This window comes from Salvelinus namaycush, chromosome 9 (assembly GCF_016432855.1).
Source record: "Salvelinus namaycush isolate Seneca chromosome 9, SaNama_1.0, whole genome shotgun sequence".
NCBI lineage: Eukaryota > Metazoa > Chordata > Actinopteri > Salmoniformes > Salmonidae > Salvelinus > Salvelinus namaycush.
In genome coordinates, this window is record NC_052315.1 from 35,119,397 (window position 1) to 35,191,485 (window position 72,089).

The 72,089-nt window shown below is 41.8% G+C and overlaps 3 protein-coding genes across 3 annotated transcripts; 1 reads left to right on the plus strand and 2 right to left on the minus strand.

Moving 5' to 3' along the window:
* Positions 1-17,992: 17,992 nt before the first annotated feature.
* On the minus strand, positions 17,993-24,455 carry LOC120053261 (hypoxanthine-guanine phosphoribosyltransferase-like). The gene is made up of 9 exons (XM_039000402.1): positions 24,438-24,455; positions 23,038-23,192; positions 20,793-20,976; positions 20,320-20,385; positions 20,117-20,134; positions 19,759-19,841; positions 19,218-19,264; positions 18,411-18,487; positions 17,993-18,227 (listed from the first exon to the last, which is right to left on the minus strand). Exons 1-9 carry the CDS (start codon positions 24,453-24,455, stop codon positions 18,180-18,182), a joined length of 696 nt encoding a protein of 231 aa, XP_038856330.1. The 3' UTR covers positions 17,993-18,179.
* Positions 24,456-25,439: 984 nt separating this feature from the next.
* Positions 25,440-28,480, minus strand: LOC120054005 (26S proteasome non-ATPase regulatory subunit 7-like). The gene is made up of 8 exons (XM_039001359.1): positions 28,329-28,480; positions 27,795-27,886; positions 27,545-27,637; positions 27,341-27,438; positions 27,118-27,198; positions 26,887-26,978; positions 26,513-26,711; positions 25,440-26,242 (listed from the first exon to the last, which is right to left on the minus strand). Exons 1-8 carry the CDS (start codon positions 28,400-28,402, stop codon positions 25,982-25,984), a joined length of 990 nt encoding a protein of 329 aa, XP_038857287.1. The 5' UTR covers positions 28,403-28,480; the 3' UTR covers positions 25,440-25,981.
* A 10-nt stretch (positions 28,481-28,490) lies between these two features.
* LOC120054006 (dynein light chain roadblock-type 2) lies at positions 28,491-43,252 on the plus strand. Its single transcript, XM_039001360.1, has 4 exons — positions 28,491-28,619; positions 41,629-41,704; positions 41,988-42,155; positions 42,325-43,252. The coding sequence occupies exons 1-4, from the start codon at positions 28,617-28,619 to the stop codon at positions 42,366-42,368; spliced, it is 291 nt and encodes a 96-aa protein (XP_038857288.1). The 5' UTR covers positions 28,491-28,616; the 3' UTR covers positions 42,369-43,252.
* The last annotated feature ends 28,837 nt before the right edge of the window (positions 43,253-72,089 follow it).

Here is a 72,089-nt window from a genome sequence, read left to right on the forward strand (position 1 = left end):
TTCTAGTTCCCACGCCTGCTATTACAGTCCTTGGCCTTTCTGTACAATGTTTTCAAATATTTTATTTTGCATTGGACGTGGGATCAGGAGAACCATTTCTCTCTCATTTGGGACGACATCGCTCATAAATAGACTATCAAATTTCGATTGGACTATGGCATCTGACCGCAGTGCCAGTAGTAGGCGCTTGGTTTTTAATGTCGACCATGATCTTAATTCTGGAGGAATTGTAGAGGTATCGTTGTCCATAGCCTAATTACTACCATCCCTGTATGATTTATTTTTAGAGGGCGGGACAACCGTACCCTTGGCCAAATTTAGATGCTTGTGTTAGGATTCGTTGATAGCTACTTCAAATCCATCAACATGCGTCTTTGACAAGGGAAAAGTATAAATGGGATCCTTGGGACGGCCCAACTCAGACGTCACCCCATAAACTTTTACATTTAAAAAAGGTTAAAGTTTAGGGTAGGGCCGGCCCAAGGGTTGCACTAACCCACGTGTCAATCTGAGGTCCAAGTGTCTGCGAGTTTTCACTCCTCGCTTGTACTTGATTGATGAATTAAGGTCACTAATTAGTAAGGAACTCCCCTCACCTGGTTGTCTAAGTCTTAATTGAAAGGAAAAAACAAAAACCAGAAGACTACATGGCCCTCCATGGAATGAGTTTGACATCCCTGCATTACTGGAGGTGGTCAGGAAGATCTAATCACAATTGGTTCACAATGTGTCTTTTAATTGTCTACACCTGTTGACAAATGTGGGCACAATCAGGGCTGCATTCAGTATGTTTCTACGTCCTGGAACGTTCTAAACGGTGCTGTACTGAAAGACCAGTTGAAAAACGAGGAGGGGTTGGGTTGTGGGTTCGGGAACCGCTGTCTTCTTTGAGATTTAATGTCTGTTGGCATCCAATAAATGTTGCATTACCGCCACCTACTAGACTGGATTATACATCCCTTATACTTTGCTTGAAAAAAAAAATATTATAATAAAATCAACAAATACTCTACCATCCAACCCAACACTCACTTAAAACCCACCACCCTACTCCATCATTTAAATCTATCTAGTCCTACCTCAGCATTGAAGATCCCCAAGAACACAGTGGCCTCCATCATTCTTAAATGGAATCATTTTGGAATTGCCAACCACCACTTAAAAAAATGTAAAAAATAAAATACTTTCTAGAGCTGGCCGCCCAGCCAAACTAAGCAATCGGGGGAGAAGGGCCTTGGTCAGGGAGGTGGCAGAGAACCCGAAGGTCACTCTGACAGAGCTCCAGAGGTCCTCTATGGAGATGAGAGAACCGTCCAGAAGGACTATCGTCTCTGTAGCACTCCACCAATCAGGCCTTTATGGTAGAGTGACCAGACAGAAGCCATTCCTCAGTAAAAGGCACGACAGCCTGCTTGGAGTTTGCCAAAAGGCACCTATAGTCTCAGACCATGAGAAACAAGATTCTCTGGTCTGATGAAACCAAGATTGAACTCTTTGGCATGAATGCCAAGCGTCACGTCTGGAGGAAACCTGGCACCATCCCTATGGTGAAGCATGGTGATGGCAGCATCATGCTGTGGGGATGTTTTTCAGCGGCAGGGTCTGGGAGACTAGTCAGGATCGAGCGAAAGATGAACGGAGCAAAGTACAGAGAGATCGCTCTTGAGCCCGATCTAATATCTCTGGAGAGACCTGAAAATAGCTGTGCAGCAATGTTCCCCATCCAACCTGACAGAGCTTGAGAGGATCTGCAGAGAAGAATGCGAGAAACTCCCCAAATACAGGGTTGCCAAGCTTGTAGTGTCATACCCAAGAAGACTCGAAGCTGTAATCGCTGCCAAAGGTGCGTCAACAAAGTAATGATTAAAGGGTCTGAATACTTATGTAAATGTGATATTTTAACATTTCTAAAAACCTGTTTTTACTTTGTCATTATGTGTTTTTGTGTGGAGATTGATGAGGAATAAAAAAAACAATTTAAATAACAAAATGTGGAAAAAGTCAAAGGGTCTGAATACTTTCCGAATGCACTGTAAATAGTCCGGGTGGCCATTTGATTAATGGTTCAGCAGCCTTATGGCTTGAGGGTAGAAGCTGTTAAGGAGCCTTTTGGACAAAGACTTGGTGCTCCGGTACCACTTGCCGTGCGGTAGCAGAGAGGACAGTTTATGATTTGGGTGACTGGAGTCTTTGACAATTTTTTGGGCCTTCCTCTGACATCGCCTAGAATATAGCTCCTGGATGACAGGAAGCTTGGCCCAAGTGATGTACTGGGCCGTATGCACTACCCTCTGTAGCGCCTTACAGTCAGATGCCGAGCAGTTGCCGTACCAGGCCGTGATGCAACCGGTCAGGATGCTCTCGATGGTGCAGCTGTATAACTTTTTGAGGATCTGGGGACCCATGCCAAATCTTTTCAATCTCCTGAGGGGGAAAAGGTGTTGTCGTGCCCTCTTCACGACTGTCTTGGTGTGTTTGGAGCATGATAGTTTGTTGGTGATGTGGACCCCAAGGAACTTGAAACACCTGCCCCTTCGATGTGAATGGGGGCATGTTCGGCTCTCCTTTTCCTGTAGTCCATGATCAGCTCCTTTGTCTTGCTGACGTTGAGGGAGAGGTTGTTGTCCTGGCATCACACTGCCAGGTCTCTGACCTCCTCCCTATAGGCGGTCTCATCGTTGTTGTGTCGTCATGAAATTGAATGATGGAGTTGTACAGTTGATAACCATTTCTATAAAACGTTAAAAATACAATCTTACTGAATCATATATCACTTGTTTTGCCTATTCCTCTGTACAATGTGTTGGAAATTAAAAATTGTAGTTTAGTGAACTTACACACATTACCGACACACACACACACCACCAGGGGACTTTTCACAGTACGCCGGTCCAGAACAAAGACATGAGTGCATGGAACTCCCTTCCATCTTATATAGCACAAGTGAACAGCAAACCTGGTTTTAAAAAACAAATAAAGCAACAGCACAACGTCTCTCCCCCATGTGACCTACTTGTTGTGTGTATGTACTGATAATGTTTTAGTATGTGTAACTGATAGATGCACTCATACACTACATGTTAATGTTTTTAAATGTATGTATGTAAATTGTAAAGTCTTTTGTCTGTCGGACCTCAGTAAGACTAGCTGTCGCCATTGGTGTCAGCTAATGGGTATCCTAATAAATCAAATCAAGGGAAATATAGTATTCTTTCTAACAAACATATCTGCATATATTTCAGGATGTTGTGTATCCCTGGAAACAATCAGAATCCATGCAAACATTACAATTTTGAAAACAGCTTGTCCTGAAAAAGTGGTCTCTTGGCACAACTTAACTTACCCCAGATATGGGAAACTTAAGCCACCTACAAATGTAAAAAAAAAAATATTTCACCTTTATTTAACCAGGTAGGCCAGTTGAGAACAGGTTCTCATTTACAACTGCGACCTGGCCAAACAACAACACAGAGTTACATATGGAATAAACAAACATACAGTCAATAATACAATAGAAAAAGTCTACATACAGTGTGTGCAAATGAGATAGGATAAGGGAGGTAAGGCAAGAAATAGGCCATAGTGGCGAAATAATTACAATATAGCAATTACACACTGGAATGGTAGATGTGCAGAAGATGAATGTGCAAGTAGAGATACTGGGGTGCAAAGGAGCAAAAAAAATAATAATAACAGTATGGCGATGAGGTAGTTGGATGGGCTATTTACAGATTGGCTATGTACAGGTGTAGTGATCTGTGAGCTGCTCTGACAGCTGGTGCTTAAAGTTAGTGAGGGAGATATGAGTCTCCAGCTTCAGTGATTTTTGCTGTTCGTTCCAGTCATTGGCAGCAAAGAACTGGAAGGAAAGGCGGCCAAAGGAGGAATTGGCTTTGGGGGTGACCAGTGAAATATACCTGCTGGAGCGCGTGCTATGGGTGGGTGCTGCTATGGTGACCAGTGAGCTGAGATAAGGAAGGGCTTTACCTAGCAAAGACTTATAGATGACCTGGAGCCAGTGTGTTTGGCGAAGAATATGAAGCGAGAGCCAGCCAACGAGAGCATACAGGTCGCAATGGTGGGTAGTATATGGGGCTTTGGTGACAAAACAGATGGCACTGTGATAGACTGCATTCAATTTGCTGAGTAGAGTGTTGGAGGCTATTTTGTAAATAACATCGCCGAAGTCAAGGATCGGTAGGATGGTCAGTTTTACGAGGGTATGTTTGGCAGCATGAGTGAAGGAGGCTTTGTTGCGAAATAGAAAGCCGATTCTAGATTTAATTTTGGATTGGAGATGCTTAATGTGAGTCTGGAAGGAGAGTTTACAGTCTAACCAGAAACCTAGGTATTTGTAGTTGTCCACATATTCTAAGTCAGAACCGTCCAGAGTAGTGATGCTGGATGGGCGGGCAGGTGTCTCTACTGAATGAAATATTACCACTACCTTTTTAAAACCATGTCTATCTTTATTTACAATTTAACACAATCGCTTTTTTTTCTTTTAATACCTAACAAACAGTTTGTATAATTTTTTTGTATACTTTTAACATATCCCAGTGATAATACCTTGCATTACATGTGAGAAGAAAACACTTCAATTTGCTCAACTTACCCCATGATTGTTGGCTCAACTTACACCAAGGCAAACATTTTGACTATATTAGCTCACACAGCTACAAGGAAGCCACTTTCATGCTAGGTTTAGGACCTCATATTGAAACTTATAGACCCCAACTGATGTATAGAACAATCTTAAAGTATCTACTTTGGTTTAAATACAAGCATCATGAAACCTCCAACACAACACAATTATTTGGCTTGGACCTAACTTGCTTACCACTTCTCCATGTGGTGTCTTTCTTCAGACATATACATGTACCTTTTAGCAGACGCTCTTAACCAGAGCGACTTAAAGTGAGTGCATAGATTTTTGTGCTGGTCCCCCATGGGAATCAAGACCACAACCCTTACGTTGCATGCACCATGCTCTACCAACTGAGCCAGACGAGACCATTTGGTCAAAGGATACATTTTGTGTATGGTTTCCTACAGACAAGGGTGGCTCAACTTACCCCATTTGGCTCAACTTACCCAACTATTTTTTTATGTACTTATCCTTTATTTAACCAGGTAAGTCATTGAGAACGCATTCTCTTTTACAATAACGACCTAAAACATTGATAACAAAAATGTATTCACTTTTTTAACCAATGTTTACAAAACTTCATAGTTGAACTTATATTTATTTTTCTTTAAATAAAATACAAGATGGAGGGACATAAGTAGGTCCAATAGTTATACATTTGAATCAACTATCTGCACAGGTATACAAAACATTCGAGACAAAATGTGTTAAAAAGTAGATACATCAGAAATATACTGTATATTTCAACTTTTGAGGGGAATTTCAGTCTCTTTCATGTAATTTTCATTGACTTCAACAGCTTAATTTGAGGTTGATCACAGCCGAAGCTCCTGGGTCATTGAGCAGAATTCTAGAGAAGGGTTTTAGCCAAACCAGTCACTCTGCAGAGAGAGAAAGAACTGTCCTTTGACATGCTTTTTGTTAGGCTAGTTACTGATAATACATTGTATTTTTTGGTGAGTGATTGATGAAGTTTGAAAATAATTTTTCGGAACTGTAAACTTTTGCAACAAACTGAACCAACATAAGACACTTAAACATCGTACATCATAATTTTGTTAGAAGAAAATGTAATGTTGAGGGTTTTTGATTCCTTTTAATAACCAACTCTTTGGTGTTGTGGTTAGAGTGTCCACCCTGAGATTGGAAGGTTGGTAGTTCAGAGTCATACAAAGACTAAAAATGAGGCCTGGTGTTAAAGAGATTTGGGGTAATGGACTAGCGTCCTGTCAAGCTGCCTCATGCTACAGAAACAGGAGGTATCAATCAATCAATCAAGTTTATTTTATATAGCCCTTCGTACATCAGCTAATATCTCGAAGTGCTGTACAGAAACCCAGCCTAAAACCCCAAACAGCAAGCAATGCAGGTGTAGAAGCACGGTGGCTAGGAAAAACTCCCTAGAAAGGCCAAAACCTAGGAAGAAACCTAGAGAGGAACCAGGCTATGAGGGGTGGCCAGTCCTCTTCTGGCTGTGCCGGGTGGAGATTATAACAGAACTATGCCAAGATGTTCAAAATGTTCATAAGTGACAAGCATGGTCAAATAATAATCATGAATAATTTTCAGTTGGCTTTTCATAGCCGATCATTAAGAGTTGAAAACAGCAGGTCTGAGACAGGTGGCGGTTCCATAACCGCAGGCAGAACAGTTGAAACTGGAATAGCAGCAAGGCCAGGTGGACTGGGGACAGCAAGGAGTCATCATGCCCGGTAGTCCTGACGTATGGTCCTAGGGCTCAGGTCCTCCGAGAGAGAGAAAGAAAGAGAGAAGGAGAAAATTAGAGAGAGCCAAGATTTTCAAAATGTTCATAAATGACAAGCATGGTCAAATAATAATCAGGAATAAATGTCAGTTGGCTTTTCATAGCCGATCATTAAGAGTTGAAAACAGCAGGTCTGGGACAGGTAGGGGTTCCGTAACCGCAGGCAGAACAGTTGAAACTGGAATAGCAGCAAGGCCAGGCGGACTGGGGAAAGCAAGGAGTCATCATGCCCGGTAGTCCTGACGTATGGTCCTAGGGCTCAGGTCCACCGAGAGAGAGAAAGAAAGAGAGAAGGAGAGAATTAGAGAGAGCCAAGATTTTCAAAATGTTCATAAATGACAAGCATGGTCAAATAATAATCAGGAATAAAAGTCAGTTGGCTTTTCATAGCCGATCATTAAGAGTTGAAAGCAGCAGGTCTGGGACAGGTAGGGGTTCCATAACCGCAGGCAGAGCAGTTGAAACTGGAACAGCAGCAAGGCCAGGTGGACTGGGGACAGCAAGGAGTCATCATGGCCGGTTTGCCGTGACGTATGGTCCTAGGGCTCAGGTTCTCAGAGAGAGAGAAAGAAAGAGAGAACGAGAGAATTAGAGAGAGCATACTTAAATTCACACAGGACACTGGATAAGACAGGAGAAGTACTCCAGGTATAACCAACTGACCCTAGCCCCCCGACACATAAACTACTGCAGCATAAATACTGGAGGCTGAGACAGGAGCGGTCAGGAGACACTGTGGCCCCATCCGAAGATGGGTAAAAAGGTAGGCTCCTGTTCTAGCTCGCACATTTCTTACATCAATATTTTTATTCTGTACAGACTTTCTTTTCACTCTGTCATATCGGTTAGTATTGTGGAGTAACTAACTACAATGTTGTTGATCCATCCTCAGTTCTCCTATCACAGCCATTAAACTCTGTAACTGTTTTTAAGTCAGCGGTTTCCTTCCTCTCCGTCAACTGAGTTAGGAAGGACGCCTGTATCTTTGTAATGACAGTGCGTATTGGTACACCATCCAAGGAGTAATTAATAACTTCACCATGCTCAAAGGAATATTACATGTCTGATTTTATTATTTTTACCCATCTACCAATAGGTGCCCTTCTTTGCGAGGTATTGGAAAACCTCCCTACTCTTTGTGGTTGAATCTGTTTGAAATTCACTGCTCGAATGAAGGACATTACAGAGTGAAGGACCTTACAGTATGTGTGGGGTACAGAGATGAGGTAGTCATTAAAAAATAATGTTAAACACTATTATTGCACCAAGAGTGAGTCCATTCAACTTATGTGACTTGCTAAGAAGGTTTTTACTCCTGAACTTATTTAGGACTGCCATAACAAAAGGGTTGAATATTTATTGACTCAAGACATTTCAGCATTTCATTTTTTATTAATTTGTAAAAATGATGAAAAACATAATTCCACTTTGACATTATGGGGTATTATACACCAGGTGGGTCTAATCCTGAATCCTGATTGGTTAAAACCGCATCCCAGACAATGTCTACTCCACAAGTGATCACTAGCTAAATCTATGACTTTAAAATACCTATTTACTCTGTTCCATCTGACAATCTACTGTCTCATCAGCCCAGCCAGGAACTTTATAAACTTGATATCCACTATAAAAAGCATCTAGATATTCCAGACATTATCTCACATTTCTTTTTAGACTAACATTTTGTTTTCAACAGCGGAGATCTGTATAAACCTTGCCGGCTGTCATTTGCAACATTGCTTCAATATTCAAATTCGATCTCCAGCTGTCCCATACTAATGAACGTGTCGGGAGTCGGGACGAGAGAGGCAGGCAGCGTTTCTCAGCCAGTCTAAATTATGAATCAGCTGGCATCATTTTTATGGATATATACAAAGAAATGTCAATTGACATTTAAAACGAAACAAAGTGCAACTAGTTTGTAGTCTTTCCATCTTCAGTTTGAAGTGATTGTAGCTGTGCTGTTGGTTAGCTCCTCTGAACAAGTGTCCTAACGAGTGAGCACATTTTATATGCCAGGTGAAATCACACCTCATTAGATCATTGTTATGGATGTATCCAAATAAATGTCACTAGAAAACAGCTTAAACAAATGCAAATGCAGCTACTTTGATGTTATTCTGACTGTAAGTTAGCCGTGGTTGGCTAACTAGCAAGCAAGGGATAAGAACGTTGCCAGCCAGTATGGCAATGGAATATTTAGAACGAACGACTGTGTCGCGTCCATAGATACAGAACAAAAAGACTTAACGACTGGGTCGCGTCTCTGGCAACCAAACTAATAGAATGAACGACCAGCCGGCTTGGATAGCAACCTTAGATTTGTGTCGGGACAATATCTTGTGGAAGGATGAAATAATATGAATAAATTAATCAAAATAACATTTTTAATGAAAATATGTCAATCATTATTTGAATATGTTGGTACCGTTGTATAAAAGTGATAATGCCCGAGAAGCCGGTGTTTGGAGGATATATTGGCACGGTTTGTCTCGGACCTAACAACCCCCATGCCAATTTCTCCTCCAAACACCAGCTTCTCGGGCATTATCACTTACATAGAATGCACTTCAGAACGTGACCTACCGCATGCATATCAATATCAGACTTGGATGAATTTACGTTTGCGATCTCCCGCTATCTGCAAGTGTAGCCAATGAAATTACACCTTATTGGCATCTGACTTGAACCAACCAATTAAAATACCTAAACATTAAATACACATTTCTGCAATGGTGTAACGGATGTGAAATGGCTAGCTAGTTAGCGGGTACGCGCTACTAGCGTTTCAATCAGTTACGTCACTTGCTCTGAGACCTGAAGTAGGGTTGCATCTTGCTCTGCAAGGGCCGTGGCCTTTGTGGAGCGATGGGTAACGATGCTTCGTGGGCGACCGTTGTTGATGTGTGCAGAAGGTCCCTGGTTCGCGCCCGTGTCGGGGCGAGGGGACGGTTTAAAGTTATACTGTTACATTGATGCTGTTGACCCGGATCACTGGTTGCTGCGGAAAAAGGAGGAGGTTGAAAGGGGGGTGAGTGTAACGGATGTGAAATGGCTAGCTAGTTAGCGGGTACGCGCTACTAGCGTTTCAATCAGTTACGTCACTTGCTCTGAGACCTGAAGTAGGGTTGCACCTTGCTCTGCAAGGGCCGTGGCCTTTGTGGAGCGGTGGGCGACCGTTGTTGATGTGTGCAGAAGGTCCCTGGTTCGCGCCTGTGTCGAGGGGACGGTTTAAAGTTATACTGTTACAGTGGCAAGTGGAAACATAACTAACCTTATTACACATCGTTAAATCTCATAAATGTTAACCAAAATCATTGTTAACGTTGCACTTGAAAACTCTCGTAATCTAACACAGACCACGTAGATTGTTAGATGCTTTTTTGCCCTCCGCATCACTTTGTACACAGAATATCTCCACCAAACATAGAATCACATGGTTTATCCATCTCTGTGACCACTTCAGAACAATGTTGCCTACGAATACAGTGATGTATAAAAAATATGTCAAATTAAAACCAAGATGACTGCATTAAAATATAAAAACAGTAGGCTATAGGCCCATTTCAATAATATTGAATTTCATGTTCAATCAATTGAGTTGTATTTTGCTACTTGTCGGCTACTGCCTATACCGCGTCTCAATATACAGTGCATTCGGAAAGTATTCAGACTCCTTCCCTTTTACCACATTTTGTTACTTTAAAGCCTTATTCTAAAATGGACTAAATTAAAACAGAAATAACTTATTTGCAAAAATATTCAGTCGAGAGACTCGAAATTGAGCTCAGGTGCAACCTGTTTCCATTGATCATCCTTGAGATGTTTCTACAATTTGATTGGAGTACACCTGTGGTAAATTCAATTGATTGGACATAATGTGGAAAGGCACACACCTGTCTATATAAGGTCCCACAATTGACAGTGCATATCAAAGCAAAAACCAAGCCATGAGGTCGAAGGAATTGTCCATAGAGCTCCGCGACAGGGTTGTGTCGAGGCACAGATCTGGGGAAGGGTAATAAAGAAATTCTGGAGCATTGAAGGTCCTCAAGAACACAGTGGCCTCCATCATTCTTAAATGGAAGAAGTTTGGAACCACCAAGACTTTTCCTAGAGCTGGCCACCCAGACCCTTGATTACTCACCAGCTTAAAGCAGCCCCAATTAGTCCTGGCCGTAGGACCTGTCGAGACCTGGCACGTCCAGCAGAGGGAGCCACTGCCACGTGATGTCGAATCCATTTGTCACCACGCCTCGACGAGTCTCCCCCTGGTGGCTTGTCCGCGGGACGCCACACCTAATACATGTCATATTCAAACAACTTTAAATAAAAACACACCGCTCCATAATACTGAGGACAACGCCCCGGACAGAGGGTCCCCAATTGAGGACAGTGTGGCAGTCTTAAAAAAATTAAGTTAAATGCAAAAATGTAAGTATGCGTAAATAGGCAATAAAGCAACGAAGTCGAAGATTTCATAGTTCCCAGTTGTTTTGAACACGGCATTAGTGTCAGCAGGAGGGAGGGAGAGAAGAACAGAGGGCACGTTGCTCACGGTTCCTGCTCTCTCCTTCTTTTCCTCCAGTGAGACAGACCAGAGTTTTGTACCCGATTAGGAAACTCTAGTCACACCGCATCTGCCCCATGCACAAATTCATGTTGTTCCAACGTCCAGAGAAAGTGACAAGCTGCTAATAACAATAAAAAATGCAGGGCCATTGATACTTGGCTACTCTTTCATTGCATCAGCAGCGCGGGATAAGATTGCAGGGCTTCTGAATCAAGTTAACCTACCGCCATCAGTGCAACACAAAAAAGAAAGCCTTTATCACAGTATTCATCGTTTGGTGATTGACTAGGAATGCCTTGAAGATCGACCAGTCTTTTGGTGATTGACTAGAAATGCCTTGAAGATCGACCAGTCGATCGCCCAGTTGGTGACCACTGCAATAAAGTGACAAAATATTATATTGTTCAAAAGTGGTGTCCGTCATATCATTCCTACAACAAACAGTGTTAGAAATGGGTGTAATCTGCAAATCTCGTCCTCTTCTCTGCAACTGCACACTTAGTTTGAGTGAGCGACAGAGAGAAGGAGCATGAGAGAAATGGGAGGCACATGACTCACCAAGAGGAGTCTGTTGAATCAGGACAAGGGTTTTGCACCTGAAAAAAAGGGGAAGTTAAAATAGAATTTAAATTTGCTTTAAAATCTAATATTATTACAAGCAGTGCTATTTCATTTGGATCTACTTAATTACACCACTCTTAGAAAAAAGGGTTCCAAAAGGGATTGTCATGTTGTCCCCATTCGAGAACCCTTTCTTGTTCCTAGCAAAACCATTTTGGGTTCAAGGTAGAACCCTCTGTGGAAAGGGTTCTACCCAGAACCAAATTAGGTTCTTCTAAAGTTTCTCTTATGGGGGCAGCCGATTAACCCTTTTATGGTCCACCTTTTTTTCCTAATAGTGTAAGATCAGACAATCATGGGCAGCTGAATAGCATGTCTCTTGGAGAATCCAGTCTTAGTGAGACCTGATGCAGAGACAATGTTTTTATGATCATCAGCATAGCTAGTACAAACCTAGCTCTTACCAAGCTGGTTACTAGGAATCAATACACATTAAAAGATCAGAGTATCAAACAACATTTTGCACACAACTTACTGTCAATATGGATTTAAGGAGTGGTGGTTCTGGACTCTCCTTTCACTGGGATGTGGCAGAATAGGTCACTTGGTAGCTGAGTGGGTGGCCAAGCACTGCTGTAAAGGCATGCATAAGGTCATTGACATTTTTCAGGAACTGTAAAGACAGACAAATCATGATTAACCATTACCTAAGGTCTTCACTAAGTTACTCTTAGCCTGGCAAGTAGTGCATTCGGAAAGTATTCAGACCCCTTGACTTTTTCCACATTTTGTTCCGTTACAGTTTTATTCTAAAATGGATTAAATATTTTTTTTCCCCTCATCAATCTACAAAAAAATACCCCATAATCGAAAACAAAAACAGGTTTTAAGAAATATCACAAGTATTCAGACCCTTTACTCAGTACTTTGTTGAAGCAACTTCGGCAGCGATTACAGCCTCGAGTCTTCTTGGGTACGACGCTACAAGCTTGGCACACCTGTATTTGGGGAGTTTCTCCAATTCTTCTCTGCAGATCCTCTCAAGCTCTGTCAGGTTGGATGGGGAGCGTCGCTGCACAGCTATTTTCAGGTCTCTCCAGAGATGTTCGATCGGGTTAAAGTCCAGGCTCTGGCTGGGCCACTCAAGGACATACAGAGACTTGTCCCGAAGCCTTTCCTGCATTGTCTTGGCTGTGTGCTGAGGGAAGTTGTCCTGTTGGAAGGTGAACCTTCGCCCCAGTCTGAGGTCCTGAGTCCTCTGGAGCAGGTTTTCGTCAAGGATCTCTTTGTACTTTGCTCTGTTCATCTTTACCTTAATCCTGACTAGTCTCCCAGTCCCTGCCACCGAAAAATATCCCCATAGCATGATGCTGCCACCACGTCTCACTGTAGGGATGGTGCCAGATTTCCTCCAGACGTGACGCTTGGCATTCAGGCCAAAGAGTTCAATCTTGGTTTCATCAGACCAGAGAATCTTGTTTCTCATGTTCTGAGCGTCTTTAGGTGCCTTTTGGCAAACTCCAAGCGGGCTGTCATGTGCCTTTTACTGAGGAGTGGCTTTGGTCTCTACCACTCTACCATAAAGGCCTGATTGGTGGAGTGCTGCAGAGATGTTTGTCCTTCTGGAAGGCTCTCCCATTTACACAGAGGAACTCTAGAGCTCTGTCAGAGTGACCATCGGGTTCTTGGTCACCTCCCTGACCAAGGCCCTTCTCCCCCGATTGCTCAGCTTGGCCAGGTGGCCAGCTCAGTTTGACTATGTTGCCCCTCATCAATCTGGCAGTCAGGCAGATAGACAGAGAAAGCTAGACAGCAAAACATAGGCTATTTAGTCAGCAGGCTGAATAACTTCTGTACTCCTTCTCTTTGTTCCCTTCTTCATCCAAACTAGAAGATTTCTGCAAAACAAGATACTCAAGAATTTAAAATGGCAGTTGAGAGGTGTAACGTTAGAATGAGTGTTGAGCGGGAGCAGGTTAAGCAAAATGTATAGTATTGTCATATTCTTTACCTTTATTTAACTAGGCAAGTCAGTTAAGAACAAATTCTTATTTTCAATGACAGCCTAGGAACAGTGGGTTAACTGTCTGTTCAGGGGCAGAACGACAGATTTGTACCTTGTCAGCTCGGGGATTTGAACTTGCAACCTTACTAGTCCAACACTCTAACCACTAGGCTACCCTGCCGCCCCATATATACAAAATACAACGACCTCTGATGAATCAAGATCTTACACGCTGGTAGCCTAGAACAAATGTTATGTAAGTGAATGTGCACTTTTCAGTTGGGTGGACTGCAAACTACAGAAAACACTGGCATAGCCTGTAGTAAAAGTAAAAGCATTTATAGCATCAGAGATTCTCTAAATTAGGGACCATCTCTGATACCTACAGGACCGCAGAGATGTCACAAATTTGTGCTTTAAATGACCTTGTAAATTTGATGACTTGGCAGTTGAAATATCACATTTCTTTGATTTTAAAAAATTGGTATTTCATCACCTGCCAAATAAACACCTCAAATGGCCTTACTCCTGAAAAATTTTAATCTGGCCGGATAAGCTGATGTGTACTCGGCCTGAGTACCATTAACCGGAGCTCAGAGTAATATGATTCTGCTGGATTTGGGAATAGCTCGCATGAAGCCACCCGCCCCCGGGTCTCAAACAGAATAGGCCCGAGCCCAGTGTGTTGACTGGGTACAGTTTGCCAAGTGTGCTGAGCTCATGCATACCCTGCTGAAAACTAACACGTATGTTTATAATTGTAATGGATCTAGTGTCTTATGTGCAATGGGTGCATGGCCCACAAACACTATGCACGTTTATATAAATTGGTTTCTATTACTGGAGTAGCATTTAGATAACTGGGCCGGAGTTTAATCAGATTTCAACCAAAAACAAGATATCAACCAAAATGAGATGTCTTCTTCATGACGTCAAAAAGACGAGATTTTAATGGAGAAAGCTGACAAAAGAGCAACGCTCCCTTTATTTTGATCCTGTCAGTATCGACACGTTCCAACTACGCACCTTGCCACCGCTCTCTCTGCGTGGTATTTTGGGAAGCGCATGTTACATATTAGGCAGTTGTAGGAAAGATGCATCATTAAAAAAACGTGGTAAACCTAAGTTCCATCTCTAAAGGGAAGCCAGGCTCTGACATAACCCTGTAGGCCAGGTGTGTCAAACTCATTCCATGGAGGGCTTAGTGTCTGCTGGTTTTTGGTTTCTCCTTTCAATTTAGACCTAGACAACCAGGTAGGGGAGTTTCTTACTAATTAGTGACCTTAATTAATCAATCAAGTACAAGGGAGGAGCGGAAACCCACAGACATTGGGGCCTCCGTGGAATGAGTTTGTAGACAATCCATGAAGTCAGCTTTGACAAACACACACACCCCCCAGCACAAGGTTTCAAGATGAATAATATTGCTGTCAATGAGTGGTGAAAGAAAACAGGCATCACATTTCCATTGTATATTAAACAAAATTATGTTACAGTACATTCCAGCATTATTGGTTAGTAGTTTTTTTCAATGCAGTAAAAGTGTTTGATACGTGACTTTAGACTCAGAGTTCACTGTGGATATGTACAGTCTGAGAAACTGTGGATTGTAAATCAATATTCACTATCAGTGGAGATTTTAGCATGTAAATCTTGGTGGGGCAAACACATTTTTTGGTGGGGGGATGCATGCCAGCAAAGCCCCAACACAACACTTAACAATACATTCATTGCACGATAACAGTGACAAACGGTACCAACAAACTGTTAGCGACTACATAAAGCTGTCCCAATACCTTACCACTGCTACACCTTGCTATCAGCGGAGCCTTGTCTGGCAGTGAAACAGTTAATTGAGCCTCATTTACTGCCTTTTAAAAAACATAACTAATATGTCTGACTTGCTTAAACAGATGTGGTATCTACTGACAATTGAAATGTACAAACTATGGCATCAAGCGGGTAAGAAGCAATCTGTAATTTTGATTTTTTTTTACAACAACAATTACAACAAAAAGCTAGGACGTAGTCAATATAACTATTTGTTTAGCACTTTTGAAATGTACAGCGACAGAATTCTGAACATGAGCCGTTCTTACAGTGTTCTCCCTGTACACCAAATCAGAACCGTAGGATAAAAAAAACGGGCATATAACCAGACAATGAAAGCTCTTACAATATTCAATGATTACATTTCTCTAAAACAGGTTATAGGCTATATGTGCACCACCAAGTCAAAACAGGAGGCGAATTTAAGAGGGGAAATTGACCAAATAATTAGGGTGAGGCACACGGGCTACTAACGGCTTACTACACAACATACACTTAGTATTACTTTCTTAGCTACAGTATACATATCTCCTTGGCATATTACATCATTTATGCAGCAGCATACAAGACATTTTTGGACTCACCTTGTGCTGTGCTCACTTGAACATGGTGGTGCAGCCATCCTTCGTGGGCAAATTTTGTCATCAAAGTCTGACTTTCTCTGGATTAATGGGGCTTTCAAGACAACTGGGAACTCGGAAAAAAACAAGGTCGAATCATGATGATGTCAGTGATCTTCAGGTCATAGCTCTAGAAAGAGGCCCAAGTTCCCGACCTACAATTCCGAGTTCGATGACCTTTCAAAACGTGTTTCCCCAGTCTTGAACTCACTAAAGTCAGATTCCCCTGTTCTGAGTTAACAGGTGTTTTGAGCGCGGCAGAAATCATGCTGGATTGACAGCATGTCCAATGTTGAATGTTTATCCTTGGAAAAGAGACCCTTAAACTCAGACTTGGGACCACACAGCCTCTCCACTGAATAGCAGGCTAGTGATTGCTTTGCACTGCTTGAAGTTAGCCACTGATTCATTCTAAACCACTCATTGTGGAATTTGCGATTTCCAACTTGTGTAATGTTTATGTCCAATGAGCACCGATACAATTTATCTATAATTTCTCTTGATATGACAAGGATTAAAAAGGATTTGCCAGTAGATTGTCAACTTGATTCATGATGACTGCTATCTAAGATTTTGAAAGTATGATGTTGACCTGTCCAATTAAAGCTACTGTAGATATAACGTGATTTGATAACATTTTGTCTGTGGCCAATGGTCTTGAGCCTTCTTGGATGGGCACTTCTAATGTAATTATGGCAGCACCCAAGGGGCTTAAATTTTCGAGCTCTCCTTGTAGATTTTGCGGTGACGTAGTGTCCCCATATTACCAACCCCTACGCTCTGTATTTTACACTGGCTGCCCCACCACCACAGAGAGCTAGACTGAAACACCTGCATTTCAGCTGCCTTATTCAAGAAAGCAAAAGAGAGACCATGTTTGTATGTGGTTTTATTTTCTCAATGATTAGATACACCATTTAATTTTTTTTACATTGTTTGCAAACTGATGTGACACGTATCAATGACAAAATAACATGCAAAACAGGCAATCCCCCCCAAAAAATGTGGGGCTCAAAACAGGTGGGGCTCTGCCACACCTGCCCTGAATGACAGGTCGCCACTGTTCACTATTACTAACGTAATCAGACTAAGAGGCATTCAAGGCCCCAAGATAATATATCAAATAAATTCAAATTATAATAGTGTAATATCTCCCATAACCATATTTACACAAGTCCTCCTCTACTTAAAACACATTACTCATCCCACTCCTTCCAGGACAACAATCATTTTAAAAATAAGAAATAAAAATGTTTTCTCAAAGAGCATCTTGCAAAGTGAATTCACAATCCATGTGTTCACATAGAGTACCAATGTATGAGTCATAATACCCATAAAATCTAGCGGTCAAATAAATAAAATGGTTCCAATCGTTTTTCCAACATTCATTTTTCCCATATGGGATTTTAGACACAATTAAAATAAGGGCTGTGTTTCTTGTAGGCTTACCCTGTCGTGACTTTTTGATAACCATGTAAATCTCGCTAGTACAAAGTGACATCAAAATATTTGCAGTATTTACCCCCCCCCTCTGCTAATGTGGCTATCATAAAGAACTACAAATGCCATGATGATCTGGACGAGACTGCCCAATTGAGGCAAAGGTAAGAATCTCTGGATTAATTTATCTAATGTCAGGTAAATTTAGTAATTAATAAATTGACTACTTTTCTTTAAATGGACAATTCTGTGAACCGTCATGTGCAAGTTCTAAATTGACACAATAGCTGTTAGCAAAGGTGTCAGCTAGAGATGACTTGCAGGAGCTTGCAGGGATCTGTAATCTTGCATGATGTCTACTTTGATGCTAATTAGCATTTTTCAAATCTGAGAGTAAATAGAGCCAAATATATTGATAAAAGTCACCTTGTCTGAGAGGGAGTTACATGGTTATCAAAACATCACGCCAGGGTAAGCCTACACAGCCCTTATTTTAATTGTTTCTAAAATTCCCTATGGGGAAAATGAATGGTGGAAAAACAATTGGAACCATTTCTCTGATTGACCTCTAGGTTATATAGGTATTATGACACCACCACTGTGGGGCTCTATTAAATATGTAAGTAGGATCCATGAGTAAAAAAAAAAAACATTTGGTTCAGAACCCCAAAAATCAAACTTTTCCTAGTGGTTCATCCAAAGTGGTTCATCCATCTGTCCATTGCCTCCTCTTCAGCTCACACTTTGTACTTCACCTTTGCTTTCTCGTTCAGTATACAGATGTGCTGCACAGAGCAAAAACACATGGTAACAAGTGTGTGTGCGCACGCGCGTGTGAAAGAATACACCAATGACAGACTTGATTTAACAGATCTTATATTTAGGTCCTTCATGAAGACTCAACAAGCTGAATCTTGGATAGAGAATATGACCAAATATCAGGATCATGTCTAACCCAGACAACTTACACTGAGATCTCTGAAGTACTCGTTGTAGTCCAGGGCATATCCCACCAGGAACCAATCAGGCACCTCAAACCCCATGTCTGGGAAATACAGAGAGACAGAAACACAAAACAGACACAAATCACTCCACAAATACATGCAAAAAAGCTATGTGCAACATGTATTAACATATTGATATGAGTCTCTAGTTCCTGGCATGCTGAATATCAAGAAATCTGTGTCATGACTTTATGGGATGTGTTTTAGTGTACATTTCTCCTTTACAGCTATATGCATTAGTATTACATAACAACATACATATATAAAGTATGTTGCTCTTTTCTCTCTCTAGAGGCTAGATGGTTGACTCCTGTGGTCTGTGACTGGGGTTGACCCTTTAGCTGCCAGGGACATAGAGCAAGTCTAAGGCAAACAGCTTTCCCTGCAGCACCATCTTTAAAAGCTAAGCTAAGTCCGACTTAAAAGCATTGCATAATCACTAACCGTGTGTGTAGCATCCTAGTACTAGAGTACCATGTTCAATTACACATTTAAAGTAGATTTTCAGATAAGCATATTCATCTCATGTGGAAAATATAACTACATTATATGTGGTCATCCTGCCTAAGGCTGAGGCTCTTTCTAGTAGATCAGTGGGCACGCACACAACCCCCAACAACTGCATTGTGGACATCGATTAAGGCAGCCCCCTGCATCTCTCTGATTCAGAGGGCTTGGGTTAAATGCAGAAGACACATTTTGGTTGAATGCATTCACTTGTACAACTGACTAGGTATCCCCTTTCCCCAACACACACACAGCAAAACTCACAGTCTGGTCTATATCCTGAGCTCCTTGGTGTTCTCTTAACTAGAAGGCTGAAATGACAAAGCATACAACCAGAGAAATTAATAGGATCTCTAGGCAAACCATGCTGTTAATGGCATGGGATGTTCTCAATGACATGGTCTACACAGAAAAAAATACAATCCACTCAATGGCCTCTCAATAATATCGTGTACTACAATGCACTCAAGAACATTACCATCTACAACCTAAACTAGTCAAATAGTCCCTTCGATAGCAGAGGGTTATCCCGTCCTGCCACAGATCAGTTAACAGTGCATAGATGAACTCTTAAGCTGTTCCAGTCACATAACATCTCTAAATCAGCACTTAAGGGGAAGAGAGAGCATTAGGGTAGACAGAGAGTGCTGTCATTCACAGTGCTGTCTGGATTGGCAAAGTGACTGACATTCTGAGCTGCAACACTTCTGTCTAAATCTGGGCAACACAGTACTTGTAGAGAATGTTCAGTAGGCATGATATGGGAGGAAAGAGAGTACTGTGTGCTGTATACAATGGTTCTCACCTGACCACTTTGACCATCTTTGGATTGCATTCACTCAGCAGTGATAGCAGTGTCTCCATAGTCCTCCCAGTCTCCACAATGTCCTAAACCAATCAGCAGGACAGACACCGTTGGATAAGGGGTTTCAATTCAAGGCGTGCAAAGCAGTCCTACAACAATTCAAGGCAAGCAATAAAATATTTATGTGGACAGCCATAGCGATGGTACACCCAAGAGTGAATGTGATTTGTGCCCTTGTCATATTGCTACAGTTGATGTGAGAGCTAGCATGCTCCACATTTATTTACAGCAGTTTTAACATTTAGAGAGATGTAATATTCAGATGAAGTGCTAGAAAGACAATTTCCCTCTGTCTTACCTCAACTATCAAAACATTCTGCAAAGGAAATGAGGAAACAATTCAATACACAAATATACTGTTGATGAATATGTACATAATCAGAACATTTGAATAATATATATATATATTTTTTTAAATACGGAGCCTGTAAAAGGGTTACAATTTCACTCCTAAGATGTAAGATATTTGATCAGTGGTTATGGCAAGCAATCAAATCTCACCTTCCCCGTTAGAGTAGAGAGCTCATCCCCTCCAATAACTTTGACACTGTTTGTAGACTGGTCATTCTGGGGACAATACACACCAGTAAAACTACACCTCACCCAGGATGAGGGTGATGGTCTAAATCTATCATAAGGTGATCCAGTGGTGATGTAAATATACCTCATAACAGTGTTGGCAAATGGCAGTGTTATCTGCTCATGCATCAGTAGCAGAGCCGAGTCTAGTGGTAGATCCGATTGTGCTTTAGCCAACCCGTGTCGTGTTTGTTGGCATGTGAACAGATAACAAAGGAGTTGGCTAAACGCACAAACTGATCTAAGACCAGGCTAGACAACACAATTCTCCAGCAACAATACCCAGAATAAGCATGTAACCCAGCATTTACTGTACATAAAGATTGCCATCTACTGTATCTAACTGATTTGGAAGCTATTGAAGGAGGAAGATAAATGTGGAATGGTTCACTCACACAATAGCTCTTTAGTCTAATGAAATCCACAGTCAACGGGACAGACTTATCGCAGTTCTGATTTAGGGCCTTGATGTAGTCCAGCAGGTCGGCAAAGAATTTATAACCTCCTTTGAGAACACACAGTGCTACTATATGGTGTCCCCCCATGTCCCGGACTATATCACGAGCCAGGCGCTCAGTCCTAGAGAGAGACAGAGGGGACAGAGAGAAAAGGCATGGAGAGAGAGAAGGAGAGAGGAAGATACAATGGCACGTGACATGTAATTTCTGTGCAGGCTCATCAATGTTCAGTTGGTTTGTGATCTGGTCAGTCAAAACAATAATGGTTTGTGGTTAGTCTGGCCAGGTGGACACCTGATGAAAAGTTGCTGCCTGGGTCAAACCAAATGTTCTGTTTGGAGTCCTACTACAGTATTCAGAACACGGTTTAACATGGCATTCTACAACCGGGTAGTCCGATTGCCCAGGTCTCATTCATAATTGTCTGCAATGCAAATTGATGGTGGCTGTTACATCACTGCTGGTCTGAATGCCTTACAGTGATTTGTCTAACAAATATGTTGGTGAGCTGTTTCACACAATATACCTTTGCAACCATGGGTCAATTTAAAAAAACAATGGAGGCACAGAGTGGTGAGAATGTTGAGTTCTGATTTACTCCACAAGGGAGAGTGAGAGTGAGAGAGACACTATTTCTGGTAACAACTCACTGTAACCTTGATAAGACGAGTTAAACCTATAATATTCTGCACTATGAGGCACAAGGTTATTAGCTATATATAGTTTTTATTTCTATTGTTATTTTTTCAGTTTGTTAGTTTCCCAACTTGATTTACGAGTGTTTTTGTATTCTGTTTTAGTTTTAGATAAAAACATTTATTTCGTTTTTATATGATTTAGTTAAAAAGTTTGTGTTAGGAGGCTACTTTCTGTCCCCAACACTATGTGTGGGAGGCTAGGAGCCATTTATGTATTGTAGGTTGTAATTCTGTTAGCTAGTGATAACAGAGAGGAAACAGGCGAAGCGAGAGGGTCGACGCCAACCCTAAATCTGTCTGCGTGAAAATCAGCATTAACTAGTGGAAGTGAGGAATTGATGTATAGAGGTCAATGAGAGTGTCGAGTTTGGTCGACAATTTTTTATTAGTAATTTGCTACGTTAGGCTTATTTGATCGAATAGAAGTTTTGTAATGTTTAGGTTTTTACAAATGCACTGATAAGAGGACACACGTGGCATTTCCGCAACTTTGAAAATTAGACTATTGGAGTTGTGCCTGTTGTTCACACGAGTATCTGCCCCCTCATCGGCTAGAATGATCCCACCTGATCTTTCCTCCTCCCGCCTGCATTCCATCTTTGTGGACCTGTATTTCCATTGTTTAGAGCAGTCACTCGACTAGCTTGTCAATATAATAGATCATCTTTGGTGATAGCTAGTAGTCTCAAATCCCAGACCTAGAGAAACAGCACTTGGCCTGGGGAAGATGTCGGATTCCCAGGGAGGGGCCTCTTCAGACAGACAAATCTGTCAACAAATATGAGTTTCCGTAGCCTGTAGCCAGACAAAACCTGGCTTGGAGGTAGATGATGCAAACTAGCCACTTGCAAAATGCACTCATTAAAATAACCTCTGCATTCTCCATCTCGCTAGCTAGTTACTACTTTGTGTCCGGCGGGGTTGTTTATGCAACAAGCGGATAAGGTGGTGACGTCACCGGATGTGACGGGCTTCCCTGTTCCGACTCCTCCGCTCTATCCCAACAGACGCAGGTACTTGTACAGACTTGTTTGATGGAACATTGTGGAAGGCAACCCGTCTGTCTAGCGAGACCAGATGGCTAGTGATGCACAAGCTAGGCCTATTTGAAACATCGCCATCTCCTGGCAGCATTTACCTGCCAGATTCAGAAGCTTGAATACCCTATTAGAAGAAAAAATTATTGAAAACCCCATTTGATTTTTGCCCAAAGATTAGAAGAAAAAAAACTAAAACTGAACACAATTTACGATGGTTTTTATTTTAGCTCGTTTTGGAGACAAAGTTTTAGTAGTTTTACAAACAGATTGCTTAATAATTTTATTTTGGTTTACTAAATAGTTTTTTCATGATTAGCTTTTGTTTCATTTTTTGTTTACTATAACAACCTTGACGCAGCATTGTGCCCTGGGGTTTGATGATGATGCTACAGTAGCCTACCCAGGTTCCAAGAGTGCCAGTCCAGTGGTGATGGTTTGACTTACCTGTCCATGATCAGTCCATGAGGGATGATGACCCGGTCTAAATCCTCCTCATAGTGTTTGGGGACACAGAAGAGGTCCAACTCATACCCCTTCTCATCATCTGGTATCTGAAGGAGCAAAGCAATAAAACATTTAGTAAATCGTGACCTTGGGTTCTATAAGGTTCTATCTGTGCAATGCACAGTTCTGAGATTTTGAGCATCAAAGTTCTCACATCCCAGACGTCGGAACTGTTTTGAAGTGAATTCTTCTTTCATAAGGGCCTCGCCTTAAAGGTACCTAAATTGCAGAGTATCAAAATCCTGAGACATTTGTAAATCCGTTTTTTTAGGGGGGTGCAATCACAGAAAGAACCTTATAGTTCTGAAATGTCAATCAGGGTTTAGTAATAAGGTTCTGACACTTCTGGATTAGACATTCAGTAAAGAAAAATATAGCTTTTTGAATAGATAAATTACAGAATAACTATTTGACCAAGATAGTCAGAACACATCAAATACATTAAGAAATATATTATGATCATCAGACGAATTACTATCAACACTGAACAATGTGACAACATATATTTTAAGATTTCTGACATTGTTGCGGTTTGTTTGGGTGCCATTATTGCGGTCTAGACAAGTCTACAACACAGGTCAAATTCATGTTGCATGGCCCGGTCATTTTAAACCTTTCCATCCGTCCTAAAGAGAAGTCTCCACCCACCTAAGGCACCCGGCCAAGAAAAACCAACACCGCCATTCTTAGAGAGACATGGCAAAGACCTTTTCTGATTGGTCCGACTGTATTTGTTCAGGCTTGTAATTGGATTGCAGATAGAACTTTAAACAGCCAATTTGAAATGGGTTCATGCAGAACATCCTAGTTTTCAAATTTTGTTTCACTTAAAATAAAAATCATATCAAATACATATGAAGAACCATCTAAAGATAAATTATGTGACAAACACATTTTTTTTTTTTTTTTACAAAAACGTTAAATATAACGTTATAGTTCCAATGTCTTCAAATGTTAGCACAGAATGGCACAAGTCTTCATTGAGTTGACCATGTCTTCGCAAACTGAAACACATACGCACACACACGTCATCCTTGCAACATTTAAGCTTGCTTTCAACCACCTGTTTCTGGGTGAGCGAGATAGAGGGTGCGATCCGCTTTCAGGACTTCATACTAGGCCTGACAGGCTGCGTGAATTGTGAAATGATGTCAATTGACAAGGTAGCTAACACATGCCAGATATGTATTCACACCGGTCCTGTCCCGCAATCCTGATGTTATTATGAAACCACACTGACACAAATCAGAAACGTCCATTCTGCAGAATATCATTCTGTCGAGACAAGACGAGGAATCTGTCTGACTGACATTGCAAATAGAACATAGGGTACACTTTACCTGGTGATAGGTGGCCATGTTACCGCTCGTGCTGGTTCACGTCTCACTAGGGTGATATTTGAGCCATGCCTGGATACATAGTGAAGAAAGAATGTTATTTAGTGTAATGGGTGGTGCATCAGTCGTATGTGCCTTGTCAGCCGACTACCTACTTTACCGTGGGCGAGGACATGCGATGCTCTCCCTCCCCCGGGATTTTAAACCATCACGTCACAATCCATTTTACCATAGCCAGCCTTTTACCGTCCAATAATCTGATTTACCGGACGCAACCTGCGTTTAATGCACTGGCTGCTGCACATTGTAGAATACCGCCGTATTCATTGCTGGTACAATAGTAGAATTAGCTGAAATCTGAAAATAATTGTAGCCTAGTGCATTTTTGTCATAAACCACCGTCCGTTATTTCGTATGTTATAATATAAATTCACACATCCAAATCTATGCCTATAGCTGCACCATGAAGGATTATCATACATTTGGGAGGCTTGCTGTCAGTGACATGCTGCGCAATGATGATCTGTATACAGCGCCTTCCATTACTATTTAGTTCATTGTCTGAAAGCTTGTCCTCAATTAACCCAGTAAAAGGTTCTATCAATAGTTCATCTACAATTAATCCAAATGGGAAAATACACTTCAAACCACTTTTCACTTGGCATAGCCTGTGTTTTGTTAGATACAGATTCATAATAGGCAGTCCATCACCAGCCTTGAATGTATGGCCATGTAGGATTAAAACCATAATGTATATTGGTAAACTTTGACTGACTGACTGACAAATAATTTGTTATTTAGGATGCAAGGTTCTTTGTAGATCAGTCAGTCGACAGTCGCCTGCACTGTCGGCTGCAATGTAAAACAAGCCCTGTCTTCCACACAAATACCTGGCAAGACTGCAGGGGAGGCAGCTTAACATCACAATTCTCCTCCCTGTGTTTCTATGACATTACATATTATACAGTACAAAACACATCCAAGGGACAAAAAAAATACATTTGCCAATTGGAAACATAAAATTATTTAATAGGACCCAACTTTAATGAGTGATACAGAAATGTAATGTTCCTTTTCACCATACAAAAGATAAGAGCTCCCAGGCAATTGTTTGTCTCTGTATGTACGTACATACATACATACATACATACATGCAAGACACAAACCACCAGGGTCGCATTCAGGAGGGGGGAATTTACTGAACGTTACCGATAGAAATAACAGAATAGAGCTGATGTGATTGCTCACATCAGAGAGGCATGTCGGTTCTACAATATGCATTTCTATCTGAGCGTTCCTTAACGTTGTGCCCTACTGAACGCAGCCCAGAACAAACATTCTCATTGTAGAGAACATCCAATACACAACCATCCTCTCACCCTCAGCACTATAGCTATTATGCCAGTTATGACAAAGTCTCAAATGACACCATACAGAGCACTACTTTTAGCTAGACCTTATACGCAGACATGTAGTTCAGGCCAAAAGTAGTGCACTATCCAGGGGAATAGGGTGGTTTATAAGACACACACCAAAATAGTGTGCACTTATTTTTTCTTCTTCTCATCTTTCTTGGATGAGGAGTCACCCTTCTCCTTCTCTTTCTCTTTCTCGTCCTTCTTCTCCTTGTCCTCTTTCTTCTCCTTCTTGCCCTCTTCCTTCTCCTGTCCCTCCTTCCGCTCTGCGTCACGGTTGGAGATCTTGTTGTTGATGAGGTTGTGGAGAGCCACCACTGAGCGGATAAGGGAAGCCAGGTAAACCACCAGCATCTGGTCATTGGTCTTTAGGTAGAAGGCCTTAGTGAACTCCTGCAGGGAGAAGTGGCAGGATTAGGGCATTGTGAATTATGATTAACTAACCAGGGGATTTGATCAGCACAACAAGGAATCTGGTGGAAAATGCCAGGCTACCTGTTCAATGTAATGAAATAGTAGATCCTTCAAACCTGAATGTATTTTATTTGAGAATGAAAATGTATCAATGTGCACTCTTTCCCCAGAAAATAATAATAAATGGTAATCGATTACCATGCCTACCCCCCCTGCCCCTATACCCCTTGCTCCCACACCCCATCATACCAGTAGGTTGACGTCGGGAAGCAGGTTGAAGACGTCCTGTAAATGGTAAACGATTTGGTGGTTGATGGGAAGCTTGCCTGCAGCCACTCTCTCCAGGTAAGACCTGATGTCCAGCAGCTTGGAGTTGAGTCCCTTCAGGCCATGTACCTGGTTGGTGATCTGCTGAGACAGAGTACCCACTGTTGTGTCCTTGATGTCTCTGTGGACAGGAGAATATATCAAAGGAGAATAGAAAAGGATGTCGAATTCAGTGTGGCATTAAACTGGAAGTCAGAAGACTCCCTGAAATGCTTTATTGTACGTGTGAGTAAAAGAGAAAGAAAGATGGGTATGTGGAACGTGTGTGTGTGGTCCAGTTAAAAGATCATGCTTACCTGAGCAAATGCTCCACGCCCACCTCCTCTGCTTCCTCTGCTCCAATCTCACTGGTCACATGTTCAAACGTCTTGGAGGTCGGAGTGCCGTCCTGGAGAAGTAAAGTAACAAGAACTTGTGTGATCACTTGTATGCCTAGTCCAAAATCAGCCCAGAGACCGCGGGGTTGGCTGGTCCAGGGTTTGACTGATTTTGTCATTTAGGCTCATAAAAGTCTATGCTCCACTTACATCATGTATTTCCTCCACAGAAAAGTAGGCTTCTGTTGGCAGGCCCAGGTCCTTAGGCTTCACATCAATTATCACTAATACCTGAGAGGGAGAAAGTCCCATACAAAACACAGTCATTGTTAAATTCTCTGCTGCATTATCAATACAATTTCATCAGGAGATGGAACATATGTCTTACTGGTATTTATTAATGTGGAATATTTACAGGGTTGAAATCACTTACTGAATTGGTGCAGTATTGCTTGATGAGTTCATTGATGGCAATGTCATTCTTATGTAGTTTAGGACCCGTGTGATACCAGCCCACTATCCTCTCTCTGGCTGGAAAGAAGAGAAGGGAAAGGTTTGAGAATCTTATAGGATGACTGTAGAAGTCGATGAGACTGAATATATAGTTAAAATGTACCAATGTATAGTGTGTTCTCACCATTGACTTTCTTGAACATGCTGTACATATTCTCCAAGTAGTCATGATCCAGGAACCACACTGAATCATCCTTGTCATCCTCATCAAATGGCACTGGAGAAAATCCAATCAATATTGCCTCCAACTACAGGCTTATGTAGCTAAACATTTTGTCATCATAATTACACTGCCGTCACAAATGTTATAAACTAGCCACATGACATAACAGGTTATTTTAGTAACGTTACAAGATTAAAGGAGAAGAACTCACCTGCAAAGCTGTTGGACACATCAAGGACTTTCTTATGCCAAGAGCCGAGGAGAACACCCACTACTCGCTTCTGGTTGCCTACTTTCCCTATTCTGTAAAAACAACATAACATTTACACAATCAATACCAAAGGATGTCTTGGAGGAAATCAAACATTTCCTCTAAGACTCAAGTCAAAATAACTACTTTTACCCCGACACTAGCTAAGTTAGCTATCCTGATACATAAATGACGTTGTGCTCTACGAAACTGACTGATTGTTTTTCAATTATTCAGAAATCAGTTGTTACTTGCTAATACTAACAGGTAGTGAGTGGCCTATAAATACAATTGACTAGCCAAAATTAACTAGTTAGCTATGCTACTGTCATGGCTAACAAATACACAGCTTCATATGAGTTTCTGACTCAGCAGGGTTAGCTGGCCAGCTAGCCTAGCTAGGCCTGGCTGCAACATCATCTAGTACAAAAAGTGGCAAGTTAGCAAAGAGGTAACGAATTGATAGGATTTGGAAACATATTATTAATGACATACCTATTAAAATGATCCACCACGCTGAGCAACACCAGTGGATGGACAACCACATTTTCTACCGCTAAGTCCGGCATTTTGAAGTGTTTGAGGATGAAACCAAATTCTGTGATGCTAGCTGTCTAGCTAGGTAGCTACTTCCTGTCGAATGCCTAGCTACTTCCGTTTCTACGTAGCAACATAACCACTGAATAAAACGCGACGGTAGTGTAGAAGGAATATCTTTGGAAGCTGTTTGCTAGACTACAACAACATTGATTTGACAGCTAACGTTATTCAGCACCTGCAAATATGGTAAAAATTATTATTTCATTAACATGAAATGTTTTGTCTCAAGTAGTTAGCTAGTTCAATAATAGTTATGTAAAGGAGGTGTTACGTGCAGGCAGGCCAAACAACAAATAGTGATGACTGATGTCATTGCCAATCCATTCATAGCCGCAGGAAGATGTTTTGAGTAGGTGCTGAGGAAGTAAATACAAATCATATAAAATATGTCACCAGGGAGTGTGGAGGATCATTAGCTTATTTTAAAGCTGTGGCTTGTTTTAAATCACAAGCATGTAGGTCTATATGCCTAGTTGTGAAGACCTCAATTTGGGCAGAGGGCATGGCAATAGGCCTAGCGGATTATTGAGATGTGGCTGTCAGTGAAAACCAATGCATCTAAAATGTGTGTGAATCTTGGGCTCCCGAGTGGCGCAGCGGTCTAAGGCACTGCATCTCAGTGCAAGAGGCAGTCCCAGGTTCGAATCCAGGCTTTATCACATCTGGCCGTGATTGCGAGTCCCATAGCGAGGTGCACAATTGGCCGGGGTAGGCTGACATTGTAAATAAGAATTTGTTCTTAAATTTCACCTTTATTTAAAAAAAAAATGTTTAGACAAGGGGAAACATTTGGCGAATATATTAGTGTGGCGAATATTGGCATGTCTCTCTCCAGAATGCTCTCAGCTCTCCATAATGTATGGCGTTCACCCATAAAATGAATTAAAAGGTTTATACAAATGGTTTATCCATCCAATAGAGAATTCCATCAGAAAAACAATAGTCCAAACCCCATGCCTCTACCACATGGTTAAAATGTTAGATGATTTACTCTGAGAATTTAGCATGTGAATGGAATGTCATCACAGGTTTGAGTAAAAACATGGGCTTTTTCTAAATGAAATCCGTTGAATACAAAAACGGGGACTATATATATTTATTTACAAAGCTAAGAGACTGAATTTCAGTATCCATCCTCGCCGAAAACAATCTGTTCCTGTTTTCTTTGTGTATTTTGAGTCTTTCCCTTTATAATCGTCATAGAAATGTATATCCATGTAGATTGATTACCAATATAGGCAATGAAAGCCAAGGATCTGGAGGTGGAAATTACGAAGGTATCAAGTTGATTTTGTTTGGTCCACCGAGCAGAAACACCTAAACGGTACCACCTCACAATGCCAAATATAGAAGCGATACAACCAAGAGCAGTGCAGTCTAAACTAACAAATTAACATTCTTATTTCATCAACACTGTCAAGTACACTAAGGTTCTAATATTGTAGAGAACAATGTAATTTATAATGACATGGGGCAAAGAAAACTAAGTTGACATTCATTTTGTAGCACCCTCTTGAATTTGCCCTGTTTTTCTCTACATTGTACAGCAGTGAGTGAACGCCCTACAGAATGCGCTGAGCTGTCCCACCAATTCATTGTTTTGTCTCGTTTGCCCTTTATTTTTGTCAATTCCCCATTACATATGTCACCAATAGTACATTTACCGTTAATCCCCATTTGGTTACATACATTTGTTAGTGCATGGATTAATTAGGCCTATAGTCATTTACCATTCTCATTCTCTGAGTGGAAACAGTGTTTGCAGAGTGCACAACCTGTTACACTTGAGAAAATTGTTTTGGTTTATTTCATACCATCACTTTTTTCATTGTATTTTCTGTGTGGTTTCTCTGTCCTACTTCTACACCTGAGCATGCGTAGAAGTAGGCTACCTGGCCTGCTGCACACAAATGTAGGAGGGTGCCCATTTGGGGATTTCTGTTTGTCTTATCACCACTAATAAGGTGAACTTCAGTCATTTTTTCCCTCTACCTTTCTTAATCCATTGTGAATGATAGTTCCTCCCAGTATTTGAAAAATCTTTCATACAGTCGTGGCCAAAAGTTGAGAATGACACATTAATTTTCAAAGTCTGCTGCCTCAGTTTGTATGATGGCAATTTGCATATACTCCAGAATGTTATGAAGAGTGATCAGATGTATTCCAATTAATTGCAAAATCCCTCTTTGCCATGCAAATGAACGGAATCCCCCAAAAACATTTCCACTGCATTTCAGCCCTGCAACAAAAGGACCAGCTGACATGTCAGTGATTCTCTCGTTAACACAGGTGTGAGTGTTGACGAGGACAAGGCTGGAGATCACTCTGTCATGCTGATTGAGTTCGAATAACAGACTGGAAGCTTCAAAAGGAGGGTGGTGCTTGGAATCATTCTTCTTCCTCTGTCAATCATGGTTAACTGCAAGGAAACACGTGCCGTCATCATTGCTTTGCACAAAAAGGGCTTCACAGGCAAGGATATTGCTGCCAGTAAGATTGCACCTAAATCGACCATTTATCGGATCATCCAGAACTTCAAGGAGAGCGGTTCAACTGTTGTGAAGAAGGCTTCAGGGCGCCCAAGAAAGTCCAGCAAGCGCCAGGACTGTCTCCTAAAGTTGATTCAGCTGCGGGATCGGGGCACCACCAGTAGAGCTTGCTCAGGAATGGCAGCAGGCAGGTGTGAGTGCATCTGCACGCACAGTGAGGCGAAGACTTTGAAGATGGCCTGGTGTCAAGAAGGGCAGCAAAGAAGCCACTTCTCTCCAGGAAAAACATCAGGGACAGACTGATATTCTGCAAAAGCTACAGGGATTGGACTGCTGAGGACTGGGGTAAAGTCATTTTCTCCGATAAATCCCTTGTCCGATTGTTTGGGGCATCTGGAAAAAGCTTGTCCAGAGAAGACAAGGTGAGCGCTACCACCAGTCTTGTGTCATGCCAACAGTAGCATCCTGAGACCATTCATGTGTGGGGTTGCTTCTCAGCCAAGGGAGTCGGCTCACTCACAATTTTGCCTAAGAACACAGCCATGAATAAAGAATGGTACCAACACATCCTCCGAGAGCAACTTCTCCCAACCATCCAGGAACATTTTGGTAACGAACAATGCCTTTTCCAGCATGATGGAGCACCTTCCCATAAGGCAAAAGTGATAACTAAGTGGCTCGGGGAACAAAACATTGATATTTTGGGTCCATGGCCAGGAAACTCCCCAGACCTTAATCCCATTGAGAACTTGTGGTCAATCCTCAAGAGGCGGGTGGACAAACAAAACCCCACAAATTCTGACAAACTCCAAGCATTGATTATGCAAGAATGGGCTGCCATCAGTCAGGATGTGGCCCAGAAGTTAATTGACAGCATGCCAGGGCGGATTGCAGAGGTCTTGAAAAAGAAGGGTCAACACTGCAAATATGGACTCTTTGCATCAACTTCATGTAATGGTCAATAAAAGCCTTTGACACTTATGAAATGCTTGTAATTATACTTCAGTATTCCATAGTAACATCTGACAAATATCTAAAGACACTGAAGCAGCAAACTTTGTGGAAATTAATATTTGTCATTCTCAAAACATTGTCTTGACTGTACACTATCCCCCTTCATAATCACCAGGCATCGGTGTGAAAGAGCAAAATGTCATGTTCTGAGGATCCCATAGGCCTATATCGAATGGAGATGTCTTAAAATACATGAACACATTTCCCTTTGTGCAAAAACAGCTATGTTTGTCGCATGCTCACTGGTGCTGGAAACTGAGAACAGGCTAGTTGATATAACGTTGCAAGTTCTCTAGCGACAGCGTCGGGCTGGACCTTCATATATACAGTCATTGGGCTGGACCCAGATTTGATAGGCTACCATGGTCCACTTCACGAGGGATAGCTCAAGACCGATAGAAAAGGCAGACAGGCCTAGGGAGATGAATAGTAGAGATGACAAATAAAATGCAGGTTCTTTCAAATTGCATTCTATTTGTCACGTGCTGAATACAACAGGTAGACCTTACAGTGAAATGCTTACAAGCCCTTAACCAACAATGCAGTTAAGAAAAAAGGGTTAAAGTATTTACTACAATAAACTGAATGTTTAAAAAAAAAAAAAAGAATAACATAATTAAACAATAAAATAACAGTAGCAAGGCTATATACAGGGGGTACCGGTACTGAGTCAATGTGCGGGGGTACAGGTTAGTCGAGGTAATATGTACAGTTCCAGTCAAAAGTTGACACACCTACTCATTCAAGGATTTAAAAAAATATATATTTTCTACATTGTAGAATAATAGTGAAGACAAACTATGAAATAACATATGGAATCATGTAGTAACCAAAAAAGGTGTTAAATCAAAATATATTTTGAGATTCTTCAAAATAGCCACCCTTTGCCTTGACCGCTTTGCACACTTGGCACTCTCTCAACCAGCTTCACCTGGAATGCTTTTCCAACCATCTTGAAGGAGTTCCCACATATGCTGAGCACTTGCTGGCTGCTTTTCCTTCACTCTGCGGTCCAACTCATTCCAAACCATCTCAATTGGGTTGAGGCCAGGTCATCTGATGCAGCACTCCATCACTCTCCTTCTTGGTCAAATAGCCCTTACACAGCTTGGAGGTGTGTTGGGTCATTGTCCTGTTGAAAAACAAATGATAGTGCAAACCAGATGGGATGGCGTATCGCTGCAGAATGCTGTGGTAGCCATGCTGGTTAAGTGTGCCTTGAATTCTAAATAAATCACCGACATGGTCACCAGCAAAGCACCCCCACACAATCACACCTCCTCCATGATTCACAGTGGGAACCACACATGCGGAGGTCATCCATTCACCTACTCTGCGTCTCAAAGACAAGGTGGTTGGTACCAAAAAATCTCACATTTGGGCTCAGACCAATGGACAGATTTCCACCGGTCTAATATCCATTGATCGTATTTCGTGGCCCAAGCAAGTCTCTTCTTATTATTGGTGTCCTTTCGTGGTTTCTTTGCAGCAATTTGACCATGAAGGCCTCATTCACACAGTCTCCTCTGAACAGTTGATGTTGAGATGTGTCTTACGTGAACTCTGTGAAGCATTTATTTGGGCTGCAATCTGAGGTGTAGTTAACTAATGAACTTATCCTCTGCAGCAGGAAGTAACTGTCTTCCTTTCCTATGGCGGTCCGCATGAAAGCCAGTTTCATCATAGTGCTTGATGGTTTTTGCAACTGCACTTAAAGTTTCTTCAAAAGTTCTTGAAATGTTCCGTATTGACTGACCTTCGTCTTAAATGAGGGAGGGTCGTTTCTCTTTGCTTATTTGAGCTGTTCTTGCCATAATATGGACTATCTTCTGTATACCACCCCTACCTTGTCACAACAACTGATTGGCTCAAACGCATTGAGGAAAGAAATGTAACACCTGTTAATTGAAATGCATTCCAGGTGACTACCTCATGAAGCTGGTTGAGAGAATGCCAAGAGTGTACAAAGCTGTCAAGGCAAATGGTGGCTACTTTGAAGAATCTCAAATATAAAATATATTTGATTTATTTAACACTTTTTTGGTTACTTCATGATTCCATAAGTGTTTTCATATTTCATCATTTATTCTACAATGTAGAAAATAGTAAAAATAAAGAATAATCCTGGAATGTGTTTCCAAACTGTACATGTAGGTAGAGGTAAAGTGACTATGCATAGATAAACAGAGAGTAGCAGCAGTATAAAAATGAGTGGGTGGGTGGGACAATGCAAATAGTCCAGGTAGCCATTTGATTAGCTGTTCAGGAGTCTTACGGCTTGGGGGTAAAAGCTGTTAAGCTTTTTGGACCTAGACTTGGTGCTCCGATGCCGTGCGGTAGCAGAGAGAACAGTCTATGACCTGGATGACTGGAGTCTGAAACATTTTTGGACCTTCCTCTGACACCGCCTGGTATGGAGATTCTGGATGGCAGGAAGCTTTGCTCTAGTGATATACTGGGCCGTGCAGTCGGAGGCCAAGCAGTTGCCATACCAGGAGGTGATGCAACCAGTCAGGATGCTCTCGATGGTGTGGACAGCTCTCAAACTGCTTCACTACAGACCTGTCTGGGGCGTACTCGGTTCTCCTTTTCCTGTAGTCCACAAATCATTTCATTCATCAGGATATTTTGTGTTTTTATTTGTCGGCTTTCTGTATTTTTACTTAGTTGACAATTATAGGCCTACTGATACATTGACGTAGGCTCTCTTAGTTCTATGCGTTCTTTTCTTTAGCCACCAATCATTGTGTCCATATAGCAGAGGCTGGTCCACTAGCATTAGTGGAATTTTTACTTTTAGATGTATCATTTTAATTCCGATTTGTAACCACTTGACAAAAATATTTAAAATGAATGCACATGAAAATCAGAATTGCCACGCAGATCGGTAGAAAAAAATTGTAAGCTTCCCCAAACTTAACTCGCGCGCCACCTAGTAATATACCATCGTCAGAGCGCACATTTCTTTGTATTGCATAATTACAACAGGTGTGTGAGAGAAATGACGAGGGGTGTTGTTACCAAGATTGTAAAACTGAGCAAATGGACGGCAATGCGATCCATCGCGGAGAAAAGCGCTCACCTCGATCCAGCACCAGCTGGTGGAAAGCACCACTCACTGTGTTGCTTGCTAGACTAATGGGCTAGTACACCTACGTGTTTGACATAGGCAAGAGCAGGCCTGCGAACCGAGGGCGAGAGAATGCCACGTTCCTTATTTGATATTGTTCCCATTCCCTTTTTGCCAAGTTTAGAATTCTGAACTAATAGAAAATAATGTGGAGAACTTGCGAGCATTACTCTAGATCACTTGATATCCACCACAAGGGTGAGAGAAGAGGGAAAGAGGAAGAACCGACTTAACGCAAACTGTCTAATACAGCAGAGCTTGCCAAATCCCCACAACAGATAAGAGCATATCACAAACAAAAACAGAGCTGAGAGCTCTCCTTGCAGAATGGGGCCCATATAAATATAGTATAATTTATATCAATAATGCAATTGAAAAGTGGTTTAATAGTTTATTGCAACAAATTCTTGCAATTTTACCATCGCACTACCAGGGGGTGTTGCAGCACCTTCAGCACCCGTACTTCCCGTGGCTATGAACCAATTGCACTTAAAAAATAAATAAAAAAAGGCAAATCAGCAGTTGCTACATAAATTTTTGGACAAATTAATGAAATGTACCTATTGATTTTTGAAGAATAAGTGCCTCATGAGCTTAGTTCAACTGACATACCCCACCAGTGCCCAAAATATAACCTTGTTTTACGCCAATGTTTGTAAAGAGAGTAAATGTCAACAAACACTGTTTAGCCTCCTCGTATGAGATACACATGGTATACTTTGTCCAACGAAATGCTTACTTGCAGGTTCCTTCGCAAGAATGCAACAGTAAGAAATCGTTTTAAAAAAAGTAAATAAAGAACAATGGCAGTAGAATAACACTTTTTTTTTTGCATGTACAGTGCCTTGGGAAAGTATTCAGGCCCCTTGACTTTCCACATTTTGTTATGTTACAGCCTTTTTTTAGCAATCTACACACAATACCCCATAATGACAAAGCGAACAGGTTTGATTGTTTTTGCAAATTTATGAAAACAACCTTATTTACATAAATATTCAGCCCCTTTGCTATGAGACTCAAAATTGACCTCACGTGCATCCTGTTTCCATTGATCTTCCTTGGTGTTTCTCCAACTTGGAGTCCACCTATGGTAAATTGATTGGACATGATTTGGAAAGGCACACACCTGTCTATAAATGTCCCACAGTTGACAGTGCATGTCAGAGCAAAAACCAAGCCATGAGGTCGAAGGAATTGTCCATAGAGCTCCGAGACAGGATTGCGTCGAGTCACAGCTCTGGGGAAGGGTACATGCCGCATTGAAGGTCCCCAAGAACACAGTGGCCTCCAGCAATCTTAAAAATGGAATATGTTTGGAACCACCAAGACTTCCTAGAGCTGGCTGCCCAGACAAAATGAGCAATCAGGGGAGAATGCCTTGGTGAGGGAAGTGACCAATAACCTGATGGTCACTGATAGAGCTGCAGAGTTCCTCTGTGGAGATGGGAGAACCTTCCAGAAGGACAACCATCTCTGCAGCATTCCACCAATCAGGCCTTTATGGTAGAGTGGCCAGAACTCAGTAAAAGGCAAGACAGCCCGCTTGAGTTAGCCAAAAGGCACCTAAACACTCTCAGACCATGAGAAACAAGATAATCTGGTCTGATTAAACCAAGATTGAACTCTTTGGCCTGAATGCCAAGTGTCACGTCTGGAGGAAACCTGGCACCATCCCTACGGTGAAGCATGATGGTGGCATGCTGTGGGGATGTTTTTCCAATGGCAGGGACTGGGAGACTAGTCACAATCGAGGGAAAGATGAACAGAGTAAAGTACAGAGGTCCTTGATGAAAACCTGTTCCAGAGCGCTCAGACTGAGGTGACGGTTCACCTTCCAAAAGGACAACGACCCTAAGCACAACGCAGGAGTGGCTTCGGGACACGTCTCTGAATGTCCTTGAGTGGCCCAGGCAGAGCCCGGACTTGAACCCGGTCTAACATCGCTGGAGAGAACTGAAAATATCTGTGCAGCAATGCTCCCCATCCAACCTGACAGAGCTTGAGGGGATCTACAGAGAAGAATTGGAGAAACTCCCCAAATACAGGCATCCCAAGCTTTTAGCATCATACCCAAGAAGACTCGAGGCTGTAATGCTGCTGAAGGTGCTTAAACAAAGTACAGAGTAAAGGGTCTGAATACTTAAGTAAATGTAATCAGTTTTATTTTTTATAAATTAGCAATGTCTAAACCTGTTTTTGCTTTGTCATCATGGGGTGTTGTGTGTAGATTTAGGGGGGGGGGGGGGGGGGGGGAATGTGTGTGATGTCAGCAGTGAGGTGTGGGGAATCAGAGCACGTGATCAGTCCAGTTCAAGTGTTCAGCAGTCTGATGGCATGTAGATAGAAACTGTCTGAGCCTGTTGGTATCAGACCTCATGCTCCAATACCGTATGCCTGGTGGTAAGGGAGAGAACAGCTCGTGGCTGGGGTGTGGTGTCCTTGATAATGCTGTGTGCCTTCCTCAAATACTGTTTCAAGTAGAGGTCCTGGATGGGTGGTGATGTTCTGGGCCATTTTCACCAACCGCTGGAGGATCTTGCTGTCGTGGACGGAACAATACCCGTACCAGGCTGTGATGCAACCGGTCAGGACGTGCTCGATGGTGCAGCGGTACTATTAGGAGAGGACCCGGGGCGGCATGCCGGATTTCTTCAGCCGCCTTAGGAAGTAGAAATGCTGTTGTGCCCTCTTGACAAGAGTGGTGGTGTTGTTGGTCCATGACAAGTCCTCGGTAAAGTGAATGCCGAGGAACTTAACTTGTGACTCTCTCTACTACAGTCCCATTGATGGGGATCGGGGAATGTTCCCTCTGCTTCCTGAAGTCAACTCCTTTGTTTTGCTGATGTTGAGGGAGAGGTTGTTATGACAATGGCAGTTCACTTACCTCCTCCCTATAGGCTGATTCATCGTTGTTGGTTATCAGGCTTACAACCGGGGTGTCGTCAGCAAACTTGATAATGGTGTTGGTGTCGTGCAAAGCCACACAGTCATGGGTGAACTGGGAGTACAGCAGAGGACTTAAGACACCTCTGGGGGCCCCCCGTGTTAAGAGTAAGTGTGGAGGTGGCGTTGTTGCCAGTCCTAACATACTGTGGTCTGCCTGTCAGGAAGTCCAGGATCCAGTTGCAGAGGGTGGTGTCCAGAACCAGGGCTCTGAGCTTGGTGTCAAGCTTGGAGGGAACAGTAGTGTTGAATTCTGAACTGTAGTCAATGAACAGCATTCTCACATAGATGTTCCTCTTGTCCAGATGTGTTACTGCTGTGTGAATAGCGATGGAAATGGCATCTTCCTTGGATCTGTTGGAGCGGTAGACAAATAGGAGTGGGTCCAGTGTTCCTGGCATGCTGGCCTTGATGTGGGCCATGACCAGCCTCTCAAAGCACTTCATGATGACAGAGGTGAGCGTGACGGGGCGATAGTCATTTGGGCATGTCACCTTTTTCTTGGGCACTGGGACGATGGTGGTCTCCTTAAAGCAGGTGGGGACTACAGCCTGGGACGGGTTGAATATGTCAGAGAAGTTTACCGCCAGCACACACTCAGAGGACGCGGCCAAGCTCGTCTGGGAGGGATTTTCCTTTCCACATGCGACTTAAGTCGGAGTTGTCGAACAGTCTTGTCTTTTTGCGTCCCTAATGGATTTGCGGAGCTCGTACCTGCTTGCCTTTTATGCGTCACACACCACCAAGTTATCGGGGTTTGTTGCGCTGACATTGAATGCTGCGGTACTGACTCAGCATTGTACGTATATCTCCGTTCATCCAGGGTTTTTGGTATGTCTGGATTGTTATTGTGGGTACAACGCCATCAACATATTTGCTAATGAAGCCTGCGACTGACAATGTATATTCCTCAATGTTGATGGATGAGTCCTGGGTGGATGAATCTTTGAACATATTCCAATCAGTATTCTCCAAACAATCCTGCGGAATTGAGTCTACCTCTGTCCAGCGCCTCACTATTCTCTGTGTTGGTGGCTCTCTCTCGAGTTACTGCGTGTAGGAAGAGAGACGTGATCTGATTGGCCGAAGTCGGGGATGGCTTTGTACGCGTCACGGATGTTTGTGTATACATGGTCAAGCACAGCAGATTCTCTTGTAGGGAAGGATGGTGATATGAAGAAAACGGGCTTGGTTAAAGTCACCCACGACAAGATGCAGGGTTTTATTTTAGTCAGTTAAGAACAAATTGTTATTTTACAATGACTGCCTACCCCGGCCAAACCCACCCCTAACACGGACGACACTGGGACAATTGTGCGCCGCCCTATGGGACTCCTGATCATGGCCGTTTGTGATACAGCCCGGGATCGAACCAGGGTCTGTAGTGACACCTAGCACTGAGATGCAGTGCCTTAGGCCACTTGGGAACCCGGGGGAGAGGATTCTGCTGGCTAATGATCTTGTACAGTTTGAGTGCCGCCTTGGTGTGTGACTGTGGCGTTATGCAAACAACTGTGATAATAACACATGTGAATTCCCTCGGCATATAGTGGGGTATTTCAGCATCAGAAACTTCAGGTCAGGTGAACAGGAGCTTGAGAGGTTTTCAACTTCGGTATACCAGGAATTGTTTGAGGAAACATACCCCCGCCCGACTCTTACCAGAAGCCGCAGTTCGATCCAGTTGGAATATGGAGAAGTCGTCTGGTTGAATAACAGAGTTGATTGTATTGTCTGTAAGCCAAGTCTCAGTAAAAACAAAGACACAGCATTCCCTGATGTCCCTCTGCAATTGAAGCCTTGCTCGGAGTTCAAAGTTTATTTTCCAGCGATTGGACATTAGCCATCAGGATACTAGGAAGAGGAACATGATAAAAAATATAATTATGATATCATGGATGGTCAATCTTTGCATCCATAGCTCGGTCTTTAAATTTGGTTACATTTCTACAGCCCCATCCCCCCGCTTTTCTACCAAAACAGTGGTTGGGTTTCGCTTTATCGTTTCAACTGCTGATTGCCGCTTTAACGATAGCTTGCTAGATAAATGTTAGTAACTACACTACATGACCAAAAGTGTGGGCACCTGCTCGTCAAACATCTCATTCCAAAATCATGGGCATCAATATGGAGTTGGTCCCCCCTTTGCTGCTATAACAGTCTCCACTCTTCTGGGAAGGCTTTCCACTAGATGTTGGAACATTGCTGCGTTACTTGCTTCCATTCAGCCACAAGATTATTAGTGAGGTTGGGCGATTAGGCCTGGCTCGCAGTCTGCGTTCCAATTCATCCCAAAGATGTTCGATGGGGTTGAGGTCAAGGCTCTGTGCAGGCCACTGAAGTTCTTCCACACTGATCTCAACAAACCATTTCTGTATGGACCTCGCTTTGTGCACCCAGGTATTGTCATGCTGAAACAGGAGAGGGTCTTCCCCAAACTGTTACCACAAAGTTGGAAACACAGAATTGTAGATAATGTCATTGTACGCTGTAGCATTAAGATTTCCCTTCACTAGAACTAAGGGGCCTAGCCCAGACCATGAAAACAGCCTCAGACCATTATTCCTCCTCCACCAAGCTTTACAGTTGGCCCTATGTATTCAGACGGGTAGCATTCTCCTGGCTTGCGCCAAACCCAGATCTGTCAGTCGGTCTGCCAGATGGTGAAGCATGATTTATCACTCCAGAGAAAACGTTTCCACTGTTCCAGAGTCCAATGGCCTCAAGCTTTATATCACTCCAGCCGACGCTTGGAATTGTGCATGTTGATCTTAGGCTTGTGTGCGGCTACTTGGTCACGGAAACCCATTTCATGAAACTCCCGTGAAACAGTTGTTGTGCTGAGACAGTTTGGAACTCGGTAGTGAGTGTTGCAACCGAGGACAGATGATTTTTACGCACTTCAGCAGTCCCGTTCTGTGAGCTTGTGTGGCCTACCACTTTGCGGCTGAGCCGTTGTTGCTCTTAGACATTTCCACATGACAATAACAGCACTTACTTGACTGGGGCAGCTCTAGCATGGCAGAAATTTGATGAACTGACTTGTTGGAAAGGTGGCATCCTATGACGGTGCCACGTTGAATGTCACAGCTTATCAGTAATGCCGTTCTACTGCCGATGTTTGTCTATGGAGATTGCATGGCTGTGTGCTCTATTTTTTTTTTACACCTTTCAGCAAGTAGTGTGGCTGAAATAGCCAAATCCACTAATTTGAATCCACTAAGTCCACATACCTTTGTAAATATAGTGTAGCTAGCTAATGTTAGCTATGCTATTGGTTGTCAGTAGGAATAGCTAGCTAACGTGAGCTAATCAGCTGCTTGATGTCTTGAGTCTTGGTCAGACTTTTTTTTTACATTTAACATTTATTTAACTTGGCAAGTCAGTTAAGAACAAATTCTTATTTACAATGACTGCCTACCCCGGACGACGCTGGGCCAATTGTGCGCCGCCCTATGGGACTCCCAATCACGGCCGGATGTGATACAGCCTGGATACGAACCAGGAACTGTAGTGATGCCTCTTGCACTGAGATGCAGTGCCTCAGACCACTGTGCCACTCGGGAGCCCAAGTGAGGCAAAGCTGCTGTACTGACACTTTATTTTCTTCCATAAACAGGCAGAAGTCGAAGAGACACTAAAGAGAATTCAAACTCACAAAGGTGTAATTGGAACAATAGTTGTTAATGCCGAGGGTAAGCAAGACAGCACTGAAGTAACAGCATCCCTCTCTACAATCCCATGTTTACATCCTCTTATAGGAGCTGTAACCTATAGCCACAACATGATGATTACTTTTATTTGTCAGGGACCATGTACAACATGCCATTGTACCAGATTTAGCTAGATTGCTAATTTTCATCTGTAGCCCCTGGGCGTCAGACATACCATTTGAATTTATGTAGCAAGCTAATTAATTAGTAATAGTCTCATCACTTCTCTATTATAAAGTTGATGCTGTGTGTTGGTCTTTCTCAGGTATCCCAATCAGAACTACCTTAGACAACTCCACCACGGTGCAGTATGCTGGTCTGCTGCACCAGCTCACTATGAAAGCCAGGAGCACAGTCCGAGACATCGACCCTCAGAACGACCTGACCTTCCTCCGCATCCGCTCCAAGAAGCATGAGATCATGGTGGCACCTGGTGAGTGTAGCAGAGGTGGTTTAGGTTCTCAAGGGACGCCCATCCACGTGAAGATCATCTATGTATCTGACATGTTGATATTGTGCTCATCATTTGATTCATTGTTAATATTTAAAATGTAATGAAACACATTTAGGGATTTTACAGTTTCTCCTCCTCTCTTTTCCAGACAAGGAGTATCTATTGATAGTCATCCAGAACCCCAGTGAATAGCCCCAGGAGGTTCCTGTGAGAGTCAGGCAGTAGCTCCTCACACACTGATCTTTGTCTCTGTTAAGAATATATGTTTTGTTAAATTGGACCACATATTTTGCTTTGTGCATTTTCTAATTTTTCCACTCTAATATGTTTCCTTATTCTATTCATTCTCCTTCTTAGCCATTGTCATTAATAATTTTTTGGGGGAAGAAACAAGGGCGTCATAACAATTGGAGCATTGTGTATGTCCTATTTTCCTATGTCCCGTGCCCACCCCTGTATGTTGATATGAATATAGTCTATGTAAGGAGCGTAGATTAACTCAGAATAAAGTAATTCAGATTCAATGTAGAAGAACTGAGGAAGGTCAATGTGTCAGAGACAGAGCTGTAGTGTATGGTCAGAGTAACCACTGAGCAGCAGTATCAGACTACTGTTTGTTCTAAAAGAGCTTCCTGGGGCCTGATTGAGTTAGCAAACTGTCCAAAATGGTTTGAAATAAGTATTTTTGGGGGAATTATAGAATTAACGAAGTATCAATGACTTAACCCATGTGCAAATGTAGCTTTCTTAATCAGAAAATCAAAGTCATGTGTGGCTGTTTTATCAAAGTTGGCTGGCTAATTTAATAATTCTGCTTTCCAGAATACCCCACTCTGGTATAAATCTATGGTGTGGACTCAAATCAATTACCAGATCAGGCCAGCAAAGGGCATATGTGGGCTGTCACAGCACATTCTCAGTTTTGTGATTTTACATTTTAGCAGACATTCTTATCCAGAGCAACTTACAGTATTGAGTGCAAAAATGTATACTTGTTTTTTACACTTTCAAAACAGATGTTCAGAATTGAGCCTGTATGTGGGTGTGATAAGATAAAGAGAATGAGGGAAATGTTACTAGTGACCATAGCGAGTACATATCCACCACAGCCACTACTTCTGGAGGTGGGGATGTGGTCTACATGTGCCTCTCCTCGGGTTCCAGGTTTTGGCTCACTTTTATTAGGCTAGAAAAAACTTTGTTGTTTTACTTTACAATGTGTCCCTAATAGATAGCGTAATTATTTACATGGTAGTTAAATAGGATATGATGGTCATCAGTTACACAAGTACAGTGTATTACACTGTTGTTGAAAAGCACTTAAAGGGATAGTTCACTCATGACAAAATTACATTGGTTTCCTTACCCTGTAAGCAGTCTATGGACAAGGTATGACAGCAATCAATGCTTTGGTTTAGGTAAAGGGGATACCTAGTCAGTTACACAACTGAATGCATTCAACCGAAGTGTGTCTTAACCCAACCTTTCAGAGAGGTGCGGGGGGCTGCCTAAATTGACGTCATTGGCGCCCGGGGAGCAGTTGTTCGGGGTAATTGCCTTACTCAAGGGCAGAACGGCATGGGGATTCAAACCAGCGACCTTTCAGTTAGTAACCCAACACTTAGCCGCTAGGCTACCTGCCGCCCAGATGCTGTAATATTTTACAGTACTATTTTCCTTACTGTAAAACATTACAGCATTCCAACTCTGGCACCAGTATAATGTTGTACATTTACAGGGAAAAGTTTGTGCATGACAGCAATCCATGCTATGGTTTAGTTTCCCTGGCACTGTTTCCACATGCTATCGTTTTAGCATTTGTGGTAAAAATCCCATTTAAGTCATAGGACCAATATTAGCATTTTTCATGCAAACTAAGCATGGATTGCTGTCATACACTGTAAAACTTTTCCCTGTGAATGTACAGCATTATACTGGAACCAGAGTTGGGACGCTGTAATATGTTTTATGATAAGGAAAATAGCATCTCTGCTGTAAAGCAAAATTACAGTATTAAACTGGCAACTCTGGTGCCAGTGTAATGCTGTAAATTTACAGTAATTCTCCCTGAAATCTAAATGTAAGAAAAACCAATTTGTACAAAATACATTTATTCAAATTGGTAAAAACATTTTAAAAATGTACAATAGAAGTAACAGTTAACACGTAACCAAATGAGAGCATCATTACAACACAAATTTTAAAACTATTGTGTGCCTGGTTGTGGGGAGAAAGACGAGCTGAGAGCTGAGTGATCCAATCACACAGGGTTGTGACAGCTAAGGAGGAAGGACACTGTGTCCTGGTGTTGTTGCCTTTCATGCTCTCCCCATTAAGTAGACTATCACAGTGGCATCTAGATGGATACCAATATTAGTTATTTCTTGAGTAGGCGGCTATCCTACTTGAAACTATAATCCTGGGAGGGAAAAGGTTGGCCATGCTACCTAGGTCGGGAGGCCCCTCGATACAAAACCGGTGCATGGGTTATTCGCATCGGCTTTAGTGGTTTGCGAGTAGTTTAGCGGCTCATGCCGTGGTTGCTCCGGTGATTTACCACAGCCACAAAGTCAATTATGGCTAAACCCTGTCTAATTCTACAATGTATCTTCTTAAAATCAAATTTTAAACCTAACCCTCACTGAAACTTATGCCTAACCTTTTAAGACCAAAAAGCAAATTTGTTTGCATGAATTTTTACAATGGTAACTAGTGACAATCATCTTTTGAACCGCTAGAAACAAGCAATTTTCTCTCTAGTCATGGTAAAAATATAACGGTCACGAATCGGCGCTCAGTTTATTCTGCACTCAGAGGCTGCAGTACAGGCAGCGAAGCCTACTATCACAACAGTTAACGTAAACTCGTACATCGCCTTGGTCCGTACAATTGCCCTTATTTTAGCGCCCCAAAAACGTAATACTTCCAGATCAACACCATTGTAAAGCACAATTTCTCCCCTTTCCAACAGAATCATGTACATGACCTAAACGCTGCCCGTTTCTGCATAATTCAAGCAGGCAATGAGCCCCGTCGGGTCTTTTTAAAAATGGAGGTGGGGAAGCGAAACTAATGCGTGATAGTAAGAAGGAGAGATGTTTGGGAAGTTTGCTTTTTTTCACTCGATCTGTCCAACTTATCACCTTATCGCCTCTAAAATGTAAATAAAACACTATAAAGAGTTTATATAATGTGTCATTACATACCTATTTGAAGGTTTGTGTCGAATATGAATCGGGTTTTTAGGGCGGTGCTAAAGTGATCTTAGAAGTAAACAGCGGCTTTGAGAATGATGACGCAAAAAATGCCTAGGTATCCCCCTTACCCCCGTCACTGTCCAATTCTTGTTTTTAAACGATGAGAGAAGTGCTACACCTGGTGGAGAGAGATTGTAAGACAGAAATAGTTGCTTTATGCGTGCTGTACGTTACGACATGACACGTCACGATGTAACGGCTGGTCAGTTTTTTTCAACTTTTCTCCAATACTATGGAGCCATTACCATGTCGATCAACGCTTGAATAGAAACCTAGTTCACACCCCCGATTTTGAAGTCAACACAGTCCCATTAGTTTTCTTTGTAGCCTCGTTTGAATGTTGCGGTTGCGCACATTTGTACGGAATGGGGTGAGTTTACGTTATCTGGGTGATTTCTTTTTTTTCTACATCGCACAGCAAGATATTTACAAGCGATTTAGAGCAGACGGAAATGGCTAGAGCAGACCGAAAGAGCTAGAGCAGACCGAAAGAGCTAGCTAGGTTAGCTAAGAAAATATGCAGTAATTCAATGTTGGCTAACAATAAAAATACTTAAACAAGTCAAGGTATCAACCCAGCAGCTGCTGAAAATATTCTTCCACTTCAAGATTTACTAAAATAGTCTGAGCTTTATGTGTCTTCGAAGGAGGCTTCCGATTACAGTTAATACCAGTATTTTTCTGCATTTTACCCATAATGCATTGCAATCTACAGCATTAATGCTGTAAAACACATTTATGGTATTTTACTGTGCATTCTAGAGTGTTTTACTGTTGAAATTACAGAAAAGTCTTAGTGTACCTTACAGCTGTGACGACCCACCGTCTGCCGAATTCTCTCTGCTCTCGTTTTCCCTAATAGGATGTCAGTGGGCGGAGCCGGGAGGGTCGTCAGCGAAATGGGACACACCTGGGCTAGGGTGTGTCCCAGGGATAAATACACCTTTCCCCCATTCATTTAGACTCTGTGCAGACACTTATTTTTGTTTGCTTTGGCACTGCAACACCCCTCATCACCATCTATGCATTTAACCACTCACTTACACTACTGAATACTGACTACACACACACCATGTTAATTGTATATAGTTTACTTAAGGAATAACAAAAATATATTAACTTATCTCCATGTTGTCTCGCTCTGTTACGTGCTACGAGCCAGTTCATGACACAGCACAGGTGTCAAACTAATGCCACGGAGGGCCAAGTGGCTGCAGGTTCACTCTTACCCTGTACTTGATTGATAAATGGTCACTAATTAGTAAGGAACTCCCAACACCGGGTTGTCTAGGGCTAAATGAAAGGCAAAACCAAAAACCTGAAGACACTAGGCCCTGCATGGAGTGAGTTGACACCCTTGGATTATAGGTTAAGGAAACTAATGTGTAATTTAGCTGAACTATCCCTTTAAAACAGATTATGTTCTTTAGATCTTGTATAGTGATATTGATAAACCTAACAACTTAACATAGAAATCAAAGTAGATGACACTGAATGTGAACCAAAGTACCTCCACTTCATGAAATGGTTCTTCTACTTCATTTGACAAACATTATATAAAAATACAATCTTATATTCATTAAGGCACACAATCAACATACAGTATAAAGTACTAGTTTCATTAAAGCTTTACTAATGTCCAAAATACACACATTTTGATTAGTGCAACAGCCAAGCCAAAATACTTAATCAAGTATAATTGATTACTACCCTGAAATAGTTCAGCAGTATTGCACGCTGACATTGAATAGTCTCTCACTTCACAATCATTCCCTCCACCATTGAAGTGCATGTATGCCTAATTTGTTTATACTTACAATATGATGAAATAAATTGGTTGACAGAGATCCTGGGTAAGGCCTCAGATCCACGAGGGACAGAGAAAAAGATTGAGAAGTAAAAGGCATTTAGCATATGCAACTTTTTGAGATCTGGTAGAATTGGATAGGTGTCCCACAATGACATCAATTCCACATGGCCTTTCAGACCAGATGGAGCAAGATTCAAAGTTTATTTGCCACGTGCACAGGAGTAAAACAGTACTGTGTACTACCATATTGCGGTACCTATCCAATCCTCTCTGATCTACACAAGCGCCTAGGCCAGTGTTTCCCAAATTCAGTCCTTGAGTACCACCAACAGCACATATTTTAGTTGCGGTCCCAGACAAACTCACCTGCTTCAACTCATTGAGTGCTTGATGATTAGTTGACAAATTTTATCAGGTGTGCTTGTCCGGGGCTACAACAAAAATGTGTGCTGTTGGGGGTACTCGAGGACTGGAGTTGGGAAACACTGGCCTAGAGGGTATGGGCAATTTTAACCAGCCCATTGACTCAGCTCTCACTAGGACCCCAGACAGCATGCAAATAAAAATGGGAATATATACAGTACCAATCAAAAGTTTGGATACCTAGTCATTCAAGTGTTTTTCTTAATTTTGTACTATTTTCTACTTTGTAGAATAGTGATGACATCAAAACTATGAAATAACACATGGAATCATGTAGCAACCCCAAAAAGTGTTAAACAAATCAAAATATATTTTATATTTGAGATTCTTGAAATTAGCCACCCCCTGTGTACTGTGTGGGAAGCACAGTACACAGTATCTAGTGCCCCACCGAAGAGAACCAGGATCCAGTTTTAATAAGGAATTGACAACACTGCACTAACGGACAGTGTGTGTAGCAGAATAACAGAGACAGGGTGGCCTTCTTTTCCTGTTTGTGCTGAGAAGTAGTAGTGGCTTCCTAGTTCTGTCAGGGATGTGGTCCGTCACTGGACTGAGAATAGATATGCAGAAAGCTCACAACAAATCTTTGTCTCATTTTTATTAGACTTATATAGAAGGATATTTCATATGTGACATGATTACAATCAAGGTAATATAATAAAATAGATTTATGGTTTGTTTTGGCAGCAAAAGGTAACCTTGGCCAGATGTTGGCATAGAGTAAGTTGTAAAGCATCTGAACTTATCCTTCGCTGTACATATTGCCAGTGGTGTAAAGTACTTAAGTAGTACTTTAAAGTATTTTTTACTTTTTATTCTTTTGCCTATTTTTACTTCACTACATTCCCTGACACCCAAAAGTTATATTTTGATAGTAAAATGGTCCAATTCACACACTTATCAAGAGAACATCCCTGGTCATCCCTACTGCCTCTGATCTGGCAGACTCACTAAACACAAATTGATCATTTCTAAATGATGTCTGAGTGTTGGAGTGTGCCCCTGGCTATCCATCAATTTAAAAAAAAAAATATGTAATTGTGCCATCTGGTTTGCTTAATAAGGAATTTGAAATAGTTTAAACTTTTACTTTTGATACTTAAGTACATTTGAGCAATTCCATGTACTTTTGATACTTAAGTATATTTAAAACCAAATACATTTAGACTTTTACTCAAGTAGTATTTTACTGGGTGACTCACTTTTACTTTAGTATTTTCTATTAAGGTATCTTTACTTTTACTCAAGTATCAGTACTTTTTCCACCACTGCATATTGCCGGTGTAGGGAGTATGATATATGTGGGAGATTTTTAATGAGGACACAAGGTGGTCAAGTCTACATCCTTGTAGAGGAATCTAATTTCCAAGTCAGCAGGGCATTTTCCAGATGTAAATAATAAAATGGTTCCACTTTACAATGTGTCCATAATACTTGTGCATTTACATAGCAGTTACATAGGCAAGTACAGTTTCATCACATTGTAGGTTCATACTTTTTTTACACAGTGCTTGTTAGTTATCACTCAATAGGTGTCAGTATCATCACAGATGAACCAAACCCTGGATAGAGGGGCTGAGTGAATGTGGTCTGGACTCTGGAGGAGGGTCATTGTGTCAGAGACACTGTAAAAAGACAGAGTTCATGCCCTGTGGTCCAGGTATACTCCCACTCAGGAGCAACGGATGGTAGGTATACCAGTCTCTACTATTGTGGTAGAAAATGCATCTGGATGCAGAGCAGTACGAGCTCCAGGACAGATCATTACCTCCAAACCAACACTCATTACCACTTCCTCTCCTGCTGATCCCTTTATATGAGACGGCTACATCAATGCCATCCCCGCTCCACTCTTACCTCCCAGTAGCAGGCTCCAGACCCTCTCTACAAAACAGCAGTGGCTAAATCTATGTTGATGGTAAGGATAAGGCTGGACCTTATCACTTCTAGTCACCTTTGTTTCCCTCAGACAGAAACAGTAGTTGATTTGCTGTGCTGGGATCCAATGTCAGCTAGCACCAGTCTAGGAAGAGGACAAATAAAGCATGTCAAAAAGGCCAATTGCCTTTTAAGGTAATTTATTGACAAGCCATTGCCAGTCATCCCATCTCTGCTCCGTATGTTGGCCAATCACCTCCCTTGCGACCTTTTCTTGTGTGTCAGCCAGGTGAGTTTCCAAAAGAGAGTAGGAAATAATGGGTATAGACTTCAGCAGCAGAGATGGCCTAGTCAAGTTGATGAGTGATGTGTGAGTCCATTCAACAGTGAGTAGTGTTTGTATAATGTTTGCTAAGCTTTTATACTTCTGTTTGGTTTTGACCTGCATGCATGCCTCTATACCTTTAGAGATGGACCATACGTCCTGTTGTCTCACGCTAGCAGTTACAGAAATATTTTTCTTGCTATGAGAGTTATTTGGTTGTTTATCTACCTTAGTTGAATAAACAGACTGTAAATCGCTCTGGATAAAAGCCCAAAATTTAAATAAAAAAAATGAACACTTGCAAAGCACACTGGGTGGGTATTATTATAATGAGCACCGCCCCAAACAAGACAGATCGTGTCCCCTTGCTCAGACGTTGCTGACGCATGCCAGATCTTACAACACCTGGATAGGAACTTTACGTTTCAGCTAATCACATCATACATTTATGTTATAGCAATCTGGTGCCAGACGGTACAGTCGATGACGTTGCATGCAACCATTGGTTGATGCATGCAACGTCTGAGCAGGGGAACACAACCCAAATCGGTTGGTCCTTCCTGGTCCAAGTCTGAACCAATCATAGACGTTTATGTTTCACAAGTTTGGAGAGCACATCACAGTAGAGTACAGTACAATATGGTATGGTAGAGTTTTGTCCAGTAGAGTAGACACGAGTAGTACATTACATTTTAGTAATTTAGTCATTTCACTCCATCCCGAGTTAGTGTATTAATTTTAAGATAGGTAAGTGAGACAACCATATATCACATGTCGTAGTAAGTACATTTTCCCTCAATAAAGAAGTTATCAGCAAAGTCAGTGCTAGTAGGAAAAGACAAATGCAGGTAATCACGGGGCAGGGGGTGGGGCGTGCGACGTGGTGTTTATTTAAGATCATCTTTAAAGAGATAGGTTGTCAGAAGTTTTCAGAAGATGGGCAGGAACTCCGCTGTCCTGATGTTAGGGGGAAGCTTGTGGTTTTATTAAAGCTGCAATATGTCACTTTTTGGACGACCCGACCAAATGTACATATAAATGGAAGTTATAGATCTGTCATTCTCATCAAAAGCAAGTCTAAGCGGTATTGTTAGGTGTGTATATGGGAGGCGAAGTCAAGTGCAGGAGAGCGGATTATAGTAAACAGGCGCACTTTAATACTAGTCAACAACGACAGCACATAAAAAATACTAGTGCCAAAAACACGGTACATAACAAAAGTGCAGCGCCTGACAAATATCCACGTAACAATAAACAATTACACACAAAGACATGGAGGGGAACAGAGGACTAAATACATGCAGTGTGATTATGGAATGAAAACCAGATGTGTATGAAACAAGACTAAACAAATGGATATACTGTATGAGAAATGGAGCGGCGATGGCTAGAAAGCCGGTGTTGTCGATCGCCGAACGCCGCCCGAACAAGGAGAGGAGCCGACTTCGGCGGAAGTCGTGACAGGTATATCTGTTCTATGTGTGCTATTTCTATGCTTCCTGGTCTTAAGTTGTGTTTTAGTGTCTTACTTTCGTCTTTGTACACCAGCTTCAAACAGCTGAAAATATATTTTGGTTATGGTAAATATATTTCACAGTGGTTCAGATGGTACAATGATTATCTACACTATACTTGCTTGTTTTGTCACAAACTGAAATAAGGCGATCTATTAGAATTTTATCAACCAGGAAATGGCAGAGCGATTTCTGCATAGTGCATCTTACATTTATTGCCACCAGGGCCCGCTGGTGTAACTGCTAAACTGCTTGCTGACATTACACTGTACTGCATGATTGTAGCGGGTTTACTGTCACGTTAGTTCCAGTAGCTATGTTGACTATGACGTTAGCTAATATGGTGACAACGATGTAGGCTGTGGGTAGTGGTTAGCGGTTCTTTTTTTGCCTGGTCACAGATGGCTGATGTGTTGTGCACTGAAGTCCACAACTGAAGGGAAAAGGTGAGATGCGGAGAGGGCGTAGATGTGAAAAGGAATTATACAACGAGCAAAGTGATCATGCTCTTTGTATGTGGCTGCTATGAAAGTGAACTGTGTTTGCTTGTAATAAGGGATGTATTCATTCTGCCGATTCTGTTGAAAAACATTTCTAAAACAGTGGCAAACAGAATGAAAAGGGGATAAACATACCTGAATTGGTCCAATATAAACTCTCCTTTGCAACTGTTGGACTAATGATTACGCTATAGATCATCTAGATGCAGGCAAGAGTGTGCAAGACGGTGTTGACTGTGTCATGGTCTGTCAACTTGATTACTCAAATTCTCTCGACCCACTTTCATTCATAGGCTGTATCAACCTCATGATGGGTATAGGGAAAACATTAACCTTCAGAGAGACCACCTCCTGTGTCGGCTCCTGCATCTCCTCTCTCTCCTGGTTTTTCTGATGGGATTTCTGCTGATTCTCCTCCAACTGCTTCTGCAGAGAAATGTATCATACACATAAGACGATTAAAGTGCTAATTATCAGGCAGGCTTGCTGTGCATCCGACAAGGTCATTTCAAAGTGCATAATTGGGTAATTTTTGATTGAGACATTGACCAATGAGAACACAACCTATATTCACCCACTCAAAAAGACAGCCAAAAGTTAGTTATCATTACGCTTTCAATCATCTAAAAGCACAACCAAATTCCAATGGAAAAACAGATTTTTGATTTCGTTGTCACCCAAATGTCTCACTGTGAAATGGGAATACAAGTTTAGATTCTTTTTTATTTATTTATACAGATTAATGCGTTGTCACTGTGCTTCTTCTAATAGCAAAACCAAATGACCTGGATTGCAGTTAAGATTCCATTAAAAGTAAACGGTGCAGGTGATCAATGCCGAGATTCCGCGCAGATTATTACAACAATTGTGAAGATCTACACAGACCTGCGACGATCTATGCACATCCTATCTTGAACACGCACACTTTTTGCATTGCTATTATTACATAAGAAGAAATGTATAGTTACAGTAACCTCAAAATGTGACCATGGATCTGTTACTCATTTTAAGGTTGAACGCTACATTAGTTTGTAAGATAGCAACTAACCATTCTAGCTTTAAGGCTACACCCATTTTTGGACTTATAAATTAAATGTTATATACCCATGGATACTCGAAGAACATAAATAATATATACCTCATGAGCTTAGTTCAACTGTCGTATCTCATCAGAACCCAACAGCTTGTTTAACGGCAATGTAAATGTAAACAAACTCTAGCCTCAAAACATAGTTAACTTTAAATGTTGCTATCACGGATAGTCAGTCCTTGCATCCATAGCTATGTCTATGAGTTGGAGAGTGGTTACATTTCTGAAGGCTGATCCCTCAGTTTAACCAAAGCAGAGGTGGGGGAAGTTTGTTATTTTTTCAATTAAGGGCTCTAGCTTGAACTTTTACTGTATTACACAAGTCATATTGAATTGTGTTTGGCTCACCATGTAACCAAATACCGTCATTGGATAGTTCCATCTGAGCCACTGGCTTCCATTTTTCCAGTTTTTCCCCAATTGTTTACACACTAAAACTGGCCCATGAGGCCCAATGACCCAAACCTGTAACTCATTTAGTACAACCAGACACCAAATCTGCAATACTACTGGCACATGTTTTGCTTCACACTCAGATTGCAATTCTATAACAAACTTTTGGCAAAAACACAACACGCAATTCTCTACCTTTGGTACAACCTTCACAACTAAAATCTCTTGTGTGCAAATGAAAAGCAACACTGTTCAACAAGATAAACTGAATTACCAATTGATCACTTTCTCTTCACATGTGCAAACACTAATTGCATAAATGTTCACTTTGCAATCAGACCTTTGGTATGGATAAAAAGTCCACAAGTGAGTACTCCTGTGTTTGGAGAACAATGGAAGCAAACTTGGCAGAGAGAGGTAGAGGTAGAAGTTGAGGTGGTAGACCAAGATCAAGTAGAGAGTAATCTCTGATGAAATTTGGGGCGACTGGTGGACCATGTGGTCAACCATGGTTTGACCTTGAGGCTGGGCAGAGAGTTCTGCCCAATCTGAGCCACTTTACCGTAGCATTCATCATCATCCGGACATTCCAAAATGAGAATAGGTTTGTACTGCAGACATTGGACCCATCTACTACTTTTACTACTTGACAGTAGTACAACATAAAACATAACGTAGTTTCCAAAACATACTGTAAGGCGAAAAAGTAAATGTTTCATGTATTACTGTATGTATGAAATTTGGAGCTAGACAACTTTGTAATATGTTTATCTTGTATACTGTAGTGTTTACTGTACTGCATGCTATTTTGTTTTTGTAGAACTGAAAGACGATCACCACGTACGTGGTAGAATGTGTCTATTTACAGACGAACAGGAGGCTGCTATTGTGCAAATCGTAGTTGAAAATAATACCATAAGACTGAGGGAAATCCAACAGATTAATGAAAACCCTGCCATAACAGAGTGAGCTTATCAACCATAGCCCGCATCCTTAAGAAACACCATCTCCGGATGAAGCAAATCTACAGAATCCCATTTGAAAGGAATTCCCAAAGAGTGAAAGTACGAATATGTGCAAGTAAGCAATGTAGTATTATTACACTCTTTAAACATTAGACTTATTGATGTTGCCAGTGAACTGTACTATACAGCAATTACAGTATTTACTGTAATTTCAGAGAATCATGGAGTTGGATGCAAGTCCTATCCCCCAGGAACTCACATTCATAGATGAGGCTGGATTTGATTTAGCAAAAACGAGGAGGAGAGGAAGGAACATCATTGGTCAACGCGCCATCATTGAGGTACCTGGCCAGCACGGGGGAAATGACACCATGTGCGCAGCTATGAGCCACAATGGGGTCCTCCACTGCCACACCATCCTTGGACCATACAACACTGCCCATCTCCTTAATTTCCTGAATGCCTTACATGACAATCTTTTTCAGCCAGAGCAGAGAGGGCCAGGCGATCCTGAGCAGAAAATGTATGTATTAATTTTGATTTGGGACAACGTGAGTTTCCGTTGGGCTGCTCAGGTCCGCAAATGCTTCCCATGACCATCCCAGGTTTACAATTCTCTATCTCACACCATATTCCCCATTTCTCAACCCCATTGAGAAGTTGTTTCCTGGTTGGGGGTGGAAGGTGTATGATCGCAAACCCCATCAACGTACAGTGCCTTGCAAAAGTATTCATCCCCCTTCCGTTTTCCTATTTTGTTGCATTACAACCTGTAATTTAAATAGATTTTTATTTGGATTTCATGTAATGCACATACACAAAATAGTCCAAATTGGTGAAGTGAAATAAAAAATAAAAAAACTTGTTTAAAAAAAACGGAAAAGGGGTGGGTGCATATGTATTCACCCCCTTTGCTAGGAAGCCCCTAAATATGATCTTGGGCAACCAATTACCTTCAGAAGTCACATAATTAGTCAAAGTCCACCTGTGTGCAATCTAAGTGTCACATGATCTGTCACGTAATCTCAGTGTATATATATACACACACCTGTTCTGAAAGGCCCAGAGTCTGCAAGGGGCACCATGAAGACCAAGGAGCTCGCCAAACAGGTCAGGGACAAAGTTGTGGAGAAGTACAGATCAGGGTTGGGTTATAAATATCTGAAACTTTGAACATCCCACGGAGCACCATTAAATCCATTATTAAAAAATGGAAAGAATATGGCACCACAACAAACCTGCCAAGGGCCGCCCACCAAATCTCAGAGACCAGGCAAGGAGGACATTCATCAGAGGCAACAAAAAATAACAAAGATAACCCTGAAGGAACTGCAAAGCTCCACAGCGGAGATTGGAGTATCTGTCCTGTCGTGTCTCTGACTATGATTAAATGAGATGACAGGCTATTTTATCAAATCGTTTACCTAATGTTTAATTTATTACGTGATTGAATTAAACCATGCAACAATTAATTCATTAATAACCTGGGGCACCAAGGAAGAGTGTTTATAGAGCTGCTGTCTTCCGAAAAAAACTCTTGAAGATCTTTTATATCAATAGCAGTCAATCATTAATCGTCACCTTATTCAGTCTCATTCTGATTGTCGTAAAGTACTTGGTTATCTGTACGAACCCTGGCTAACAAGTTGAATCAGCAATACACAAATTGGCTTAATATTTATTTATTTACTAAATACCTAAATAACACAGAATTACACATATATATACAGGATAGATCATACATCGATGTCACGTTCGTCGTAACATTGAAGAGAGGACCAAGGCGCAGCGTGATATAAATACATTCTTCTAATTTATTATAACGTAACGAAGAATATTTAAACAGACTTACAAAAACAACAAACGAACGTGAAGCTATAATTTAAACAAGTGCAGACACAGGCAATTTACACATAGACAATCACCCACGACATACCCAATGAATATGGCTGCCTAAATATGGTTCCCAATCAGAGACAATGATAAACAGCTGCCTCTAATTGAGAACCAATCTAGACAGCCATAGACATACAAACACCTAGACTAGACAAAACCCCATAAACACACAAAACCCCTAGACATGACAAAAACACCTAGACTAGACAAAACCCCATAAACACACAAAACCCCTAGACATGACAAAAACACCTACATCCCCCATGTCACACCCTGACCTAACTAAAATAATAAAGAAAACAAAGATAACTAAGGCCAGGGCGTGACAATCGATTACTAATCATGTCAGAAAAGTCCCTAGTGGACTAACCCGATATGATGGCTGGTTACACAAAGGAAGGGGGTTGGGTTTGAATGAAAGAGCGGGAAGACTGAGGGACAAAGGAATTGGGTCTCTATCTAGCTATGCTACCGTAAATACAGAAACGTATGCATTCTAATAACCACCCATTCGGAAAAGGAAAATGCAAGATATATATTTACTCTGAGCTGCGCTTCGATAGATGTGTCGAAGATGGAAGACTGGTTTGCCCAGCAGAGATTGCCATTGTCCTTTGAAGAATATTTCTGGTCGTAGTGTTGTAGAGCGGATACGTTAAAGTACCCTGTCGTTCTTCTGAGATTGTCTGTCCTTTCCTAGGCCACGTACGTTTCCAGCTGCAGCTGATAACTCGACGTCTAGGATGTAACACTTCTTCTTTAGTGAATAATAGTTCAAAGTTCATACCAAGTTGTCATAATCAGCTCGTGCTGTATTCAGGCTGGTCTGGTCGAAATTCACCATTCCAGTGTGGTGATCGTCACCATGTTGAAATTCGCCCTTCTAAACGTTCGGACAGCAGTCCTCACATTTCTGGAATTAAATGTTAATGAGCGTTACGGGGGCTTTTGTACTGGGGAGGAGAAGGGGCGTGTTTCATCCTTCTAACCAATGTCTGTGCTCCCGTGGGTGGGGTTACTGATTGAGCATAAGTTTACTTATGAAACAATTCTCTCATTTAGAAGCTAAAATCACATTTTATCTTCTCACAAATAGTTTCATGTTTAAACACAAGTTTTGTAACATTTTGATGTAAATCTGATAACTAGAATATGTAGACTTTCAAAGATACAATTCTGTCGTCCTATCATCAGTAACAATGACTGATCTGACATCATATTCTTTAAGTACTAACGGACCCTTCCATTACAGGAATATTGTCTCATTGTTCAACTTTCTGACGTTAGCATCCCGTAGAGTCTTTCTCTGTGGTAACAAAAGGGCTTTCCAAAAGTCCATTCTGTAGAGTGGAGAGAGAGTTTCAGTATTTATGATAGGTCATAAACCAGTGGTGGGGTGGGGGGGTTGTAACCCTCTGTCACGAAGAGTAGGCCAGAAGGCAAAAAAACCCTAACCTCTATCAAATAAAAAGATGGCGAAGCCGCAAAAGTACTTCTGTGCAAGGGTGTTTATTTACAGAGTGAATCCGGAAGAAAAACAACAGTACTGCCATCCAAAGTATCCATTATGGGGACAGCTTAAAAACAATGCTGCCCTATCAACAGCTCAATCCCAAAATGGCTTCCCTTTGAACTGAAAGAGAGGCTCCTTTTGTAGGGGAAGCCCCTCCCATCAGAACATAATCAGCACTAATTAAATAAGCAATTACCTATTCAAAGCCTACATTTTCCATTCAGCTAAACATACTAAAGTATATACATTGCAACACGTTTTCCATGACACAATATACCAATATAACATTTACAAAATCACATCACTACTGACATGGTGTCTTTCAATTTGACCATTTACATTAACGAGCCATTCGGGACAGACACTACAAAGTCAGCCCGATTGCCTTAGCTCTGGTCCTTATCCCAGCATACCCGGAAGCTACAGAGATGGAGAGAGGAACAGAACCAAACAAACAACGGGCTCATCCCTAACATTGATAAGTATAATAAATGTTGCTTAAATTAAACATGAACACTTGTCTGTATATTCCTTATACCATAACCTGTTACTGACGGGAGGTAAGTGTGAAATGTATGTACTAAGATAGGGACGTTAACTTGTGTGTTGACCCACCTTGTTAACGTAGCTGATAACGGAGCAGGGAGGCGTGATGAATGTGTGTGTGTGTGTTAGTGTACCAAATGCTACCCGCGGCCAGTGACGGACTTCTCCGTCACAGCCTCACCCAACAGGGCAAAGTCATGACAGCCCATAAGGACCACTTTAAGCTGTACACTCCACAGAGCTGGGCTTTAAGGAAGAGTGTCTAGAAAAAGCCATTGCTTCTAGAAAAAAATGAGCAAGCATGTTTGGTGCTCGCCAAAAGGCATGTGGGAGACTCCACAAACATATGGAAGAAGGTACTCTGGTCAGATGAGACTAAAATTGAGCGTTTTGGCCATCAAGGAAAATGCTATGTCTATGTTAAGGGGAAACACCTCTCATCAACCCGAGAACACCATCCCCACAGTGAAGCATGGTGGTGGTAGCATCATGCTGTTTTTCATCGGCAGGGACTGGGAAGCTGGTCAGAATTGAAGGAATGGCGATAAATACAGGGAAATTCTTGAGGAAAACCTGTTTCAGTCTTCCAGAGATTTGAGACTGGAAAGGTAGTTCACCTTCCAGCAGAACAATGACCCTAAGCATAATGCTAAAGCAACACTAGAGTGGTTTAACTTTTTATGGCTGCAGGGGCAGTATTGAGTAACCAGATAAAAGGTGCCCATTTCAAACGGCCTCGTACTCAATTCTTGCTCGTACAATATGCATATTATTATTACTATTGGATAGAAAACACTCTCTAGTTTCTAAAACCGTTTGAATTATATCTGTGAGTCAAACAGAACTCATTTGGCACAAACTTCCTGACCAGGAAGTGGAAAGTCTGAAATCGATGCTCTGTTCTACTTCCTGCCTATACATGGGCATGATACGTAAGAGTATACGTGCACTTCATAGACCTTCCCCTGGATGTCAAGAGGCTGTGAGAGAAGAAATTTCGTGTTTATCTTGGTCTGAATTGGAATACAAGCTCTTTGTATGACGTGTCCCTCATTTCCGGTACTCTTGGGAGCGCGAGGTGGACAGTGGGATTGCCTTCTGTTTAGCTGCCGTTATGGACGACTACTATCTCCGGCTCTGATTTTATTTGATACATGTGACCATATCATCGTAAAGTATGTTTTTTCAATATAGTTTAATCAGATTATTGAAATTTTTTCGGGAGTTTTGCCGTGTTCCGTTCTCTGACTTTGTTGACGATGGAGCGATTCGTGCCACTTGGCTAGTGCGCGTGCTAAATGAAGAGGGAAAGTTGCCGTTCTAAATCCAAACAACGACTGTTCTGGACAAAGGACACCTTGTCCAACATTCTGATGAAAGATCAGCAAAAGTAAGAAACATTTTATGATGCTATTTCATATATCTGTCGTAGATGTGAACTAGTCGTCGGCGCCCAAGTGTTTCTGGCTATTGTGCTAAGCTAATATAACGCTACATTTTGTTTTCGCTGTAAAACACTTAATAAATCGGAAATATTGGCTGGAATCACAAGATGCCTGTCTTTCATTTGCTGTACACTATGTATTTTTCAGAAATGTTTTATGATGAGTAATTAGGTATTTGACGTTGGTGTCTGTACGTTTTATGGCTGCTTTCGGTGCAATTTCTGATTGTAGCTGCAATGTAAACTATGATTTATACCTGAAATATGCACATTTTTCTAACAAAACATATGCTATACAATAAATATGTTATCAGACTGTCATCTGATGAAGTTGTTTCTTGGTTAGTGGCTATTTATGTCTTTATTTGGTTGAATTTGTGATAGCTACTGATGGAGTAAAAAACTGGTGGAGTAAAAAAAGTGGTGTCTTTTGCTAACGTGGTTAGCTAATAGATTTACATATTGTGTCTTCCCTGTAAAACATTTTAAAAATCGGACATGTTGGCTGGATTCACAAGATGTGTACCTTTCATATGCTGTATTGGACTTGTTAATGTGTGAAAGTTAAATATTTAAAAAAATATATATTTTGAATTTCGCGCCCTGCACTTGAGCTGGCTGTTGTCATAAGTGTACCGACGACGGGCTTGCAGCCATAAGAAGTTTTTTAAGGGGAAAATGTCTTGGAATGGCCTAGTCAAAGTCCAGACCTCAATCCAATTGAGAATCTGTGGTATGACTTAAAGATTGCTGTACACCAGCGGAACCCATCCAACTTGAATGAGCTGGAGCAGTTGTGCCTTGAAGAATGGGCAAAAATGGATGCGTCATGCCAGAAGATATTTCCCACACTGTCTGGCCAAGGAGAATATCGCCTGTGATGTTGATGAAAATAATTTTTGCATTCGTGTTCCTTGTTTGAGTACAGACAAACAATGTACTGTACAGTGTAATAACAAAATCTTAGTTTTTACACTGAAATAGGTTCTGATAGTAGTGTTTTGAATATGTCACATTAGTGTGATCCAGGTTGTCACTAAGTTAGATTAATTTGAGGTGTGTGTGTCTCATTTGTTTGCAATTTCATTTTGAGCAGGGAGTGATTTTGATTGATTGTGTTTCATTTTGCAAGATGTCTGTGGGGGGGGGGGGGGGCCCCCCGGGTGGCGCAGTGGTCTAGAGCACTGCATCGCAGTGCTAGCTGCGCCACCAGAGTCTCTGGGTTCGCGCCCAGGCTCTGTCGCAGCCGGCCGCGACCGGGAGGTCCGTGGGGCGACGCACAATTGGCTTAGCGTCGTCCGGGTTAGGGAGGGTTTGGCCGGTAGGGATATCCTTGTCTCATCGCGCTCCAGCGACTCCTGTGGCGGGCCGGGCGCAGTGCGCGCTAACCGAGGGGGGCGGGTGCACGGTGTTTCCTCCGACACATTGGTGCGGCTGGCTTCCGGGTTGGAGGCGCGCTGTGTTAAGAAGCAGTGCGGCTTGGTTGGGTTGTGCTTCGGAGGACGCATGGCTTTCGACCTTCGTCTCTCCCGAGCCCGTACGGGAGTTGTAGCGATGAGACAAGATAGTAATTACTAGCAATTGGATACCACGAAAATTGGGGAGAAAATTTAGAAAAAAGAAAAAGAAAAAAAAGAAAAAAAAGATGTCTGTGGGGTTTGGAGAAATTGTCTAACTGTTTTGTGTTTTGAGTATCTGAGATGTAGTTTTAGCAAACGTGTGTTAACAATTGGGAAAATGTAACTTATTTTTAGCTGAGTTGGAGGCGTGAATCCAACAAAATTGTTAACAGGTTATTTATTGTATCTCGAAAGTGATAAATTGTTTGTGGTTGTTAACGCAACCAAATATCAACATCCCTTACAGAAAAACCACATGAAGTTCATGTGAACACGTGAGATCTCGTTTAGAATATTTTACTTTGAAAGACATAACTGAAATTAATTCAATTTAAACAGTCATGGTCCCCTGCAGGTTTGGTCTATTTCCCGGTTTGTTCCAGGCAGGTCCCCAATAATGTTTTTAACCAGTTCTTAGAATGTTGTGTCATGGTCCCCTGGTGGTTTTTTGCAAGTCGAAGAACACCATCCCAACCGTGAAGCACTGGCAGCATCATGTTGTGGGGGTGCTTTGCTGCAGGAGGGACTGGTGCACTTCACAAAATAGATGGCATCACGAGGATGGAAAATTATGTGGATATATTGAAGCAACATCTCAAGACATCAGTCAGGAAGTTAAAGCTTGGTTGCAAATGGGTCTTCCAAATGGACAATGACCCCAAGCATACTTCGAAAGTTGTGGCAAAATGGCTTAAGGACAACAAAGTCAAGGTATTGGAGTGTCCATCACAAAGCCCTGACCTCAATCCTATAGAAAATTTGTGGGCAGAACTGAAAAAGCGTGTGCGAGCAAGGAGGCCTACAAACCTGACTCAGTTACACCAGCTCTGTCAGGAGGAATGGGCCACAATTCACCCAACTTATTGTGGGAAGCTTGTGGAAGGCTACCTGAAACATTTGACCCAAGTTAAACAATTTAAAGGAAATGCTACAAAATTCTAATTGAGTGTATGTAATCGTCTGACCCACTGGGAATGAGATGAAAGAAATAAAGACTGAAGTAAATAATTCTCTCCTATTATTCTGACATTTCACGTTCTTAAAATAAAGTGGTGATCCTAACTGACCTAAGACAGGGAATTTTTGCAAGGATTAAATGTCAGGAATTGTGAAACTGAGTTTAAATATATTTGGCTAAGGTGTATGTAAACTTCTGTCTTCAACTGTATTTCGTACAAGGTTAGTCCATGTTGAAATTTAGTTACCTTGATTACATAATCCTGTGGTTTAAATTTCACCCTCAAAATAACAGTTGACTTTTTTCAAATCCAATGTATTTTACACATAGATTCTACGTCACATTACATTGAAACAGCATTGATTCAACCAGTTTGGCCGAGTGGGAAGTATCTGAATGTTTTGACTCAGTTTCATCTTGCTCCATCTTCTCCCTCTGCCTTGCCATTGGAGTTCCTATCCTTACCAAATATTGTTAGAGAGGAAGCCCCCTAGCCATTTAAGAACCATTTAAATATAATGAATTGGAAGGTTGTGTAGGACTATGGTAGGTGAAGAAACCAATCTTTTCAGACTGTTAGTATTTATCTGGTCAATATGGCAGTGTATTAAGCCTGTTGCTTGTAATAGTTTTGATATGTGAAATTGTGATTGTAATATGAATTGTATTTTAATGTTTAAGGACTCTTGGAAGATTAGTCCAACTGAGGACTAAAAGAAATCCTAATAAAATAATATAATCGGACAGTTTTTTTTTCTCTATGTGAGAAAGCTTGCTTTTTCATTACAATTTGTGATATGACTGAACAGTCTGTCAGCTAAAATGGGTTGGACTTTACACTAGTTGGATGACCCCTTTTCAAATTGAACCTATCATTCTCTGTTTTGTATGCAGAACCAGAGGTATCAACCTATCAGATGGAACATGAGGTAGCACAAAGTTATCAACAGGCTATGTAACAAAAATGGGCACTATCAGACTGTTTTTGCAAGTTAAGGAACTACATGTGTGTCTCTACTCTTCTTATTACACTATTCTCAGTCACTGGTCTCGATGTCAGGCTAAAATAAAAACAACTAATGTTAATATGTAGCTAGATGTGTAAAATTTGAATGTTCCCATCTTTACCCGTTTCTCAGTCCTTTCAGCTGCAACTGAAATTGTATCATGGCCTATATGTTTATCCATCACACACAGCAGACAGATACACTGCTGGTCGGTACGGCATGATGAGAGGGGATCTTCTCCTCTAGTTGTCCAGTGGCATCAATCAGCATGTGTTCTTTTTTTCCTGGGCTGAGTGCATTATGAAGTTTCAGGTGAGTCTCACAGTAAGAGGCCAGACACATCAGACATGACTTGACAGGTATGGGTTTTCTCCCAGTGCAGATGTCACACCCCACACCTAAAGGTCCAGCACAACAGTGAAGGGGAGGAGCACTTTGGAGTCCTGTCTTCATCAGTTTTTCCACTAATTCAGTAAGTAGAGTGTTTTTCCTCAAAAGGTATTGGGCAGTGGAGGCTCATCAGAAGAGGAAGGAGAGGACCATCCTCCTCAGTGAATTTCATAAAAATAGTAACACATTAAAGTTATCCTTTTTAGATAAAACTATACTAAATATATTCACGTCACCAAATAATTTACTAAAACACACTAATTGTCAATGAAGGTCTGCAGTAGCCTCAACAGCACTCTCTGGGGTAACACCATGGTGTAGCCGGAGGACAGCTAGTTTCCATCCTCCTCTGGGTACATTGACTTCAATACAAAACCTAGGCAGCTCATGGTTCTCAGCCATTCCATACACTTACACCGTTAATATTATAATTTCCCAAAGACGTCCTCCAACCTATCAGCGCTCTTGCAGTATGAACTGACATTTTGTCCACCCAATCAAAGGATCAGAGAATTAATCTAGTACTGAAAGCATAAGCTAAAGCTAGCTAGCACTGCAGTGCATAAAATATGGTGAGTAGTTGACTCAAAGAGAGAGAATGACAATAGTTGAACAGATCTGAACAAAAGAGAGAGAGATAGCTTTATTGCGTTTTTAATTTTCACGTTTTAATTTTCACGTTTTCACAGTTTTTTATATGTAATAAATTTGCAAAAAATTCTAAAAACCTGTTTTTGCTTCATCATTATGGGGTATTGTGTGTAGCTATTTAATCCATTTTAGAATAAGGCTGTAACGTAACAAAATGTGGAAAAGGTGAAGGGGTCTGAATACTTTCTGAATGCACTGTATGTTGACTATGACTTTAGCTAATATGGTGACAACGATGTAGGCTGAGTGTAGCAGTTAGCGGTTATGGTATAAAGGTTTGGCTTGGAAAGGTTTTTTCGGCTGTTCAGACAGCTGTTGTATTGTGCACTGAAATCCACAAGCAAATGGAAAAGGTGAGATGAGGGGGAGCGTAGATGCCAGAAGGACATATACAACGAGCAAAGTGAGCATCCTTTTTTTATGTGATCAGGTGTGTATTCATTACGTCGATTCTGTTGAAAAACTTTTCTTAAACGGAAGCAAACAGAACAAAATGGGAATACACATACCTGAATTTGTCCACTAGAAACTCTCATTTGCAAATTTTGGACTAATGATACACCCTAGATAAGCTAGATGCAGGCAAGAGTGTGCAAGGCGGTATTGAATGTGTCACTGTCTGTCACATTCATTACTCAACATTTTATCTTGTCCTGTGCACCTACGTTGCAAACTTTAATTCGTAGGCTAGGTTGTCGAAACCGGTTCTGTGTGAACTCCGATATCAGACAGTGTCTGGCCAGCAGAGGGCATATGTTGTCTGTCACAACCAGAGAGAAACCCTGATGATGGTTTATTGATACTGAAACATTGGTATAAAATCATTAAATCTGAGGAGCATTAAGATCATCAGAATGTTGGAGTATCTTTTCATTACAAACAGATAGCAAATCATCTTCTCAGAGTCATCGCCTGTGGCTGCTAATCTTCGTGATTCATTCTAAACAGAGAGAGAGGGAGTGGAGGAGGGAGAGAGGGAGCGATACCAAGAGAGTGAGAAGGAGAGGAGAGCAGGGGGAGAACAATATACGTAGGCAGAAAAAGAGAGGATAGAGAGTGTGAGAGAGAGATAGAGAAAGAGAGTATGAGTCTCCCCTGTGTCTGTACTGGTCTCTACTAATGACCCAGGTCTGCTGGCTATCAGACAGATGGGGACTTAACACTGATTACCCCACTAACACCTGATTTTCTCTGACAGCTCAACACACACATATATTCACACACTCATGCACACAGATGTGTGTGTAAGTGATTGTATCTAAACTGAGCATGCAACGGAGTCGGTTAAAGGATGCGGTTAATGTGTACCTATTTCTATAAAGGACAGCACGTTATGTACATTATGGTCTAGATAGAAAACAGCCCACAAGCTGAACAGATACTACACATTGGAACAGCATGGAAACATCCCTTTTCCATTTCTTTCCCTAACTCTTCCGTTTCCTTTCCTCCCTCTTCCATTTTCTTTCCTCTCCCCCACAACTCTCTCTCCCTCCCTCTCTCTTTCTACAAGTAGGCCTATGTGCAACTTATTCCAAACCTATGATATGTGTATGTTTGCTCTAGTGAATAAGACATGATTCTGTCTCATAACAGAATGCTATTTATCTGTTTTACACTAACAGTGGATGGACAGTTTAGAAGTTGTTTTTATATTATTAACATATCACCAGGTCCCCGCTGTGATGGAGAAGCCCCCAAATGCTCACACAGTAGTCATTCATGTTGGTTCAATCAACTACAATCTTTGTAAATTAAAGGTTCACTTCAGATTGTCTATAAGCAAACTAAAGGAGACAGACAAATGGATTCTCATTTCCGGTCCTCTACCTACAAAAAGTCTCGGAATGGAATGCTTTAGTCATCTACTGGCTACACTACTGGCTTACATCCTACTGTTCCTCAATGGATTTGGAGAACATTGACAATTTTGACCACTTTTAGGAGAGGGCCCAGTTTTACAAGAGGAATGGCTTGCATCCAATATAAAGGGGCAAAATTTATCTCAGCCTATATCGAGAAGGCTCTTGTAAAACATTGCCCAACCCATGGTGAAGTAACTTTTTCCCATTCCCACTATTTCACGGTGTTATCATCGTACTGCTCCAGATAACCATATTCCCTGCGGTATTGTCAGTAATAATCTTGTAACCATAAAATTGAATTCCACTGTTCGCTCTGTTCCTGTGTCATGACTGTCCTGATCAGGTCAGGTTACAGGAGACCACAACCCTACAGATTATCTCTCAACCCCAACAGATGAGGAGAGATCTAGGGGTCTGAAGATGTGGGGGTTTTATGACCCCTCACACCCATGGTAATTCTGAGGCCACAGAAAACATTCCCTCTCACTATCGTTACCGCCTTCAGGGCAATTCTCTGGGCGTACCAAGTTTGAGGGGCAAGGTATAGATTTTACTCAAATCCAATTTTAGACAACTAACTTCACATTTCATCTCTACCGAAACATTCTCTTTGATTTGGACATTTTCCACACAACGTACAATGTATAAACATCAAGCATATACGAGGAAAACTCTTAACGTTACACTGTTTTCATAATAACGTAATCTATTAACCTTTAATCACAAAACAAAAATGACATACATTTTCATATTCCATCTATCGTCATGACCACCATTGTAGTTGACGGACACCATTGTTCCAAAGTCCCTTTATTGCATGTTTAAAGTTCTGAGGCTGGTTCTGAACGCCCACTTCTGACCCGAGGGTATAAAACCTGTGAGTGCAGAATTAACAGAGTAGACTAAGTGACCCGAGCTGCAGCCAAAGGTCTAAAAGGTCAACGAACCCAAAACGCAACAAGTTGAAGACAAAGAAATCTTTTTCTACCCAAGCTACGGATGAGTAGCGTGTCTAAGCGGGTGTATTCAAGCCGAACCACCTAGCCTCCACTCCCCATCGAATCGTGGTATCTACACTCTTTCATCTTTACGCTGTGAGCTCTGAGCTACAGAGCTATCTGTCCTCCGAAGACCCCTTCCAGAGCGAGGACAAAGGAACAGGCCAGTAAAGCCAAAGGACACGGACATCACGTCGTGAGGACACCTAGAGAGGTGCGCAGGAGAAGTGCGTCATTGAGCAGCTTGAACGGTCCACGCGGGAAAATCCACGGAGAACCTCCACAAGTAATTACATCATTATATTCTGACTCATAACAGCGGCAGTTTGGGGCAAGGCTAGGGTTAGAATGAGCATAGCTGACAATTTCACCCAAATGTATATTCCTCTTGTGTACTTTCTCTCTTTCTCTCTCTTTTAAATCCCCATTTTGGGTAACACGCGCCCTAGTGTGTTGGCCCGTTATACTAAGTTCTAATCAATAGCCTAGAATGTGTTTTTGTGTATGTGTATCTTTTATCATCATTTTAGCTTTTTAGTAAATAAACATTCAACTAAGACTGGTGTGGTGCGAATTCATTAGTGAGACCCGGGTCCGTGCAGAATCCCGGGCTATACGACGTTCAGAACGAGACTGTTAGAGGCAACTGGTTAATTAGCGGCTGTGGTAAAATCGATATTCTGATATTCTTTGAGTTAATTTGGGAAATAGAAACTCAATAAAAACTAGTTTTCCCATGGTGCCCCAGGTTAATGAGTTAATAATTGCTTGATTCAGTTAATCACGTAATTAGAAACTTGTAATCATTCGATGAGCAACAGTCGCCACATTAACTAATACAACGTCACGACACCTGTTAGCCCATTCGGGAAACACACTGTGGTAAGCTCATCCAGTGCTATTATAGCATCAAATGGATACCCCCACTGTTTTCAAATCGATTTGGGCTGTTCCATATCTACCTATGAAGTTTGATGTCAAAGATGGACCTTCTTGATATCTGGGTGCATGACACGAGCCTGGACATTTTGGTTGCTAGCTATATATGTGAAATCAACTCTTGTGTTATCATGTTCTCTAAATATCACTATCCCCCCAAAATGTTAGCTTTTGGTTAATGTGGCCATAAACCAAAATACACATGTATATGTTGCAAGGATTTACCACCCCATTTTAAGAATATTTGTCTTGATTTAAACCTGACTCAACTGATTGCAAAACCCACACGGATTAATGTAAAAAATCCAGCAAACTCCTCACTGATTGACCTAATTCTGACAAGTACTTGTCTAGTGATGTATTTTCTAATGATCTCAGAGATCACTATCCTATTACATGTACTAGAGATCCCAAACAGATTAACAGTGATCCTCGTTTAATTATAATTTAAAAAATTTCCCCACAAGCTTTTCTTCATAATATGTATTACTCTGACTTCTCCTCTATCAGCTGCATGCCTGACTCTGAATTAGTTCTAGAATTGTTCTCATCTAGTTGTATCTCTCTGGCAGATTAACACGCTCCCCTTAAACGCCTTAGAGTAAAAAATAAAACAAATCCTTGGCTCTCTACAGAACTTTCAGATCTTCTTATGATGACAAATCAAGCCTGGTCCAAGGCTAGATAAACTGACTCTGCAGCTGATTGGCAGTTTTCAAGCAATTGAGAAATAGATGCACTTCCTCAATCAAGAAAGCTAAATCTAGCTACTTTCTAAGTTCTATCTCAGACTCTGCTGATGATCTGTCAAAAGTTTGGAAAACAGTTAATGCTCTGAATCATGGAAATGTCTCTCCCCTGCCTAAGCTAGTTGTCAGACTCTCAAATCAATTTTTTTATTGGTCACATACACATGGTTAGCAGATGTTAATGCGAGTGTAGCAAAATGCTTGTGCTTCTTGTTCCGACAGTGCAGTAATATCTAACAAGTAATCTAACAATTTCACAACAACTACCTTATACACACAAGTGTAAAGGGATGAATAAGAATATGTACATATAAATATATGGATGAGCGATGGCCGTGCGGCATAGGCAAGATGCAGTAGATGGTATAGAGTACAGTATATACATGAGATGAGTAATGTAGGGTATGTAATCATTATATAAAGTGGCATTGTTTAAAGTGACTAGTGATACATTTATTACATCCAATTATTAATTATTAAAGTGGCTAGAGTTGAGTCAGTATGTTGGCAGCAGCCACTCAATGTTAGTGATGGCTGTTTAACAGTCCAATGGCCTTGAGATAGAAGCTGTTTTTCAGTCTCTCAGTCCTAGCTTTGATGCACCTGTACTGACCTCGCCTTCTGGATGATAGCGGGGTGAACAGGCAGTGGCTCGGGTGGTTGTTGTCCTTGATGATCATTTTGGCCTTCCTGTGACATTGGGTGCTGTAGGTGTCCTGGAGGGCAGGTAGTTTGCCCCCGGCGATGCGTTGTGCAGACCGCACCACCCTCTGGAGAGCCTTGCGGTTGAGGGCGGTGCAGTTGCCATACCATGTGGTGATACAGCTCGACAGGATGCTCTCAATTGTGCATCTGTAAAAGTTTGAGTGTTTTCGGTGACAAGCCAAATTTCTTCAGCCTCCTGACAAGAGGTGCTGTTGCGCCTTTTTCACCACACTGTCTGTGTGGGTGGACCATTTCAGTTTGTCCGTGATGTGTACGCAGAGGAACTTAAAACTTTCCACCTTCTCCACTGCGGTCCCGTTGATGTGGATAGGGGGGTGCTCCCTCTGCTGTTTCCTGAATACCATGATCATCTCCTTTGTTTTGTTGACTTTGAGTGTGAGGTTATTTTCCTGACACCACACTCCGAGGGCCCTCACCTCCTCCCTGTAGGCTGTCTCGTCGTTGTTGGTAATCAAGCCTACCACTGTAGTGTGGTCTGCAAACTTGATGATTGAGTTGGAGGCATGCATGGCCACTCAGTCATGGGTGAACAGGGAGTACAGGAGATGACTGAGAACGCATCATTGTGGGGCCCCAGTGTTGAGGATCAGCGGGGTGGAAATGTTGTTTCCTACCCTCACTACTTGGGGGCGGCCTGAGAGAAAGTCCGGGACCCAGTTTCAGAGGGCGGGGTCGAGACCCAAGGTCTCGAGCTTAACGACAAGTTTGGAGGGCAATATGGTGTTAAATGCTGAGCTGTAGTCAATGAACAGCATTCTCACATAGGTATTCCTCTTGTCCAAATGGGACAAGGCAGTGTGCAGTGTGATTGTGATTGTGTCGACTGTGGACCTATTGGGGCGGTAGGCAAATTGAAGTGGGTCTAGGGTATCAGGTAGGGTGGAGGTGATATGATCCTTGACTAGTCTCTCAAAGCACTTCATGATGACAGAAGTGAGTGCTATGGGGCGATAGTCGTTTAGCTCAGTTACCTTAGCTTTCTTGGGGACAGGAACAATGGTGGCCCACTTGAAGCATGTGGGAACAGCAGACTGGGATAGGGATTGATTGAATATGTCCGTAAACACACCAGCCAGCTGGTCTGCGCTTGCTCTGAGGACGCAGCTAGGGATGCCGTCTGGGCCAGCAGTCTTGCGAGGGTTAACACGCTTAAATATTTTACTCAAGTTGGCCACGGTGAAGGAGAGCCCACAGACTTTGGTAGCGGGCCGTGTCAGTTGCACTGTATTGTCCTCAAAGCGAGCAAAGAAGTAGTTTAATTTGTCTGGGAGCAAGACGTCGGTGTCTGCGATGAGGCTGGTTTTCTTTTTGTAATCCGTGATTGACTGTAGACCCTGCCACATACGTCTCATGTTTGAGCCATTGAATTGCGACTCTACTTTGTCTCTATACTGACACTTAGCTTGTTTGATTGCCTTGCGGAGGGAATAGCTACACTGTTTGTATTCGGTCATGTTTCCGGTCGCCTTGCCATGATTAAAAGCAGTGGTTTGTGCTTTCAGTTTTGCGCGAATGCTGCGATCAATACACAGTTTCTGGTCAGGGAAGGTTTTAATAGTCACCGTGGGTACAACATCACCGATGCACTTGCTAATAAACTCGCTCACCGAGTCAGAATATACATCAATGTTGTTGTCTGAGGCTATCCGGAACATATCCCAGTCCACGTGATCGAAGCAATCTTGAAGCTGGAATCCGATTGGTCGGACCAGCGTTGAACAGACCTGAGCACAGGCGTTTCCTGTTTTAGTTGCTGTCTATAGGCTGGGAGCAACAAAATGGAGTCGTGGTCAGATTTGCCAAAAAGGTGGGCGGGGGAGGGCTTTGTATGCATCGCGGAAGTTAGAGTAGCAATGATCTAGAATGCTGCCAGCTCGAGTCACACATTCGATATGCTGATAAAATTCAGGGAGCCATGTTTTCAGATTAGCTTTGTTCAAATCCCCAGCTACAATAAATGCAGTCTCAGGGTATATGGTTTCCAGTTTACATAGAGTCCAGTGAAGTTCTTTCAGGGCCGTCAAGGTATCTGCTTGGGGGGGATATACACGGCTGTGATTATAATCGAAGATAATTCTCTTGGTAGATAATGCGGTCGGCATTTGATTCTAAGAAATTCTAGGTCAGGTGAACAAAAGGACTTGAGTTCCTGTATGTTGTTATGATTACACCACGAGTCGTTAATCATAAGGCATACACCCCCGCCTTTCTTCTTACCAGAGAGATGTTTGTTTCTGTTGGCGCGATGCATGAAGAAACCGGATGGCTGTACCAACTCTGATAACATATCCAGAGTGAGCCATGTTTCTGTGAAATAGAGAATGTTACAATCTCTGATGTCTCTCTGAAAGGCAAACTTTGCTTGAATTTTGTCTACCTTGTTGTCAAGAGACTGGACTTTGGCGAGTCATATACTATGGAGCGGTGAGAGATGTGCCCGTCTACGGAACCTGA

What these genes read in the sequence shown, in the direction of transcription:
- LOC120053261 (XM_039000402.1), bottom strand. An exon ending in AAGATGGTCAAAGTGGTCAG is followed by an intron (nt 19,265 to 19,758) that starts GTGAGAACCATT and finishes TTGTCATTTCAG; the next exon opens with CCTTCTAGTTAAGAGAACAC. An exon ending in CTCAGGATATAGACCAGACT is followed by an intron (nt 18,488 to 19,217) that starts GTGAGTTTTGCT and finishes TGTATTTCCCAG; the next exon opens with ACATGGGGTTTGAGGTGCCT.
- LOC120054005 (XM_039001359.1), bottom strand. Translation starts at nt 28,402, where the DNA reads ATGCCGGACTTAGCGGTAGAAAATGTGGTTGTCCATCCACTGGTGTTG. An exon ending in GTGGTGGATCATTTTAATAG is followed by an intron (nt 27,887 to 28,328) that starts GTATGTCATTAA and finishes TTGTTTTTACAG; the next exon opens with AATAGGGAAAGTAGGCAACC. An exon ending in GGCGTGGAGCATTTGCTCAG is followed by an intron (nt 26,712 to 26,886) that starts GTAAGCATGATC and finishes TCCTGTCCACAG; the next exon opens with AGACATCAAGGACACAACAG.
- LOC120054006 (XM_039001360.1), top strand. An exon ending in AATAGTTGTTAATGCCGAGG is followed by an intron (nt 41,705 to 41,987) that starts GTAAGCAAGACA and finishes GGTCTTTCTCAG; the next exon opens with GTATCCCAATCAGAACTACC. An exon ending in TGAGATCATGGTGGCACCTG is followed by an intron (nt 42,156 to 42,324) that starts GTGAGTGTAGCA and finishes TCTCTTTTCCAG; the next exon opens with ACAAGGAGTATCTATTGATA.